The sequence below is a fragment of the Periplaneta americana genome, chromosome 9 (assembly GCF_040183065.1).
Source record: "Periplaneta americana isolate PAMFEO1 chromosome 9, P.americana_PAMFEO1_priV1, whole genome shotgun sequence".
NCBI classification, from domain to species: Eukaryota; Metazoa; Arthropoda; class Insecta; order Blattodea; family Blattidae; genus Periplaneta; species Periplaneta americana.
Genome location: NC_091125.1, coordinates 60,884,442 through 60,956,530, shown reverse-complemented (window position 1 = coordinate 60,956,530; position 72,089 = coordinate 60,884,442). Strand labels below are relative to the sequence as shown.

The 72,089-nt window shown below is 35.0% G+C and overlaps 1 non-coding gene across 1 annotated transcript; it reads right to left on the bottom strand.

Annotated features, from left to right (window-relative positions):
- Window positions 1-30,091: 30,091 nt before the first annotated feature.
- Window positions 30,092-30,164, bottom strand: TRNAN-GUU (transfer RNA asparagine (anticodon GUU)). The gene has a single exon. It is a non-coding gene; the product is annotated as a tRNA-Asn (tRNA).
- Between the last annotated feature and the right edge of the window lie 41,925 nt (window positions 30,165-72,089).

Sequence of the window (72,089 nt, the reverse complement as noted above, 5' to 3'; positions counted from 1 at the left end):
AGAAACGGGCAAGCGCATGCGAGAAACTAAATATGCTTGCTTTTTTTATGTGTTAGAGAGGAAAGCAGAATCAATGCTCTTTAACTGATCAAAGAGCAGAGCTACAAATGATTCATTATAATACAAATCTCTCAAATGTATATATATATATATATATATATATATATATATATATTCATAACAGGAAATTTATATTAAAAATAAAAACAAAGAAAACATTTACTAAGTTATATAATTCTTAAGCACATTAGAAGTAACGTAATGTAAAGACAACTGTTCTTCACGTTTCTGTGAGCACAAGCTAATTTCTCAAAAAGTTATTATCGATCGGGTTTCCAATGCTCTTTCCAAATAAAATTATTTGTGAACTGTTCGTTTTCGTTTTTAATGGAACTTTAAAAAACAATGCTTCATACTCCAGGAATCTATTTTCTATTTTAGATAATATTTGTAAGATGAATATAAATATGGCGTTCTTCTTGTGTCTGTGACAACTTGCATAAGAAAAATACAAATGAAAGGTCTAGCAATATTAACATTAACAGAAATAACCTCAGGACACCCGTACACTAATATAATAATAATAATAATAATAATAATAATAATAATAATAATAATAATAATCATAATCATAATCCGCGGCGCTACAGCCCACCAAGAGCCAAGACCGACAGCCGCTTGCTGGCCTCACGGGCACATGCCGAAGCAGAGGTGGACGATCATCCAACAAGAATGGCGGTATCGTGTGGTTAGCACGATCAGCCTCCCAGCCGTCATAGTTGGTTTGCATAACTGGATTTCGCTACCTATCGTAGCTTTCCAAGTGCATCACGATGGGTGGGCACCGGTTCCACACACCGGCCGAAATTTCATGAGAAAATTTCTTCCCCCATGAAGACTCGAACCAGCGCGCATTCCGTAACGTGACTCCTAGGCAGGATGCCTTAGATCACGACGCCACGGCGCGGAACACGCTAGGCCTAATATTAGTGCGAGTTTTTTATGGAATGAGTAGTAAATACAGTGATCAAAGAAATTGTGGCATAGCATACTTAATAAGTTTTCAATAAAATAATATCCACTAATTTCTTTGAGCATTGTATGTTTAAATTCTTGTGTACTTGTTTCAAGATACAAAATAACAAGTTTTTCTATGAACAAAGAAACGAACATTTTTCGTAAAAATTCCCTCAAATAAGTTTGTCAATGACTTTATTTTATATGCCAGATTGGGGTATTTTGCTTTTATAGTAGATGTTCAATTTCAATTATTCTCCACACGTACCTGAGCACGGAGCACGAAACACACTAGAATTCGTTCGTTTGCATCAGGGAGTCATCGGAATATTTGGCATCCATTCAGTACACGTTCCATAGACATTCTTGATTAGCTGAAAGTGTTTCATAAACTAAGATCTTCAATTGATCTTACAAATAAAATTCAGTGTCTTGAGGTTTGGTGATATGGATGGCCATGATACCGTGTAATCTATCACTGAGGGCAATGTTAACGAGATGATCTCTGATAAGACCGGAGAGTTGTGATGGGAGTCCATCATACATACTGTATTCACATTTTTCTTCTCACACTTGGTCATCTAAAAGAGATGTGGCAAGTTGAGAAGCGTTGATGGAAGTTATTACTGTTCGTTTTGTAAAGATTAAGTTTCTATCTTCCTATTTTTGTCCAAGAGCGTGCACAGAATTATTGAAGCATATTTATATAATCTTATATATTTTTTACCTGATATCTCGGGTTAAAATAATATAGTTATGCAAGATAAGAAGGATATTTTAGAATCAATATGTAATATTCAAAGTTATTGTATCTCTATTAAAGCGGTAATTGCTTTTGGCTCAAGACCAGTTTCCTAATTTATGTTTAAATGTGTAATAAATTAAGAGTAGGTTGTGAATTAAAAGAAAATCTATTAAAGGCTCTGATGGAAATCGAGTGTGATATAATTTTAAAATATATTACATTTTTTTTCTGTCTTCTTCATTTGTGAAAATATCCAGTTCTTCCTCTTATTAAAACATGTCATCTATAAAATAATAGCATAGCACCGGTTTCGTCCTAAATTTTAAAATAATTAAAAAAAAAACAAAAGGGAAGATCAAATTATAATAGGCGTTACTATAAGTGAATAGACCTATAACATTTCATCAGAGCTCTAATGATTACGCTATAAAATGCTGTACAATATTAAAATAATTAGGCTGTGTAATTATAAAGCTTATGATTCGCCTGAATCTTTATGGGTTTTCGTATTTGCATTGGTTTTTTTTCTTGTTAATAGATGGGACTCTTAAGTTTACATCTTTTCATGTTAAGAAAGGGCGTAAATGGAGCCAGTTTTGTAAATGGAAATACTTCACTTATCTGGAGGCGGAAAGTAATTTTGGTTGGACAGAATAAGATATGTGTATTAATATATGAAATATGAACATAAATAGGAATTTTCATGTATATATCAGCGAATCACTCAATCTTTCGCGGTTTTTTTATATCACATCGAATTAATCACGCTGTTCATAGTTCATTTAAGACTATGAATTTTATCTTTAAGCTACCGGTACATTAGCAAATGTTGGTTTTTTTTTATCAGTGAATCTCAAAACATTTTAGTATAATTTTAAGTAGAAACTATATTTCCTTTTAAAATAATATTTACTTTCTTTGTAATGTATTATATATATTTGTATAACTTTTGACCTGTTCCACACCTCAAAGCCAATATGCTGATGTAAGATATGTGGAGCACAATATAAAAAAGAATGGAAGCAGTGACCCAATCATATGATCGGGAACTTCGCTATTTGTGAATACGTATTTTTAAAGAATTTTGAACCAACAGTTATTGTGTAGACGAAACAGATTTAAGGGGTTAGGTACAGCTTACAGCAGTAAAATTTTTGAAATATTCAACATTTTTTTTCTCCACTACTCTATCTTGTACAATAATGAAAATTAGAATGTATAAAACACTGTCTTCTGCTATATGATAAAATACTTTTAAGATTAAAAAAAAATTATTTACATATATATATATTTTTTTCAAATTCAAAATGATGGCAGTTCACTGTGCAGTGATGAAGCGTTTCCCTCATAACTCAAAAACTATCCAACATTCTATGATGAAATTTTTTGTATGTATTTATCCATATTATATCTGCAATATGATGCAAAATCATTTCTCTAGCTTTGATAGATTGTCTGATAAAAAATAAATTCATTTTAAAAATCGTCAGATATCAATATTTTTTTTCTAACGCAAAATAAAAAAATATATATATTATTTATTAAGGACTGCAGTTGAAGGAGCATGATATTGTAAACATGGTTTCAGCAATAAAATAAAAGGGTGAGAACATGAAAAAAGTTAATAAGTTTATGAGTTATGACGGAAACGCTTCATTATTGTACAGTGAAGAGAGACCGTTTTGAATTTTGAAAAAAAAAAAAATATATATATATATAATATATATTCTAAATCGTAAAAATATTTTTGCATATAGCAGAAGGACAATGTTTTACAAATATCAATTTTCATTATAGTACAAGATACAATAATGGAGGAAAAAAATGTTGAATATTTCTAAAAATTTTACTACTGTAAGCTGTACCTAACCCCTTAAGCCAAAATGACCTTTCATATTGATGATTTATGTAACGAATTGTTTATGCGTTCTGCTCTCCCATGTCATGAAGGAATAGTTATAACCAGGGAACGGATTTATATGGACTAAAAATATATGAAATATGTAAGTATATATGTAGTTATTTTTACCAAAATATGGAATTAAATATGGATTTTTACCAAAATATGGAATTAAATATGGACTTAAAATTATAAAAAAATGACTATGTACGTTAAATATTGGTACATTTTAATCAAACTAAACAAAAAATATAATGGACGTACCTTATCTTCCAATGTAGTTTCAACAAAACACAATTTTTATTGTCTGTTACCATAACAATAGGTTACAAACATTTCTTTCAAGTGCTGAAAAGTGAATCTTCTTCTATTGTCTCTGAGGATAGATTTATACTGACTAAAAGAGCGTTCGACGTCACAAGAAGTAACTGGTACATAATTCAATTTCACAATGTCTGCTGGGGATAAGTCCAAGTTAATCTTCACTGTTGATTCACCACTCATCACAGCAACAACCTTTTGTAGTTCTTCATATCCAGGGTTTTTTGAAAGTACAGTGTACACCTTAGCTCTTACTGCATCTGCAACTTTACCTCTACCACGATTCAGTTGTTCCACAGTACTATTTATAATTTCAAAACTTTCAGATAGTGAAAGGTGCCTATTTTGGAGACTTTTGAGCGTTTTTATGATGCATGAAAATGTATGCTGAATGTGAGCTAAGTCATTCTTCACACTTATGTCACAGGTAACTGTTTTCGCAGTATCAATTGAGACTGCATCTTCAGAGTCCAATGCAAGGAGAACATTGTTAATAGAGTCTATATGTTCGGCATAATATTCAACTGCTTCTAGCCATGTACCCCATCTAGTTAAAATTGGCTTTGGTGGCAATGGAATTTCAGGGTACATTTCTTTCAACACGTTAACTCTACTGGGAGCTTTGAGAAATACTTTTTTCACTGATGAAATCAACAAATCTACTTTAGGGAAATTGTCTCTGACCACTTCTGCCACACGATGAAATGCATGCGCCACACAAGTAAAATGAGTCAATTTAGGATATACAACAGATAATGCTTGTCCAGCTTTGACCATATAAGGGGCAGCATCGCTAATAAAGAATAACACATTATCGTACATAATACCCTTTGGCCACAGGATACCCATAGCTTCGTTGAACAGTTTAACTATAGTTTTGTTATTGCACTTTTCTAGAACATCACAATGTAAAAGAATTCGTTCAGAATATTGTTCACTTAACAAACCGATAACTACATTACCAACAAGTCTACCTTCTTTGTCGGGAGTCTCATCAATGGAAACCCAAATTGAACTATCTTTAATTTCATCTCTTATCTTCTGTATTGTCTCATCGTAGATGGATGGAGCATACGTCTTCCTAAGTGTTGACTCATCCGGGATTGTATGTTGAGTATATTTTTCAAGGAATTCCCTGAAGACCTTATTCTTTAGTTTGTAGAGAGGAATATCAGCAGAGATGAGAGAACGGCACAGGTCGATGTTAAACTCAGATCTTACATTCGATGTTGTTGGTTGTGTTAAAAACAATTGTCTCTGCTTGGAATTTAGTTGTTTGTTGGCCTGATGTTTACTAGTTGTAATGTGTTGTTGCACCAGGAACTTTTGTGTAGATGATACTGCACACTGACACAAATTACAAAATAATATTTTATTGTCAGTTGATAAACCATCTTCTTTAAATTCTGAAATGTAACTTGTTAGTTTTGATTTTAAATTGACTGAATGACGTACTTTTGGCATATTTACCGTCTTTATAGTATGATTTACAAAACTGAACCTATGTGTACTCTGACTGGCATTTAACTGTTGAGCTGCACAACTGAAGTCTGTTAAAAATTTTAAATTAAATTAATACAGTTTTGTAACTTACTTTCCCATTGTTGATAGGACTGCTAATTTTCAAATAACTCTGATGTTAAAGGGATTACTGAACATGTGTTTAAATCTCTATTGTTGAAATGTATTTTTAAAAGTTAATGGAATTTTGTTTTGTTTTATTGTTAAACCTAATATAATATGGACTGTTTTATATGAAATATGGAAAATATATGGAAATTAACGAAAATATGTACTAAACTCTAAAATATGGAAAAATATGGAAAATAAAAGTAGGATTTTTCAACCCTACACATTGTGAAACATAAAGATAATGCAAAATATAAATTATATTAGCTTTATAAGTAAATATGTATTTACATATAAATCCTTTCCCTGGTTATAACATATTTTATATAGAAATATAATACGCATATTCTTTCAAACCTGCTATTTACCTAATAATTCTGTTTTATGGATGACAATTAAAATCAAGTGTAGCAATGGATTTATGCAGACCATAAGGAACGTACGAGCGCCCTGGAGATTCGCTACCACGTAAAACGTGAGCAGGCGCTCCTCGGCGAATTTAACGCGAGAATCGGACAATCTCGTGGCAGTAAATGTCCGTTTCTAAAAATTATAACACGGCACCTCCAAAAAGAACATGGCCAGGGCTTTAAAAAATTCTACATGGATGTTAGTGGATAGATAGGCCATTAACCCCCATGACTCATTATAAAACATTAAGAAATACATTTTCCAATTTAAGATGTTGGCATTTTTAGTAGTTTTGAAGATTGTCTAAAGTTATTTATTTTTCAACACGAATATAATTTTGTAGCATCTCTTCGCTCCTCTGCCCACATTTGAAGAAGAAAAATGAAATAAAAAGAGCTATATCTTGGCACTACGCTGTGGAGAGATTTAGTCTTGGCAGTGTATCTTTTAATCGTTATGTTTTTACATCTACCGTATCTCGAGTATTTACATAAACTTTTTATTGCAATAAATATGCAAGCTTTAATACTAAAAACAAACGTAAATTGAAAACTAACACGTTACGTTTATGTGATTTAGTTAATTATTTAAAAGACTTCATCTCTCTTTGTTTTAAGACAACATAAAGAAGAAGTGAGTAGATGTTTAATTTATATTGGAAACTTTTATGGCATGAGTCCATTTGTTTGTGTTATTCATTATAACGACGACCTGATACCTGAACATTTCAGCATTTCAGCTTTGTTATATTTAGGCTATCTGTTCAGTTTAACGATTTGCATTAATATAATTTTGAACACGTTTTATAAGGCCTACCTGTAATTAAAATCTGCCTGTATAGAATGTTATATGGATTATATTATTTAAAAACTGTGCTGAGATATCGTAATTCATATCATTTACAGGACTAAGTGAGCTAAATTCTTTCAGTTATCTCTCACATAACTCTGCTATTTCGAGTTCACAAACATATGTTTTTTTCTCCATTTTCTTAATTTAATTTTTGTATTCTCTAGATCTTACATTAGCATTGAAGCTTTGAGATGTGGAACAAATAAAAATTTTACAATATTACATTTTTTGGCGAGATGTAATTTACTAATACTGTAAACAATGTAACTAGGTACGTGGTCTCTTTCTGAATAAATTCGCCTTGTATTAAGATTAAATAGTATTGTGAAAATTCTTGTCACCATCATCCATCTTTCCCTAGACCATCTTTCTATTGATTTAGAACAAAATTTCCTGCTGCGAACATAGCCGTTCAGAAACCATTATTTGAACTCCTTGATACTATTTCTTTATATATATACACTGTATACTAGCTGTCATCAGTACAGTGCACCCTCGGGCTAGCGTCTCTTACCCGCGGATAAGAGACTGCACTAAGGTGCATCCGTAGCTTCTGGCAGGTATGATTTCTCTCCCCCTCTTCCAGATGCACGACGGGGCATATTACGATACACTGCTTACCCGTTACCCATTTCAGCGAGTGCTGACGACCACTGCTGTATATTGACTTCTCATCATGATTTTCGCTCTTAACCCTGCTCCTGTCTAGCTGATATTATTCTCAAAATTTCTTTCACTATCTCATGTAAGGCATTGCATTTTTTTTCCCAGTTTCTGATAGCACCATGCTTCACTGTTATAATAAAATGCATATAAAATAAAGTTATCTGGTACACGGAACATTAAGACGAATAGAAGACCTCGGCATTATGCACCAATGTCCCCGGTGGTATTGCGATTTACCAGCTATCCTTTCGATTCAAGATCCTTGCAAACTCGGCCGAGAATGATGAATTTTAAAGAGAGATAAAACGTTAACCAGTCCACACCTGTGGAGTAACGATTAGCGTGTCTGGCCGCGAAACCAGGTGGCTCGGGTTCGAATCCCGGTCGGAGCAAGTTACCTGGTTGAGGTTTTTTCCGGGGTTTTTCCTCGACCCAATATGAGCAAATTTTGGGTAACTATAGGTGCTGGACCCCGGACTCATTTCACCGGCATTATCACTTTCATCTCATTCAGACGCTAATTAACCTAAGATGGTGAGACAGCGTCGTAAAATAACCTACAAAAGAGACAGGCATGGCTTCCTCCGGAAGGGAACTAAGGCAGTAGATTTCGGGTCGTAATTTTACTGAATGTAAAAGAATCCCGTGTCCTACACAGGACTCCAAGTAAAATTTTTCAAACATTCCTCGTCTACGTTGAATTTCGACATTGAACAACCTCTGCAGTTGATAGCGTCATTTTACTACTACTACTACTACTACTACTACTACTACTACTACGAGTACTACCACTACTACTACTACTACTACGAGTACCGCCACCACCACCACCACCACCACCACCACCACCACCACCACTACTACTACTACTACTACTACTACTACTACCACCACCATTACTACTACAACCACCACTACCATCACCACTACTACTACTACTACTACTACTACTACTACTACTACTACTACTACTACTACGAGTACTACTACTAGACTACTACTACTAGACTACTACTACTACTACTACTACTACTATCACCACCACTACCTATCACTGTCAATACTTTCACTACATACATACATACTTACTTACTTACTTACTTACATGCATGAACACAATGTACAAGAAGATTATGTGATTAGATTACGCTCCATTTTTCATTCACATAAAGGAAAATATCAGTGCTCAGTTTCATAGGAGACTTAGTGGGCCTTGGAACAGTTCAGGAAGTCTGATGGTATGAAATATCCCTATTTACCTCGATTTCAGTCTGATCTTCCAGTTCGTACTTTTCGCTCTGTTGACAGAACCAACTCTATCTTCTTTCCTTTTTAAATTAATTTTTAAATAGATATCGCAACCTAAATATTTAAAGAAGCTTGTTACTTCTGTTATGTGACTGCAACTGTGAATCCTCGAACACATACCTACACGGGAAGCATCTTACGTGATAGTCATGTTTATCCCTCTGTTTAAGGAACTTTATTTTCGATTCTTTTAAAAAATGTATTTCCTGTCAAAAGTTTCATAGAAATTTTCCACCTACTTGCCATTTTGCTATGAAAAAATGCCATAGCCAATGAAATGTAATGAAAAACGGCACAGGAGAACCGTGTGACTCCTTTCACACAGCAAAGAGTCAGGAAACTTGATGAATCTCCAGGTTTCTCAAATGCGTAAGCTTCTTGAATTATTCAGGAACTCTCTTCGTAGCATTTCATTCGATAGCTGCGTCATAAATCAAACATTAGGTAAGAAATGTATGAGCACCAAATTGATGAAATTCCTTATGTATTGGACTTAGTTAAAATGTTACTGCATGATTTTCTTATGAGTATTTCATTTAAATGATTTACATAAACAATTTAGTAATTACTGTATTTTACAGATAGGCATATAAAATCATTTGTATTTTTCGGAGATCAAGAGGAAGCATTAATGTTTTTCTGATTCAGTTTCTTCTAAAGTCAATGTTACTTTGTGGAGTGCATTCTGTATACATTTTATGTATGGTGATAGCATCGCACTTCCAACGTCCATTTTAGTCTCTACATTTAAATTAATATTTTATTATTAAATTCTCATAAAAATTGTTAAATTTAATGAAGTGATAGTCATTTCATCTACGGTTTCTATTTATGAAAATTTGGTCCCGAAAATATGTAATAAAAAGGAATTAATTGGCAGAAAGCTAGTTTTAAGAACAGTAGCATGATATGGGTTGAAAACGAAACTGAGTTTTATAAATTCTGTAGCAGTTATCTATTAACAGTGTAACTAATGCCATTAAAATGGGAACAATTAGATAAGCCACTTGCATTAAATGCAAAATATTTGGTTGCTGACAACAGCCCAATAATCTTCTTCTTTCCTTAAAGTATTAAGCCTTTCGAGGACAAATATCATTCAGAGAACAGGATTGGTAAGAAAAATAAACCTCAGGCTCAGGTGCAAGCCTTTGGGCCCCTCTTCTGTAAAAAATAAAAATATCCATCAAGACGGGCAGTCGATTCGGCTTCACGCAAACAAAGGTGGTACCCCTTTTAAGCCTCAGTTGCCTAACTACTGTCTCCTGCCACCTTTCTAGTAGGCTACCTGCGTTTCTACGGTCCTCAGGGTTATATAATGGGGTCAGTTTTGGCTTATGTTGTGATTCATTCTGTCTACTTGTTTATTTCCATAGATTTCTGTAATGTTATTTGTGGATGTAATTCAAGGAAGGTCCCACTTTTAGTTCTTCTAGTTTGTCTTTAATTCTGTGGTGATCCAGTTGTGTGTATCCTGCTGTCCTAAACTGCTACCAGACAATAATAATAATAATAATAATAATAATAATAATGTGTGTATATCCGTTGCCACACAACTTCACTTGCGTGATTCGGGTTCCGCATACTGCATATGGCAGAACTGTGACACATTTTCTAGTTGTACACCACTTCGGAGGGTCACACTCTACATGTGTAGTATCTGTAGAGAGTTATGTCGTGTACTAGGGTGAGTGTATGTGTAAGTGTAGTGTCTGAAATGAGTGTTGATGATGATGATGAGAAGGAAGAAGGGGAAACCCGGTGCCGGCACGTAGCCTACTCCTGTCGAATATCACCAAGGGGGCTGCTAGGCTTAACGTCCCCATCCGACGGACCAATCACTATCACCAGCGACATGTCTTCTCTTCATATGCACTGTGGAGAGATTTGGGATTTAACCCAGGTATATTGGTGCACAATTTAGTGATTAGAAGTTGTGCACCGCCGTCTCTCCTAGTCCCGAGGTAGAAATCTTTGCATGAAAATTTCTGACACCGCCGGGAATCGAACCTAGGCCGGCTAGTTTGAAGGCAGACGCGCTACCACAGAGCTAACTCGGCGGACACAATAATAAATCTATGCATATCAATTTCGACTTGTTTCGAATTTGCGAAGTTGTGTTTAGTGGCAATGGTGATGAACTGGTAAACACTAGGTCGCCATACACGACAGCTGGATTAAGGTCTGTACTGCCGTCCACCATAAATTTAAATATCTCAGCCTAAATCGTAATTAAATTATAGTCCTTAAATCACTTTTTTATTTAATATTATTTGGATTAACGCATCTTCTTCGCTTTAAGAGAGTAGCTATTGCCAGTTTGTTTCAACGTTTCTTGTTAACACACTATAAATATCATTCTTACTCTAAATAATGTGAAACTGGTTTTCTGGTTTCCTACGAACTTGTTAGTGCCATTGTTTGGAATACTATTCTACAATTTAGCTGACTCGAAGATAACAAAAAACTATATATTGCTCGCGAAGGTGTGTTTTATACACGCCCGGGCATCGGATCCCGTGTGAATTTTTTCCGTTGCATTTAAACAGCGTAGCGATTACCAGAAAGACAAAGACTTGTAATATGAAGAAAGAGCTGAGATCGAAAAGGACAGAGAAAATATATGTAAATAAAAAAGGGGACAAAAAAGGTAGAAAGGAATGCGGGATAACGATCCAAGTTTTAAGATTTGTTTACGAATGAATTCCGCGTGCAGAAAAAAAATGCATCACTCTCCTTGAGGCGAGCCGAATTCTTCAAAGTGCACTAGGTGAATGCATGAGAAAAACAGTTGAAGGTGGATGGGTGTGTTCAGTGATTTCATCGTCTGCCCCTGATTGATCACAAGAGATCAACGTATTGCTAGGCTCGAAGAACCACAGACAGGAGAGGCGTTCCAGCACGCGATTCCTGGCCAGGGATGTACAAAATGTCAATGACACGCAAATGCTTAACAATACATTTCTGAGAAATTATTCGTTATAGGATGGAATAAACAGTACTTTCACTTTGTGCATTTTAATCACCTCCGGAAACCATAACTACTCAGGTGACATACTTCAATATTCTCGTGTCAAAGCCACATGAAACATATGTACAGTTATATTAGTTTGAAGCCAAGAAAATAATTCAGGTCTTTCAGTATACATTTATATTATTATCCTCCTCCTCTTCTTTTTCCTTCTTTCATCATCATCATCGTCACCGTCATCGTCATCATCATAATCATCATCATCATCATCATCATCATGCAAAGTCAGGTCTTATTAAATGTGCAGATTTTTATGATTACTTTGCTTGAAAATGGGCACATTAAGCTATTAGGCTTTCCCAGGACAGGCTTAGAATAAAATTTTTTCCATTATAATATTGTAACGTTACTAATCTAAGACGCGGATGTCTGCTTAAAATATCGGGATTATAAAGAGCGTTCAGTTTAAAACAGGACCATCTACAGCATAAATTGGAAATATCTTCCGTTACAACTCACTTGTTCACGACAATTGATTGATGCTTCGTTACTGATTGTAACATATTCATGTCACGTAGGAATGTAATTATATATTACTACTAGAAATAAAATGTACACATAGTTATGTACTCTTAAATGTGCAATCTTCCTTTAAATTGGACACATGATAGGCCTATTCTTAATTAACTTTTAATAAGGATGGAATTAGAGAGAGATATTTAATATTTTCATCATAAGACGAAAGAATCTTCTTTAAGAGATTCAGAGTTTGTTTTTCACCATTATCCTCACTATCATACATGTACTGCCCTTCGTTGTGGCCGTGTAGTAAGCGTGTCTGCTTCGCAACCCAATGGTCCGTGGTTCGATTCTTGTAGTGGACAATGGAAGAATTTATATTCTGTCCACGGGACAGGATTTCTGTGATGTCTTTCATTCCCATACTACGGAAGCAAATAGACAAACCACCGCCTTACCTAAGGGCAGATTACCCGCCGTACAGGTAGGCTACTATTATATTTGGAAATTTAGGCGAATGAGTCAAACGCAGGAATTCGCTCCAGAAGAAGAGGAAACAATGAATTGTTCTCATATGGAATCAGATAATACTCGTACTATTGTCGCTACTGTAGTCTTCATTGTCATCAATATGGTATAGCAGTGATCCGAGGACTTGGAGTCAACTGCACGAAACTATATTAATAAGCATTAAAGGGAGGGATGAAGTAATTGAAGTCTTTTAAAGGAAGTTTTCATTCAACTTTTTCACCACCACCACCACCACCACCACCACCACCACCACCACCACCACCACCACCATCAGCTTCAAAGATTGATTCAATTTTGATAGGTTTCGACTTCAAATTCATACATGAAATTCATCTTTTGAAGTTCAAGTTGTTTACTGTCTTTTAAACTGTAGTCCATTGACCATTATTCTTTAAAATAAATGCTTTGTTCTCTGTAGTTTATGGTTGAATTATTTAGTGTTATATCTCCAACAGAAATTTATTTTGAGATGTTTCGATCTACTATACTAAAACATTTTAGTTTTCTCAGTAACACCAGGTCAGCAGTAAAAGTATGTAATTATAATACCTAAATCCCTTTCGAAATCCATCTTCGGTAGAAGGAAGGAATTTTTAAATTTCTTTTCAGTAACGTGTTTGTACCACGTTGCTTTGTTTTCAAATATATGATTAAATAGTTATATAATTCAACTGCGTATATGATGCGAACATGTTTCAGTAAACGCATAAGCTTAATAAATATTGTAGCTCTGAACTCCATTCTTTACATACACCTATGTGTTAGGATGCATTGTCAGATTAAGCGGGCAACATTTTATACGTTGTATTTCATTACTTTGTAATGAATAAGAGTCCAGGTATGAATGAAAAACGAGGGGCACTGAATTACAGTATACATACTAGTGTCCACAAACTTTATTATATAGGGTTTTCAAAAGTAATTTATCATACTTTCTTAATTTTCTACACCAGCTCAAAAATTCTGGCACTAGCATATTACACAGAAATGGAAATTATTGTATCACCACACATTGCCATAACTTCGTCGTAGAAGTTACATGTGTCCACCATGTGTCTTGTACAAATAAGTTTCTCTTTTATGCTGTATACAGCATCTCTACGTATGTGTTCTGGGATATGTGCCATGGAGTTCAACTCCTCAATTATCGTAGATTTGCTCAAGAACACTCTTTCCTTGAGATAGCTCTACAACCAGTAATTGGTTAATATCTGGCGGTCTTGCAGGCCAATTTACGGGAAAGTGCCTACTGATAACATGATCACCACAACAATCGGAAACAAATTCGTCGTCATGATGATACAAAATTCCCATTTCTTGTGTATTAAGCCAGTGCCAGAATTTGTAAAAATGTGTAGAAAATGTGATCAATTAAAGTTACTTCTTACTTTTGAAAAACTCTATACATACACGCACAAGCTGGAAAAAACTAAATATAATTCATATCGACTAATTGTAATTAAGACTATGCGACTGCTCATCGCATTATCTGCTGATGTAATGTGTAATAATAAAAAGCATTATGCGAATTTCCTAGGTCCCGCGCCGTGGCGTCGCGGTCTAAGGTATCCCGCCTAGGACTCGCGTTACGGAATGCGCGCTGGTTCGAGTCCTCATGGGGGAAGAAATTTTCTCATGAAATTTCGACCAGTGTATGGGACCGGTGCCCACCCAGCATCGTGATGCACTTGGGGAGCTACGATAGGTAGCGAAATCCGGTTGCGAATACCAGCTATAACGGCTGGGGGGGATCATCATGCTAACCACACGATACCTCCATTCTGGTTGGATGATCGTCCACGTCTGCTTCGGCATGTGGCCGTGAGGGCAGCAGCCGGCTGGTCGGTCTAGGCCCTTCACGGGCTGTAGCGCCACGGATTTTATTATGAGAATTTCCTCGGTAAAGTTTCCAGATCGAACTCGAAAAATGATTAATATTACTAAAATATTATTCTTTGCCTCGAGACATTACTGGTACGATTTTCCTTCTTGTAATAATTTCCGTGAACGAAATATTTTTCTGAATACAGTAAATGTTGTAGGTTTTGAATGGAATGCGGGTTATAATACACCATGTAAGTAAATGACTGATAATTTTAATTTTTACACCAAGGTAAATATTACAGTTATAAAGTTCTAATTAGTATCATTTGAAAGAGAAACCCTGAAAGTTCTACATACTCTAAACACATTCAATTTAAGCTCGTTTTGTTGCTCGACTAATGTCCAGTCTGTAATCCAGTTCACCCATACTCTTTATAACATGTTTTTGTCAATAGCCTTGATAGATGTGAAAATTCTCAATTACAGTTCATCAATATCCAATGGTAGAAGTAGCACAAACACTTTATCTTTCACATAATCCCATAAAAAAAAAGACGTAGTGAGACCAGGGGAGTCCACCGCTGTGAAGTAATAGCATGTTTGACCGTGCAACGAGCGGGCTCGGGTTCAAATCGTGGTTGCGACAAATTACCTGGTTGAGATTTTCTTCGGGATTTTTCCTCAACCCAGTAAGCGCAAATGCTGGATAACGTTCGGCGCTGGACCCGGGGTTTTATCGCTGGCATCATTACCTTCATTTCACTCAGACGGTAGGTAACCATAAGCAGTTGATAAAGGGTCGTAAAATAAACCAATTTAAAAGAAAGGATTAGGGGAGATCCAATTTTCGTTTGCATATCCATCTCTCCTATTAAGGAATTCGTGAACACTCCAGTGAAACGAATTCGGCGCCCCGTCTTCTTGAAGGTTGAACGTGTTGTCATATTTTGTAAGATGCGGCATTCACCAATTCTGCAGCACAGCCAGTCTTCGAGATAATTACATATCTTGTTACCAACACCAAGATTAAGATATATGGACCATATGCGGAGACTGAGAAGGCGGAATTTAGAAAATATTAGAGAATGCTGGGTTTGCAGTGAAAGATCTGTCCTTGGACAGAACATTATAATGGATGCATGGATCGATCGATCGATCAATCAATCAATCACCATCCCTCTTTAGTACCAAAAGAAAGCATCCTGTAAATAGCGGAGTCTGACGGATGAGATAAATTACTGGAAATACACCGTCAATTTTGAAATGTTTGAGAGTTTTACTTTCCGCAATTGCCAGTTAGTTGTAGGTATGCTTTGCCATTTCCCTTGTATTTTACCTCGTATTTATGTGTATCAATTATTTACGGATCAGATGTATGTTGAGCACTTTCTTGAAAAGATAAATATGGAAACAGTATACCGAATATATATTTATGTATATACAATCAAATTTATTAAATATTAGTCAGTACATAGTTGCAACTCATAACGCTTTACCATACATTACAGAATAATATGAGACAAGGTGAATTTTATATTCAAATCTGGACCGCAGTACAAACCAGATGACTTGAGAACAGACTTTTGTAGGCAACCATGTACAGTACATTATTATTATTATTATTATTATTATTATTATTATTATTATTATTATTATTATTATTTGTTTCTCAGATAGAGACTATGTCCGGAATGAGAATGTGAACTAAAATAAGTGTCATCTTGTACGAATAACCAACAAGGTCAGATTTGGCTAGCTCTTTTGCTTTTTTTCTTGTAACATCTCTTCTTGAATTTCACCTTGACGGTTTTTTTACGGTCAACTCTGATATTCATTCTCATATGACACCCACGCCCATTACTTCTCTTGACTTTTGACAACCTGAATTCGGCGTCTCAAAAAGAGAGATTTATTTCACACGATTACAAAACGCATAAAAGAGTTAAAGTAAATTAATTGTCTTGTTTAGTACAGGAAATGAAGTGAAGGTTTAACATATTATTACAATTCTGCTAAATCTAAATTGCACTTAGCATTTACACTTCTACTTACATTCTCTCTGTTTCTTATCTTAAGGTACCCATGTTGTCGCCAACTCTAGAAATTCCTTGTGTTACTTGTTCCGTGAAAAGTTTGCTGTATTATCCCAGGATTTGGTCTGCTGGGAAGATACAGTGGTATGTAATACTTTATGCACACTATATTAGTATATATCGTGTATAAATGGTTAAATATTATCAAATCACTTTAGTAACGAGCGCATTTATCTAGGCTTCTACCGTATATAGTCCATACTACAGAACGTCCATATGATAAAACGTCCAATAAGGTCAAAATGTCCATACGGTGAAAATGTCCATGTACTAAATGTCCATACGACAGATAGCCCATATGATAAAATATCCGTTAGGTCAAAATGTCCATAGTGTCAAACGTCCATAATGTCCAAGTTCAAAGGAAAATTCTGCTTGAATAGAACACAATACATTTTATTCCATAACTCGTACAAATAAGTTATTAATCATCGGGAACCGGAGCCCCACTTTTAGGATGGTAACTAATACTTTTAAGATTTAAGAAAATTTCTCCTTTTTCTTGGTACCTGTTGTTGTTTCTCACAATCTGGAGAATTTGTCTTTGATTCGTCAAATACGTTTCATTCCCGGCTCTTTACTGACTCTTGCTTGCAATATTTGTGTCCAAATTCCATTCTCTTCGCGTTCTAGGCGTTGTATAAATCGCCAAGTGGTTGGATGTACAGCCATCACGCGTTGAAGAAGATTGTGCCAGTCTTCTACCGCGTTGTTTGTGTGCTGTATGCCTTTCAGGCTTGGGAGGTTCATGTTCCTGTATCGCCAATATATTTTTGTCCTATCTCTATTAAAGTCATGACGTTGGTACAGGTATCCACGAAAAGAAAGAAGTGGCTTACCCTTCTGTGATGGCACTAACTGAGGATTTCGTTCCGTCTTTAAAAAATTCAGTTCTGATTAGTTCTGCATTTGAAAATTTTTACATAGGTTATTATAACTACCATGAACAATGGATATAGTGTACATTATAGAGCTATGGACATTATGACTCTGGACATCAGAGTGAAGTGGACATTTACTATGGACATTTTGACTCTGGACATCAGAGTGAAGTGGACATTATAGAACTATGGGCATTTTGATTCTGGACGATTTAAAGTGGACATTTTCAACGTGGACATTATTCCATGGACATTTTGACGTATGGACATTATAATCCTGGACTTTATGTCTGGCAACCTTTATCTAGAGAAGGTCAAAATTACGAGTTGTATTTGTTACGGTTTCTTCACGAATAAAATTAATCAATAGACTGATAAAAACACATGAAATAAGATAAGATTTCAAACAAAATAAGTGACATTTTAACCTCAAAAAATTGATTCTTGCAGCTATAATTTTATTGCTGTTAACATGCTTACCAAATTTAAATTAAAGTGTGACACAGGAGTTTGTAATGAATTACCCAATATAATATATACTTCCAATTCATTTCAGTGTTTTGAGGCTTAGCCTGTTGATTTTGTTTATTTCCTCGTTTATTGCCTAGCCAAATCTTTCAGATGCCATATTGTTGTTTGAATCTGGCGCTTATTGTTACTACATACAGTACATGTTTGTTATACCTGATTGATAGGAAACATGAAAATAATTTGAGATGTAATGTAGTATAATCGATGTAGAGGATCATGATTGTTTGGTATGTTACTTTGTTTTTACATAATGATTCGTCTATATAAAATGACTAACATGTAAATGGAATAGTCAAAGACTGTAAGGTCTTTCCCAATAATTTATTCTCAATCACAAACATGCTGGATTCACTGTTATTTACTTCCGAGTCTGTACGGTGGATGCTACAGTCGTTTGGGATACATTATGTTTGCAATTTATTATTGAGTGGAAGTGTCCTTATTAATTGTTCTTCATACTTAACATTCTCAAAATTAAGAGTAAAAAGTTATGATTTCGTACAGAGTAATTCTGAAACGATAAGACATGGCTTATAGATAGTACATAAATACGAATATAAAAAGTAAAATTTGCGTATCCAAATTCCCTACATGTTTTCTTCTTTTTAAGATATAACGTATTAAATATTTTATTACGTAAGATTAAGTTATATACTGTTTATCTGAGTTGAAGTACTTAATCTGTAAAAAAAAAAATGCATTTTTGAGTAAACTGAGCAGTCTGCGAAATAAATCATACCTTTATTATGTGGGGGAAACTGTTGTACCTTTAGCATAGTGTACCTTCGAACATTTTTTGTTTTTTAATTTTTGCTGCTACCTAGAGGACTCAAACTGAAGTAGACTGTAGAGAAAACCGCTAAGTAGCTCTGATCGTAGTTTCAGTTTGATTTATTGCAAAGTGTGAGTTCTGTGGACAGAAGTTCTTCTTTTAGTACCAAAAGTAAACATTTCGTTCATTGATGTATGTTTGCTAACACAAAAACCAGATTGTATTTGTTACTATCTATCAAGTACAGTTTGTCCCCTATCATCTGATGAGTAATAACATACTTTAATTTCCATGACTTATTCGAATCTCTAGTTTTGGGAGCCATATTTGTTTAAAAATGCACCCTCTTGTACCTTTGAACACAAAACATCTTGTACCATGGAACATGTTCCAAAGTACATGATACTATAGGTTTTTGTCTTTCTTTTATTTTAAGATCATGCCACGAAGTTAGTATGGAGTTAAAAGGCCCCCAACTGATCCAGATGCCTTGAAGAAAGCTGTTGAAGCAGTTATTGCTCCTCCAGGAAATAAAATCTCAATCAGAGAAGCCTGCTCTGGTTTATGATGGCAAATACATTTTAAATATGATTGTCGGTTTTTACAGCTATATTCCCACCTATATTCCATGTGTTCCAACTTACAAGAGGGTATGTTCCAAGGTACACGAACCTGTTGTACCTTTGGACACATTACATATCCCTTCATTTTATTTTTTCCATTCTTAATAGATCTGTGAAACAGGAAAATACATACAGGAAGTTGTAAAGGAATCTTCAATAATTATTTCAAGCATTTTTTCATTTAAAAATTTCATTTTAATACGAGACTCTATATTTCCTTTTTTTTTTCAAATTGAATAACGTTTATCCACGAGCCGGCGCTAGACAAAATTTGTCACTTTGACTCTTAATATAGTTGAATGCCAAATAGGTATTCAGTTTAACAGATAAAAGCACGAACCTATTTGTAAATTAAGAAGTAAATAAAGAGCTTTGTATTTATGTAATTTATTTTATTTCATAAAATTTTACACATTGTTACATAATAAAAACCTGCTACAATTTTCGTTCATTACTCATCTCCAACCGCTTGCCTTGCCCGAAGTACAAGAGTTGGACCTATAGGCCTATTTATTGCAAGTGAAATACATAAATAAAAACGAGCGTTTCAAACAGATTTTAGCTAGCTTTTATAGAATAAAAGATTTTTTCTAACTCTCTATGAGAGCGGGAGGGGAACATCCCATGCACTGCGACCTGAGGCCTATTGTGCGCCCCCTGGGATGACTTGCATGCTCACCGACCCCACCTATGCCGCACCGACCTAACTGCTAACACACTAACGACCAGTCTCCACCATCCTTCTAACCCGTGTACCATTTTATGCCAACAGTCCCTCCGCGTTTCTCCCTCAACGGTCTGAGTTTTAAGCCCCGTCTCCTCAACGGTCTGAGGTGTAAGCCCCCCTCTCCCTTCGAGAAGGGAGTGGGTTCCGCTGCTGGCCACCAACGACCACTTCTTGACATATCCATGGAGGCCGGCAGAGAGAGTCAGTACGATTTATTACTAGGGCTTTGACACATTGAAGAAGACTGTTACGTAGTCCGTTGTGAAGACATCTACAGATATAATATCATTTCTCTGCGAAGCAAGCGTGCTGAGTAAAAGCGTGAATATACTTTAATTTTTTATCAAATTCGAAACATAATATGCAAATACATTACTTAATGTTATTCAACAGTAATATGGAAACGGAGGTTCCCCTCATCATCTTTAAACAGCTGTTTACACAGTAATGCAATGTCGCCTCATGGACTCCCTCACTCTTTAAAGGCGCCTGACATGTTTCGTATGTGATAGCATACTGCCACTCCCTTAGCCATATCTTTGAATCGATCAGCAGTTCATTCATACACCATATTAGCCAGTTTTGTCACAGAGACTGTTGAAAGTAAGTCCATAATTAAACATCAATTCACTTGGAAGGCACAGAATCATCCAACTGTGATAGTTCATTGCTCTTCTGTCCATTAACGTCTCCGTTAAGACTGATTGTATGATTGTGAATTACGTATTTGGTGAACTGCATAATAATTGTTTTGTACCTTCATTATTGATGCAGTCCGGGTTTGAGGATATTTACTGACTTTTTGTGAGCTATATTTGTAATATCTAAGAGCTTGGAGTGACCTGGTTGAGGTTTTTTCCGGGATTTTCCCTCAACCCAATATGAACAAATGCTGGGTAACTTTCGATGCTGGACCCCGGACTCATTTCACCGGCATTATCACCTTAATCTCATTCAGACGCTAAATAACCTAAGATATTGATAAAGCGTCGTAAACTAACCTACTAAAAATAATCCCTGTATGTAAATAACTCGACATTGATGCCCGGATATATATGTAAAATTAATAAACTCTGGAATATTAATGCAAATATGAATAGAAAATCACTAAATATGCGCTATAAATATACAATTTTAAATAATTTAATTTCAGGATAGAAATTATGCCAGTGATTTACTTTATTTTCAGAGCTTGCGTTTGCAGTCAAAGTTGTTTCACGGTATTTCTAGGTCAAATTTCGTTTGTTGTTGCACGTTTCATTAGGGAAAATATTCTTTCTACGTCACGTTATATGTACTGAAGTATTGAGCTAAGTCAACGAGAGGGGTGCCAAAATATTAAGTTCTAATTATATTATGATTCTTCTTCTTGCAGTAGCTTCTATTGCGATGTTTTATTGATAAATGATAAATCTGAGTTCTAGAAAAAGACAAACTTCAATAAAAGTATGTATTTTCTTGAAGATATAGCTATAAAAATTTGAATGAAAAAAAGAAATAGCTTTATTTCGAAATTAAATTTGGCCGATGTGAAACATTGCATTAACGCATATTTGAGAAAATAAATGTAAGTTCCACATATTTTCCAAAAGGTTCTTATAAATTCGAATTTCACTTCGTATTCAATTTTATAAACAAGTTTAATTTTCATAGGTATATAATAAAATTGTTTCGATGTGTTTATGAAATAAGAATTTCCCGAAGCAATGTAAAAACGTTGGATAATTGCATGCGTGACGAGGAGGATATCGAACCTGACCTTGAAAGAAGTATACAATGTGTTAAATTTCTCATCATCTTCGAACAAGAGCAATAGCGGTGAAGCATGGAATGGAGCTTTTTTTTTTTTCTTATGAAAGGAATACTTGGTTTTTATTTGTTTACAGTACATATTTCGTTAATTTATTTTCTTTTTTAGTTGCATCATTTGTAATGTTCACGATTTTGATAACCTGTCATTGTTATCATCTTCCACTGTGACTTAATAGTATATTCGACGCAAGATCCAGCGAATTTGGGTACGATTATCGGCAGAAAATTGTAAATTTGTTTTCATTTCACCAGAAGTGTAGGTCTATGTATTTCCCTTGTATTGTTTTTCTGTGTTCTATTAAGCAGTGACATTGCACTGTGCTAATCATATGGTCAAAGAACTTAGTACTTTGTCTCTGTCCAATGCTGATTAGTAATCCTCACTTGAGGTAGGATGAAACTTGTCGATTGTTCAGTTTTTAATTAGATATTATTATTATTATTGTTGTTGTTGTTGTTGTTGTTGTTATTATTATTATTATTATTATTATTATTATTATTTATTTTTTTTTATTTTTTTTTTCGAAGTAAATTCCATGTGACACATTTAAATTTCATAATTATATATAAGAGTTTAGTTTGAATTCTGCTTACGCAACTTGTATTGCAAAAGTGTCAGGTTTTGGTTGGACAAACACAAAACCTTTTGACGTGACTACGTCTTTATTTGAGGTACAAGCAGAGAAAATTTGTTACTTAATGTTTAACAGGAAGGAGTGACGTGTCATTAAAATGCAATGTAATATAAAATGAATAATGAAAAATAGGAATTTATTAGGTAAGCTGAACAGGCCTGTATTGCTAAATAAATCGTATTTTCATTATCGATAATAATGGGCAGACAACTGTATGGCTAACCTGAACAACGATACAGTTAATAAATTATTCAATACTATTAACACGAGGCGCTCGTTCAGCTCTCCGCCACTATTTTACGTTAAATAAGTTTATCTCAGAACCTGCGGTAGATATAAAATTTAAGTCATGCTGACTTTTGATATCGTTGAATGCCAATTACTCAGTTCCTATAACAGATAAACATAAAAATTTATAGCCTATGTAAATAATTAAAAAATAAATAAAGTCTATAATATGTACAATTTATTTCACTTAATTAATATTTTACGCATTGTTACATAATTAATTAAAACATGCTACAATTTTCATTCACTTCCCATCTTGAACCCCATACCATGCCCGAAGTACATTTTTATTTCAAGTGAAATACATAAGTAAAAACGATCGTTTCATACCTGTATTCAGATTTACGATAGATGGTATTGAGAGGATGAGGATAGAAGTGTGTCATTTATTGTGGAGCGTAGCACTCTTCATCATTACAATCTCTATAGAAGAAATGACAGCACTTAGACGCTAAATGAATCCTAAAATGAGAATATTGTGACTTTTCAAATGAAGGCATCTGAGAGAATGTGATTGTGAGTAATGTTACAAGAATTCACTGTAACTAATTACTAAGTTATATAATATAGCGAGAAAGTATGTGTAATTTAATGACTTTTTTAATCCATTTTCATGTGTTTTGTCCGCTTCTTTCACGAGACTACACAAGGCACTGAAAAGTGCTTAACATCTAGAGTATTCGCGTTTCAGCATTCTTGCCCAGTAGAAAGAAAAATTGACCCTCTGATCTTGCTTCGAGGGCATTACTTAGTTCTTTAACCTCGAAAATATTTGATTGTCGTCATGCTTTATAAAGGTCATTAATCTCGGTCATTACAATGAATCTCGAGCTTTTACACAGCAGACAGGTGGAGTAGCTACAGGGAGCGTAAAAAGTATGAACTGAACCAAAACCTAATACAATAAGATGTAACAGTGGCTGATAGAGTAGTAGTTACTGTACGTATATATCACGATTATACCGTTATCTTTGATCAACGTTGGAAGAATCACAATAATCTTATTGGCTATTTGCCTCTAACGGGAATTGGTGTATTCTCAGATCTATCTGTATTCTCTTCTCTCTTTACTTAGTTGAATGATGAATAGGATTTATTTTTACTGCTGCCTGGAAGAATTATAGCTGACTGCGGTGTCTTCGACGTCTAAGTAAAATGTAACGTTGCATGGAAGCAACGGTTGTTGGTTCTAATTCCTCGCAGAGTAAGACATGCATCTGAATATTTTTCTGTTGTCAATATACTGTCCTGTGTGTCTCAAATGTAGGTCTGCCAGCGTGTTGAATCCTCATAGCAGTCCCACCGTCCTGGGTGGTCTAGTCTATACCATGCTAATCGTTTGATCTGGGGTTCGTTGGTTCCAGTCCGGCCGAGACCAATGAAATTTAAAGAGCAATAAAATTCTTAACATGGCTTCCTCTTGAAGGGAAGTAAAGCTGGAAGAACCCTGTAGAGCACTCCATAAAATTTGTCGGATATTTATTGCCACGTTCTATTTGGACGCTGAACAAACTCTGTAGTTGAAACCGCCGTTAAATACGATCACTACTCTCTAGGTATCATTAGGTTGAAGAAAACGTGAAATGAAACACCGCTGGAGGACGAGTAATTATAGCTAATTATCATGACAAAATGTATACTTTCCAGATACATACATGAAGATAGCTCTTTGAGATGTTATGGACATATTTGAACAAATTTTTCAATTGTAAGGTATAACTAATTAGATTTTGGTGGATATTAATCAAGTATAAAGATTCTGTGCCAACGTGTATAATATGTTTATGTTTATTCTACTTTATTTTAAAATGAAAACCAAACACTTTACAATTTAAAATAAAAATTAAAACTTGTCAATTGTGTGAATATTTAAAACAACAGGAAAATTATTATTATTATTATTATTATTATTATTATTATTATTATTATTATTATTATTATTATTTGAGCAACAGTAACAAATATAAATGACACTCCAGAATAAATTAAACGCAGAATAAATATGGGAAATGCCTGTTATCATTCGTTTGAGAAGCCTTTGTCATCCAATCTGCTCACAAAAACCTGAAAGTTAGAATTTATGAAACAGTTATATTATCGGTTGTTGGGTACGGAAAACTTAAAAATAAATATATGACTTAATAATGAAGCTCTAGAACAGATTAATAATTTTAATTACTTGGGTTGCAACATTTCATACCAACATTCAAAGGAGTGGAAATTAAATTAAAGAAATTCTTACACCTAATTTGTACAATTAAACATACCATATTAAAGAAAGTGAGAAAATATATTCTTCTGAAACTCTGTAGAATATTGGCCGTACCTACATTTCTGTACGGAGCCGAAAACTAGATGTAACAATTCAGAAAAAACGGTGAATTTACGCAGTAGAAATGAAGCTATTGATACCTCTATATTCCTATAGACCTACATGACCATCTGAGAAGTGAAAATATTCGAATGGAATTAGGAATTTTATTTATAACATTAGATAGTATGTGAGTTGATTTTCGAAACCGCAGGGAATTTAAGTCAAAATACACTGTAATAAAATAAATAGTCTTCTTCCTGATTGCTAGTCATTCTAGTCTATTATTATACCAATAGGGACCTAAAATATCAAGAGTTGCGATATTTCACATTACCAGACTATCGGAGTCCAGATCGTTTTAACATGAGTCGTTATGCTCAAGGGTCAAATGAAAAAAATGTTGAGTTTCAAAATTTGACGTCACTTGCTTAGCAGTGACGTCGAGCTAAGTCATACTATTGCATAGCAACGGAAATTGCATTATATCTATTTCACTCTCAATCATATTCACAATCTTTATCAATAAGAACATTGGATGATGCAGATCTTAACCAAGAACGCTGTTCTCCCTATTTCCTCAGAGAAGCACACACGTGACACATATTTAAATTACATTTAATTAATTTTATTTCACACTCAACCATATTCACAATCTTCATAAATAAGATTCACTTCCTTAAAAATTTAAATATCACATTAACATCCACCCAAGAACATTAAAGTTTCAAGCATTACAGGAATTCTATAAATTCTCTGTCACTTTCCAATTCAACTATGCCTGGAAGTAAAGAAACCAACTGACAGCTAAAATTATTAAGGATTGATTTAAAGAAATACTACTGAACAGCAATGGGACAACAGTTGCTTACCAATACGAACACCAATCTCCCTGAAGACGCTTGGTCCAAAATTGGTTTTGATATCTGTTAAATTTATAATAGTTATCCGACCGGTTGTGTTGCTGGATACGCAAGAAGTGCCTACTAAGACGCCTACCCTGATATTCTGCAGGCTTGTCAGTGTATTTGACTATCTTCCACCTGGGCGTGGTATTTTTTAGCGTCCATTACCAATCCTCTTTCTATCGCGTTATACATAACACGGTTGTTCACGCTTCTGGTTACGAAATCGCTTTAAATTTCATACCTGCCTTTGTATGTTTTTAGAGACATATGCTATTATATTCTGGGCATTACTTTCGTTTTATAACAACAAAGAAAGAATTTTGACTGTTCCAAATTCTGTTTCAAGATGTTACAGAAACATTGATTTGCCGTTAACAGCATTCATAATTAGATAAGTTCTTTTTGGCTTTCTCAGTATAGAGCTACAGATACCAGGACGACTAAATCAAATTATATTTTTATTAACTGACTGGTATGTTTTATGATTAGCGTTAAGAAATCTTTGGAGTAAATCATATAAGTATTCCAACTATAATTGAAAGATTCTCAACAAGTAGTTTTGTTATTTAAATTTCGAGAAGGTAGCTAAGTTATTCCATCTGGAAAGTATGCTTCTTAAAAATACAATTCACTCATTTACATAAATCCTTCATATCAAAGTTCCACGAAAATGTGATGATGTTTTTTTTTTTTTTTTTTTTTTTTATAAAGTACTGGCGGATACTTTACTTTGTCATTCACCCATGTAAAGCCAGTTGTGTTGACCAATTTATCGACAGTCATTGTCCAGGGTGCACCATAGCTACACCCGCGATGAGATGAGATGAGATGAGATGAGATGAGATGAGATGAGATGAGATGAGATGAGATGAGATGAGATGAGATGAGATGAATGATGGTGGAAATTTCTTGGGATGCCACAGGGGAACCAAAGCTCGCGGAGAGAAGCTCTGTGTTACTTACACCACGGACTTGCCCAACACAAGTTATAAATCGGGGGTGAGGGGCACGTTGGGGATCGAACCCAAGTCCATAGAATTATAAGTCCAACGCTCTAGCCACTATTCCACAGTGGCTGCTTGACTCTGAATTTTTACTTCTACCATTGCCTCACTTTGAAAACTGATCGGTTCAGAATTGTAATCAGCTACAAAATTATACAATTAGGCCTACATGACGCGATCGTTTGAGTGCGTGCGTGCGAATGCGTGTGAATGTGTGATTAATAAAATTTATAATGTATTCAGAGAAATAATAAACGAGTCTGTTTCTGAACAAGGGATCGATATAGAAACCTTCGTATCATCCTTAATAAGGGACTAAAATCCCCTACATATGGAGTCGAAGAACCATCAGATACACATCAATTCCTAACTATGCTAACTACACTGTTTACTTATTCAGAATCTGACGAAAACTCACAGAAATGTGTATATATTTTTAAAAATTATGTTTTAATTAACGACGCTCAAAACTGCCGAGGTTAATTGTATCAACGTCGCCGGTGTGCCAGAATTTTGTCCCGCAGGAGCTCTTTTACATGTCAGTAAGTCTACTGATATGAGCCTGTCGCAGTTAAGCACACTTAAATGCCATCGACCTTGGCCGGGATCGAAACCGCAACCTCGGGCACAGAAGGCCAGCACTATACCGACTGCGCCACCCTAGCCGACAGTGTGTATATTCAATAGTTTGTAACGCAAATAAATAAATTGTCGAACTGCTATTTAACTTGTAATATCTATTAGGAAATAGCTATTCGAATTTATCTAACTTACTAGTAATACTTGTTTATTATTTTGTGGAACAGAAAGATACAATTCCATTCTTTACAAGAGCTTTTTTTATAACGTAACTTATTACTATATATCTGTAGATATGCGCCAGAAGAGAGGAATATGTGGAATCGCTACAGATGGATTTTCAGGTTACAAAATAGCACAGATACAGTTCAGTTCCCTAACAATCATTATATATTACAGTAACAATACAATAACAATATGCCAACAGATCTGGAAAACTGAGCGTGCTCCGACTAGCACAGTAATCACCTCTCATGCTAGCCAGTATTCTCTGATGGACGTCTGCGGAATAGCGCGAGTATCGCAGCGAATATTGTCAAGACGTTTTCGATTTTTTACGTATTTTTATACCTTTGCATTTATTTATCGAGTTCTACGCTATATTTGAATGTTATAATTTTAAATTTTATCTGTAAATAATATTTCTTACCTTTCTTTTAGTAATAATTTGATTTTCTTCTTGTTTGGCTTCTCTAACTCTCATGGTTTAAGATCTTAAGAGATTCACATGGAATAATAGTAATATGACATCCACGAAATTCAAACGTCAACTTTTAACTATAGTTTATTTTATGACATGAAATGAGGAAAAAAGTAAGGTAAACTGGAGAATGATAGTGGAGAGGAGAGGAAACGGGAGAACTCCGGTAGATTCTTCATTGCATCTGTGGACTGGAAAACCATCCGTCGTGTTTCATTCATTTAATTTCCTTCTTATCAGAGCTGTAAGTGCAATAGCTCGATTGGCTGTAAGCATACAACTTCCATTGCCTCCCTCGTAAACAAATAAAGAAAATGTCAGGAAAAGCAACCAATCCTGAATTGTCAATAAACTAAATGATATGTTCAGTCAAACACACACACAACGTGGCGTTCCAGAAAATAAAAAGGAACATACTCGTATTTGTGTCTAAAATTGTATAAATAATGATAAGAAAACTAAGGACGTGTCCCAAAGTTCACACTATGACTAGCTACTAGATGACTAGTACACTACATATTAGGGAGCTCTGCATATGTATGCTTGATTCACGGTCTTCTTCAAAGACTATATTTATAAAAAAAATGACGTTACGGTGCAGCACTGAATTCAGAAGGCAGTGTCCTAAATACAGTTTCATTACGAGTTATGTGGAAAAGATAAGGGCCTGCTATTTTACAATAATATTATTTTCAAAAATGTAAAGAAGGGGATACATTTCAGAACACTACCTTCCTTCACCTCTTCTCCCAAAATTCGAACCTTGTGCCCTCCAAATAAATTATTAGCACTGAAATGTGTCTTTCATATAAAAGTTTGGTTAATGCGCATTTGACGAATACGGACAAATATGCTCTTTTTAGTATTTTAAGGTAATTGTTGGCAGTGAGGTAACCTATACTGAAGTTTTCCCAAAGAAAGTACCAGTACTTAAAATGTCAATGTTAAAGTTAACATATTATTCTACGTTATATTTACATTTATTTCATTTTCAAACCATCTTCAGATTTCATAACTCCAATTACCGATGAGGCATCCATGTTTGTTTACTGTAAACGTTATCAATTAAGCAAGCATTTTCGTTTACTAGCTACTACGGATTTGATTGATATGCACTACGTAGCTTTGTATAGTGACTTCTGACGCCACATCCGGCTATTTGGTGTAAATGTAGCTTTGAGACACGGCCTAAGTATAATAATTTCATCTTAACGCTCATTATCTCTGAAATTTCATTAACTTGTTTAGCCTAATAGTTTCACAAGATTATTGGTTCTATAATACAAAATTAAGGAATTACCGTCTGAAAAATGTCATGAAAATGTTAAACAGTACACTAGTTACTCCCCTAGACCGCACAGGTAGAAGACTAAGGGATTCATATTTGACTCTCTTAATGGTCAACTAAAGGTCTTCCATTAGATTTTCCTAGATAGGCAACTTCGAGTTAATTACTTATTTGATGACTTCAATGCTCAGAAGCACTGTTGTGTAACAAGAGGTACGGTCTGAATAATTTCGAGGGAAAAATTGTTCCGGGGCCGGGTATCGAACCCGGGACCTTTGGTTTAACGTACCAACGCTCTACCAACTGAGCTACCCGGGAACTCTACCAGACACCGATCCAATTTTTCCCTCTATATCCACAGACCTCAAAGTGGGCTGACAACCGTCAAGCAACCAACGTTGAGTGCACACTAACTCTGTGTGACTTAAATGTGGTTTTCTGTTAACGAACAGTGACGTGTATTATGCAAATCAAGCTTTCAGGTCACACAGAATTAGTGTGCATTCAACGTTGGTTGCTTGACGGTTGTCGGCCCACTTTGAGGTCTGTGGATATAGAGGGAAAAATTGGATCGGTGTCTGGTAGAGTTCCCCGGTAGCTCAGTAGGTAGAGCGTTGGTACGTTAAACCAAAGGTCCCGGGTTCGATACCCGGCCCCGGAACAATTTTTCCCTCGAAATTGTTCAAATCAACTTTACAGGGAGTTATACCTGAAAGCTTGATTTGCAGGTACGGTCTGTATTCTATGATTCTGTTTATTTATACATTCAGTCTGAAATAAAATTAATTTTATATACATTATTAATTAGAATTATCCTTAACAAATTTTCATAAAAATAGTAATTGAATAAATTTCTAACTATGCTAACTACACTCCAATTTTATTTTGGACTCCAGATTACATTAAAAGATTTACGGAACACCCTATTACTTGACACAAATACTTGAGGATACCAAACCCTTGCTACATATTTCTTCGCAGTAATCATTAGTTGATTTATTAGAAGTGACTAATACCAGCTTCGATTCTAGACTCTAGCAAAGAGCGCTGTCTTGAATGATAGGTGGAAGACTCGTGCATACCTGGAGCTCCTCTCAAGATGAAACTGCCGGAGCATGATCTGTACTACTTGCTGTACATTCATCTCGCAGAGGGATTAACAGAGCATGTACACACTGCCTCATAAGTCTCTATACCTCTACGTTGTAATATATGGCATATGAGTTAAATCATAGCGTAGCAAATGTTTCAATTTGTTTAGTTAATCGCAAGGTAACGGACATTTTTATTATGTATGGAAATTATAGCAGTAAGTTCGAATTCCATCTACGGTAATGGTGTTGTCAGTTTTTAGTTTAATGTTGTTCGTTCCTATAAAGACAACCATCATGTATGTATATTCCACTTAAGGAGATATTCACCGAGATCGATATAAAATCAGAAGCGTTTTGGAGTAAACAATGAAAGTTGTTTGCGTTGTGTGTGAGAGTGTGAGCGTGTTTCTTGCAGGCAAATTTTGTTTTAAAATTATGTAAAAATTACTAATAATAGTGTGGAATCGTAAAAACGCCCGAAAAAATACATAAATTGATGAAAATTTATTTCCCCATAAATGAGATCCCATCTTTATTGAAGATTGTTTTTAACTTTCCAGAATTACTAAAACACTTGTTTATCAAGGTTAATTTAGTTTGTAATTGCTAATACATTTTAAGAAATTAGTAATACCAAAGTGTTAGAATATTTTTCTATTCCACAAATAATACCTTTAAGATGAACCTTGCTTCAAATACCTGAAAGAAAAATACAGCATACCTGAAAATCGCTGGACGGAGACTGGACTATTTTTGGAGCACGTGGAACTATTTAAAAATGTTGTGTATTCCATAGAATTCTTATCGATACATCAAATCTCCAGGATAGATCTACACAAATGTTAAATTCCTCTTTGTTAATTCTGCAGTCATTGGGAAAAGTGACATAAGTCACTTTCCACTAGCCTTTTTTGATAATTTATTGACAACTTACACTGGTGTATGCTGGTGTATGTCGATTTGATTTTTTTTTCTGTATGAATTATTGTAATGGGAGGAATACCTATGTATTTTTTTCCAAGCGAACAGATGTTCCGTAAGTTGTCAATAAATTATCAAAAAAGGTTTGTGGAAACTGACTTGGTCACTTTTTCTGAGCACTGCAGAATTGTAAATCACCATTTGTACAGTTTCATAAATAAACAGATAAATAATTCGGTTATAGGGATGGCTGCTAAAATAACAAAGGAAAAGATAAAAACTTAACTGTGTGTGTGTATATGTGTTTGTGTGTGTGGTGTGTGTATATATATATATATATATATATATATATATATATATATATATATATATATATATATTCAGTAGAAATAAATCAATTACGTGGTTGTAACCAAACGGTGTCCCTTGTTTAGAACAGCTATATTATTTTGTGTACTTTAATTTTATTACGTTAAAGAGTATAACAACTTACGGGACAGGTTGTATATCGTTCGTACTTCGTCGCACATGTTATTCTCTTACGAGTATAAAATCTGATTTATGTTACCGTTTCCTCAAGAGTGTATGGTTATATTTTATAAAAATATATATTTTTTGCCTTGCGTACAGATCTAAATGGGTGGTGGTGGTGGTGGTGCATTGGCCTTCTACGGTAAAGACTCGAGTTCAAATCATGGCGGGTCAAAACTATAAAGATTATATTAGGCAGGCCTCACCGGAATAGCGTTAACAGTGTTAAAATTGGGTAACTTAATTGAGTTAAATTTAAACTTATAATACTGAACTTCAAATATAGACATTAACAGAATACAAGCGTAGGAAAAATCATGTTATTAGGAATGATTAAAAGGTGTTTAAATATAAATGGAATAAAATCTGAAAAATAATTATAAATATAAAATTAAATAAGAAATAAAATTCAGACTTTGTATTATAAATACTTACCCGAACTAAGAATTGCAGGAAGATCATGAAAATTAGCTTTATTTTATTAAGATTGATACTTTAATTTTAATTTCAATATTTAAAATAAGCCACGTGCGACACAGTTCAAAGTTCATTAATTTACACTCTGATTAGTACTAACATTCCTGCTAAAGACGTGTCTCAAGATGCTAAAATCGTTTCCACTGAGCTAATTCTGTAGAGGTTGCTTTGCCATCTCATATCTACGGGGAAACAAGATGTTTAAAGCACAGCAGGAATACGTATTTTAGGTCGGTTATTTAACGACGCTCTAGAAACTACGTTATTTAGCGTCGATGGAACAGCGGAATCGTATTTGGCGATATGAGGCCGAGGATTCTCCGCTTAATTACTTTGATAGGCCTATTCGTCTAACAGTTGGTGACAAATTCAATAAGGGAATCGAAACGTCGTCCAAAGGCAGCTTCGTATCACCAGATAAACGCGCTAGTCTTAGCTTCTCCGGTGACTGGAAATGAAGTTTACATTTTCCAATGGAGGACATTTGACTTTAGATCCATTGACACATTGTCCCAGCCGAGGAGGAACACTCCGCACACAAAACTGTTTGCCGCAGAGAGTTGTCCTCGTGCACCATGAGGAGTGGTATCCAGAGCACTAGTATGACGATTATGATGATTAATGGAATGCCGGATGGGAACTGAGAGTACCCCGCGAAAAATGACCATCTAACATCATCTATCTCCACAAATTCCACGTTTCAACACCTGTGGAGTAACGGTTAGCGCGTCTGGCCGCGAAACCATGGCCCAGGTTCAATTCCCAGTCGTGGCAAGTTACCTGGTTGAGGTTTTCCAGGGTTTTCCCTCAACCCAATATGAGCAAATGCTGGGAAATTTTCGGTGCTGGACCCCGGCATTATCATCACCTTCATCTCATTCAGACGCTAAATAACCTAAGATGTTGATAAAGCGTCGTAAAATAACCTACTAAAACAAAACAAAAAAAAAAGAAACAAATTCCACGTGGATCGAACCGAAGTTACTTCGTGAAAAGCCGACGATCTAGCAGTCTAGCCATTCGGGATAGGAATATGTTTATCCCTTGAAATAAGTAATCAACTTCAGTGATAAAAAGTTGGGTCAGGATCTGTAATCGGACATAGAACTTTAATGCCAGAAGAAATTGCTGTAGTATTCATTCCTCCTGAATGCCTCATTGACTACATGATGTGAATACTTCCTTTGAAACTAGTAGCCAATATCAATCATTAGAAGTTTGTTCAGTAGGCCTGTGTGTAAACGGATACAGAACTTGAAGAGGAGGAATAGAAGAAAGACGGGAAAGAAACAAGATAATGCTCTTTCGAATTCCTGCAGAAGCAAGTGATAGTATATTTATTGCTTTGGATATAAAGTAGCGATATATTCTGATGAAACAAATTCTTTTCTATTCAGTATTGAACAATATATCAATGTCATAAACATAACTTTGCGTGAGATAGTGCGTTTGTATTGAAGATCTTGCAAATATTAACAAAAGCGTTAATGAATCTCCACATGTTAAGATGAACACCTGTTCTCAGAAGCAGAAATGCTTCAAGATATGTTTAACTGACAGTGTTTAAACTGAAGTCAGTACCAGGAATTACAAGCGTTCTTCATAGAATCATTGTACGCAATTCTTTAATGTTGTATTCCGTAAGCAGAATTAAGTTTTCTTATTTGTGGTAAAAACTTCTCGTTTAGTTGCTGTTGTTGCAGCAGATAGGAAATGATTGAAGTTAGTCAGAAAATTCCGATCCGTATGTCGTGTCTCCGTCTCTGTGCAAGATTCTTTACGTGCAAAGCATTCGTAGAGAAGGTCGTTTGGAGGCACAAACCTTTAACGCTTGAGGAAGTTCGGGCGTTCGCATTGCACAGGGCTATACATGCAATATATACGTATACCGTACATATATATATATATATATATATTTTTTTTTTTTTTTGTGCAAAGTCAAGTAACTGCAAGCAGTTCGCATAATACTGTGATGAATGTTATTTTCTTGCTGCTGTTTCTTAATTACACGCAACTTAATGAATGCTATGAGTTGTACAGAAACAGACATAATAATTTAAACTCCAACAACAACCACTTTCAACTTAACCCATTTGCGTAACAAGTACTGAGAAATACTACCTAATTCCAAGTACCCCATCCCATATTCTACAAACATTAGAGATTTTCTTATATGAAAAATTGTATTTAAAATTAAAAAGTACTGTGTGGGAGGCCACCGGCGTAGCTTAGTCGACTAAGGCGCGTGTATGCCGATCCGGAGTTGCGCTCGGACGCGGGTTCGATTCCAGCTTGGGCTGATTACTTGATAGGGGTTTTTCCCAACCTTAAGGCGAATGGCAGGTAATTTATGGTGAATCTTCGGCCTCATCACGCCAAATACCATCTCGCTATCACCAATCCCATCGATTCTAAATAACATAAGCCGACGGAACATTACTATAGTGAGGGTCACATAAGAACAGTTCCTAAACAGGAAATATTGCCGTCTTGTCAATGTTGCCAACTGTTACCAGATACCACACGATCCTACGTACTAAATGGCTTATTTACTTACCTCACTTTATGTTGGAAGATTATTGTAAATAATTCAATAGTTTGTAACATATTTTCGTAGGCAAACTATACGGGAAAGGGATCAACATGTCAAGTATTTTGTCTGGCAAATACGAAATTCGTTGGCTTGACTAAACAATTGGCTCACGAGACCTAACCTAAAAATTTATTTTGTTTGACCGCATGAAATTATTAGTACTGACTCCGAAAACTTACCTGACTATAGTCATGAATTATAACCACGACGCAACACATAAAATAACTATTATGTATTAATATTAACGCTAATATTAATTAATTATTAGTAGACTTCGTTGAATTGCCACACGCACCATGTAATCAGGTTGCCGATGTACGGTAGTATAGAGGAGGTGGGCGACCGCCCGGTCTCGTAGTATAAGCAGTTCATGTTAAGAGTTGTGACCGGTCCAAATAGAGCAGCTACAGCTAATATATACATAAGTAAGCACTTGTTTTTTGCATTACTGTGGTTAGAATAGTCAAATCTTAACATTTGTTCAGTTCAGTCAAGAATTCAATCAAACATACTACAATGAGAGTGTTGCTGTTCCAAATAATTGCCCCTGGAATACCCTTACCCTCGCAGCCAGTCTTGACTCGTTGGGGAACATGGTTGGATGCTGTTAATTATTATGCAGAACATTACGGCAAAATAATGGAGGTAATTGATGCATTGGATAGCACAGACAGTTCCGCTGTTGCAGCTGTAAAATCATTGCCTTCTTAACAGCTATTGGAAGATATTCTGTTCATTGATTCTAATTTTAAAATCGTGTCCAAAAGCATCGCCCTGTTAGAATCGTCTAAACTACAACTCTCAGAAGCCCTTAATATAGTGGATAAAGTATCACAAACCGTTATGCAAAATAACAATTCACTAATTTCAGAAAAAGTGAAATGTAAGTTGAGAAACATTATTGCTAAAAATTCTACCTATTCACAACTTCGTATTTTAAATGATGTACCATCAGGTCATGACAAGATGTCTGAAGTTGGTGTACTAAAAAGTAGTGACTTTCCGTTCTTCAAATATGCACCTATTACATCGTGTGATGTTGAACGTACATTTTCCCAATATAAAAACTGTTTGAGTGACCATCGGAGGAGGTTACTTTGCAGTCGCTCAAAATGTACGTAACTCTTATCTGCAATGCACATATTCAAGGATGATGTGAGTGTATTACATTAAATTTTAAGAGTTTATATATCTCACTACAAAATAATTGTGTATTTATATGTTTAGACATTTCCTACTTCAATGATCATTCATTATATTTCTTGAATGCAGGATACAGGTTTTATTGTAACCGGAGTATACTGCTCAGTGTTTACATTAGAGGCATACTCTATCCTTTCCACGCCCCCTTCTCATACAGTCTATACTGCGTGCATAGTAAACCTTACGATTCTCGTGGCAATTCCACGAAGTCTAATTATTAGTATGTTCAAATTTCACTAGCTTCCAGTAACAGGCTCAGAAATCTAGTACAATTTTAATTACATGGAACTCCAGTACCGACAAATATTGTCGAAATTTGTCTCAGCTGCCAATATACCAGTTACAAAATCACTACCATTTGTAGTATTTGTCAGTATCGAAATTCGAAACCGAAGCTGGCAAAAGAAAATTCAACCTGCAAACTAGAAAATCACCACAATCCACTAGCATATGTAGTAATGGGGGAAAAATGATTAGGTTTCACCCTTAGGGTATGAAGTAAGCTGACTCGGACTATACCTGGGACCGGTCTCCATAGGAACTCTCTGTACATGTGGAAGAATTGCTCATACTTTGTCTTTACTCCAACTGTACCAAACGGACACTTGTGGAGAATTGGGACTTATATCTGCATAATACCGTGCATGCATCTAACAAAGCACGAGGCGTGACATTAACAACGGGCAAACAGCGATGTCCTAGGAGGATTTCGAACCCAAGACTCCGAATTCCACGCAATCTTGAGCTGCACGCCTTAGCGTGACAGTATTAAATCTATTTATATATAATACGTACAATTATGCTGTATAATTAGCGAACACTGACCTTCCTATCCCCATATTTACTACGAAGACTACCACCATCATCGTCGTCGACACCATCTTACCATTACTCTCTCTTTAACAACCATCAGTACCACCACATCGATATGACTGTCACTAACATCATCAACACCAAATGCACCGATAACATCACATTCTTCGATACTGCCACTTCCAGTGACATATCATATTCACAACCTTTATTATCACCAAATAGATATCTTTTATTGTTACCAAATTCATAGCTATTATGATCAAATTCTTCATGTTTATTGTTAGCAAGTTCATATTCTTCATTATCACCAACTTCATCTTCATGATAACAATCTTCACCACCATCATTATCACCAACTTTACCATCATAATCATTATCATCACATTAATTTTCACCATCACTATCAACACTTTCACCATTACTATCATTACCACCACTTTCAATTTCATCACCACCACATTTACCATCACCATTATCATCACGTTCAATATACTACCATCATTATCACCATCTTCACTTTCACTGCCACTATCATTATTACCATTTTTAAATAATTGATTAAATGGCGATCTTACTCGTGTTAATTATGTAAGCATGTGCGGTTTACAGCTGTTTCGGTGCTACTTGACACCATCCTCAGAGCCTTCTGTGTCTCGGCGCCATCTCAACTTCGCTGCCTGTTGTGTGGGTGCGTTCGTGTGATGAAGAGTTGTGTCAAATAGTGTGTGTGTTCTGAAATTGATCTGTGTGTTGAGAATTTGATTAGGGTGTGTTTTAGTGTGTCTGTATATTTCATATTGTTCCAGTGTGTTGAGTTTTTGGTTTTTGGGTTGTATGTGTAGGATTTCCATGTCTGTGTTTATGTTATTGTATGTGTCGTTAGCATTGGTTATGTGTTCGGCATATGTAGATGTATTGTGTCCTCTGGTTATTGCTTTAATGTGTTCTTTGTATCGAGTTTTGAATGATCTGCCTGTCTGTCCAATGTACAACCCAAAACCAAAAACTCAACACACTAGAACAATATGAAATATACAGACACACTAAAACACACCCTAATCAAATTCTCAACACACAGATCAATTTCAGAACACACACAAACTATTTGACACAACTCATCACACGAACGCACCCACATAACAGGAAGCGAAGTTGAGATGGCGCCGAGACACAGAAGGCTCTGAGGATGGTGTCAAGTAGCACCGAAACAGCTGTAAGCCGCACATGCTTACATAATTAACACGAGTAAGATCGCCATTTAATCAATTATTTATATTCAAGAGTTAAAAGTAGTGTACGAAAGATTCAACATGGATTACCATTCACTTCACTTTCACAGTCACCATAATTATTATCACCTTTAATTTCACCACCACCACTACCACGACCACCACCACCACCACCATCATCATCGCATTCATTTCACCACCACTATCATTGTCAACACCTTTAATTTCACCACTGCTATTATTATCACTACATTCATTTCACCACCACCTTCATTAACAATTTTCCTTTTACCACCACCATCACCATAATTGTCACCACATTTACCATCATAATCACTACCATCATCTTCACTTCACCACCACCACCATCATTATTATTACCTTCACATTCACCATAATCACCGTCATCACCTTCATTTTTACCACAACTATTACCACCTTTACCTGCACCACCAACATTATCACCAACACTGTCGTTAACATCGCCTCCACTTTCATCATCATTACCACTATCATTACCAGCATCATGCAACTGATGGCACCATCTCATAGTTTATCACGCATATGTTCTTCCTTTTCTTTATTGAAAGCTTTTTACGTTTTACAAGATGAATGTATGATTGTGGAGTAACAATGAAGTAATGGCTATTCAGCAGAATAAGAGTGGCGAAATTTAAAAGTACTTTACATAAAAACACTGAAAGGGGAGTGACCACTACACAAATCCTGCAGTATGCATCTAATGCATTAAAATCCGTTGCTCGCCCGACGAAGAGATGGACTGATGTCAGATCGTAACAGACCACTAGATCTAATAAATGTTTGAAAGGGAAATCGAAGTATCTGCTTTACTGGTTGTGATGTAGTCCCTACTATTTAGCATTCTCTCTATAGGCCTATGCTGATAGGAACCAAAATTTTGATACAGTTTACTGAAAGAAACGTAAGTCTATTTGCAGATTTCTGTAGCGTCACTCATGATAATTGGTAAATTAGGTTCAGTGCTTGTATCGGAGAGAGGCATGCGTGTCGTCTCGACAGCAGCTCCAAGAGGCGCCGCCGCCGAGCCGTTCTGCAGACCGAGGAGTGCCCGCGTTCTGGTGGTTCTCTGGACAGCAGTGATGATGCGGTGAGAGATGTGAGGCACGTAGCGCGTCTGACAGGTAGCGGATCGAATCAGACCAAGATTTTCACGGATATTCAGACGTGCCGTAAAATAAATAGCACAGCAATCGTACTGCTCTTTGTCCCACACTGCCTCGAAAGACGCTATCTCACATACTCATACTTCTACGCGCAACTGGTTTCACAACAGCCACTTCTGAAATATTTAATTATTTTAGGTTGAAGAAGCTCCGATTACCCGGTCTAAGCGGGCTCGAAAACGAGCTGGATGACGGAAATTTTATGATAGTTGAGAATCATATTTGAAATTGTTACTGAAAATAGTTATTGTTACAGCTTGTTTAAGGGATTTTGGCCCCAGCAAAAAGTAAGTAGATGGACTAAGAGCGAGTTACTCATCACTACTGGCAGGCTGGGTCACGCACTCACATAGGTCCTCCTTATCATGTCGCGGTACACTCCGTCTTAAAACACAATATTCTCCCACACGTCCCGTTACTAACCACTACGTCTGTTGACTAAACAATGTCATGGTGACTTATATTTTCTTGACATTAGTGTCCCTGAACTTCGAGCATAGATATTTTCATTCTTCCTCTTTCGTCTTCCCCTCCTATGCACATTTGTGATTAAATTTATTTCTTATGACGCAACACACAGCTCGCTTACTAGCCAAACAACCAAGGACAGGGGTCATTAACGCTGAATCGAGCTGTACATAGGTTGTGAGAGAAAATCCCTCCAGGAGCAACACTGCAAAATAGAGAGCACCACTCCGAAAATATAAAGAACAACACTCAATCACTCGTAAAGATATTGTAGTTTTCGAAATAGAATACGTCTTTGTCCGCACCTGGTATGGGGCACCGTGCTGGCGAATCGGGTGTGACGAACCAGGGTGAGATTCGAAATCCTCGTAGCTCGGCATGCAATAGTCATAGGGGGACGGCAATGGTAGGGCAAGGACGTTCACGTAGGCCTACTGTGATGGGTGATTTATTGGGGATACGCGTGAGATAGGAGAAGAATGTGGCCGAACAGGAGGTAAAAATTATCACGTTTCGCGCCATTTCGGCAGTCGATACTCTGCAATGTGTTTGCCCAATCAAATGATTCCTTCTGACTGGTCTACAAAATGCAAAAATAATGAACAGGCAAGAGTAGCATAATTAAGTTAGTAGAAATTTTGGAAGAAAATGACAAAAAATTTATATTTAATTTCAAAATTTCAAAATATTTACAAAGAAAATACTCACAATTCTAAGATTAGAGTGCTGAAAGAAAGAAAAAAAAACTTCGAACAAAACGAGGGGCCACTGAAAGGTGCCGACTGAACACGGAAATGACGGGAGCACTGCAAGGAGTCCGATTGATTATTATTTAAGCAGACCGATTGATTACTAAATTAATGGCAGTTCATATTTCGCATACAGTCAAGACAAATGAGTTGAGTATATGCAGAACCATATCGATAGACTCTGTGTTTACATTAATGTTAATCCTAAGTTCCCTATTGAGTTGTCTACATGGATGAACTCAATAAGTTTAATTATTTACATTTACTTGAAAATCACATGTAAAAGTAGTAGCATTGTTTCTCAATCAGAACTGTTCTGCGGGTGTGAATTTAAGTTGAAAAATGGTCAAACATGACACCAGCATAGGGTGTTAGCCAAGATTAGTTTGAATTATTAAGTAGAAATAAAAATAATGTTTGTTTCTATATAAACCGTTGTTTGGTTTGCAAGCATCCGTGTGAAAAATATGTATTGTACGTAGCGGACGTACCTCCAGTTCAGCCTCTCCCTCTGATACGGGAGCGGGGCACTAGAGGCCTTATTGTGCGTTACTGCTTCTAAACCGGGGATAATTTAAAAAAATACGATCGGTCATGCATTTGTGGTGACATCTGTCGATCATCCGATTAGGCTTACGTCCCACACAAGTGCCCTTTCATCCCCTCGTATAAGGAAATGAAATACTTTAATTGCATTACGATATAATAAACATACCGACGATTTAGTGCCGCATAAATGACAATGAGAACATTGTGAATAAAACACAACATCGAAAGAAGCCATTTCACTGTAACATAATACATGGTTGAAATTAATCTAAGTATAGAAAAAGAACTGCGGGGTCAAATAATTGTCACAATTATTCAGTACTCTGTGGTAATCTTCAGAAACCATTTGTATGATATTACTTCCATATAAAAACAGCAATTAATTTACATCAATATGTTATTACTGTCCTTTGTCAATTTGTAAATAATTTTGCTTGAAAATTACTAATTTACAAGGCACGGCATAATTTTATAATTTATTTTATGCACGACCATGCCGAAATGTAGTAATTATACACCTGGTAGCAGTCCTTTAATGCATGTCATTAAAGTAAGCCTATTCATTAAAGTTCAGGTTTTCGATTATTCTCGGATATGCAATCGAAAGACGAGGGAAACGTCACGGAGGCTGGAAATCCAATACTATCGCAGAAGGTTATGTTCTGTTACTATAATAATTAGCGTTAATTGTAAATAATATTCAAATAAATTCAATTTGTCATCTCGTTTTTCAATTCTAAATCAATTTCCAGGTTATATCAAAGTCAGTTCATGTTAAGTTACATCAAGGTCAATGACATTATTGTTCCTCGGAAAAAATCAATACTTTCGCGTCTGCGCACATCTCACAATTTAAGAGCTATGAACAAGGTCACTTCCGATCTTCTGTCAGATACAAATAAAATGAATATTTCTGAATACTTTCAAGTTAGAAATATGGTCGAGCATAAAAAGTCGTATGAAACTTGCCTATAATGGTAATTAAGACGCTCGTATGAAAATTATGAATCTCGCTTGCGCTCGTTTCATAAACAAGCATACTTGCGTCTTAATTACTATCATTATAGGCTCCTTGCATAATGTACTATTACTTATTACTGAAATATATGTTTTTAAAAACGTTTCTTCTGAATCCATGAAACCTATTCATATTATCATATTGTATAATAGATGTCTATTTTTGTTATTCTGTGCAAAATTTGAAAATTCTAATATGAACCAGATTGTCATTATATTATAAATACAAAAATTGACGGGTCCAAAACACTATCTCAAACAGATGTCAAAGATATTCTAAAACATAATTCATATTTAAAAAATAGGCTTAATTAAATATATAATATAAGTACGAAGTAAATAATGAACTTTATAATTAGTAGTGTTTTGAGATTGTTATATAATATATTCTTTCTTCTGTATTCGGAATTATAATTTACGAATTTTTACTTACCACCGATAAATTTATCCTTGACTTTTCTGCTTTATAGACAGGGTTCTCCGACTTTCCGCAGATCTAGAGCACCAACCTTTCTTCAGAAGGAGCCATATTGAGGGTTTTTTAAAACCCACAAAATTTCCTCATATTGGCCAGTTTAAATCCGTAAACTTCAAATCTACTGGTAAAGATGGCAACCAGTAAAACCCAGAGAACGTATTTTTACCTCAAACTGATGATCAGAAATAATGCTAATCAAATTAAAACTGTAAGTTGTTATTTTCCTTCTATTTACCCAGAGCAGCATTGTTCATTTCATTCCGATAATTTACAACTTGACACTGAATTCCATGTATCTTTGTGAGATGAATATTGAATGTAAAGTGAAGAATTCATTCTGAAATTGGTGGTAATAAAATCTTGATCACTATTAACATTTTAATGACAGCAATTAAGCTCATTATCTCCTAACCAGATGTTGAATTAATTTGAACATTAAACAAATTACAGAATGAGATCATTTGTTCTGAGCCAACAGTTTTATGTCCTGATACGAAGCAACGTCCCGTAACTGGGTAACAGCTTACTTTATCCAGATGACCGAGTTCGGTAAATAAAGATCATAAAACATGAGACTCGCTCCTTGTTAGCGGTTTAGATGACAGCCGTTTCCCAAAGTATTTGATTCGTGTAATTGTTTGTTAGTTTTACGAAATTCCACTCCAGTAGCAAATTTCGTAACTTTCTTCCCTATGCTCTCGTTTCACAATTTCTGATATTTGAACGTATTAATATCTCCAGGCCTTCAGATGTTGAGGAATCTTCAGTTATTGTAGACTAAGTTCTCAAGACATATTAAGCGCATTATACCTCTTTTTATGCGATTTACAAGCAAACATTCTGATGGGAGCAGATAAAAAAGTTATTTTTTTTCTTTCACCATGTTAATAATATCAAAAGATGTGCTTATACAAATTTTGGCCACTCGACCGCAATTACGAGGGCCGTAACAGGAAGAAAACGCAACTTAATTGGAAACAATTATTGGAATAGACACATCAATTGTTGAGCTATTTTACAACATATTCCCCACCAGAACTGAGACATTTGTCATATCATGAGATCGACAGAGAAGTACAGACGGCTGTCAAACGCTAGTTCCGATCCCAGGCGGCTGACTTCTACGACACAAGGATGCAAAAATTGATCCCATGGTATGACAAATGTCTCAATTCCAGTGGGGGATATATTGACAAAATAGCGCAATAATTGCTGTATCTGTTTCAATAAATCTTTCCATGCAATTGTGTTTTTTTTTTGTAAATGACCCCAGGGAAAATCACTTTCTGAATGGCATCGTAATTGCGGTCGAGTGGCCAAAATTTGTATAAGCACATCTTTTGACATTATTAACATGGTGGAAGAAAAAAAATTAACTTTTTTATCTGCCCCCATCAGAATGTTTGCTTGTTAGTTCATGGAGATCACAGCTTTTTAGCCGCCCAGACGAAAAGAAGCCATTCGCGCTTAAGGAACTTTGTCTAGTTGTATTGTTACTCGGTCGCTGCTAGTTATGATAAGCTAAATATTACAGGCACCCAGAAAAAATATTGTCGGCACAAAGAAGATGAAACATAAAAACTAAGTCGCGTGGAAAGCATTAATTATAGTTTCAGTGATGGAAAGTGAACAATGTGAATTGAGAAGTTTCAAAATAAAACAGAACGATAGCGTTATATTCAATGACAAAATTATTAAACATATCAATCACTATTCAATGTGGTGATAATCATGATGATATTTCAGGACTAGACATCGAGATACGGAGCTGTGTTTATATTTTATATTAAAATTTGATATTTGGCTTGCATGTGATGAATAATAGCCTAGTTACATTATTTGAATTGCAATTGCAAAGGTACGTTGGTTGAAGTAAGTTAACATTAATGTTATCTTAATTAATATTAAAAAGAATATTTTAGTGTAATTACGAGGGTTGTTTACAAATTATTTAGATTAATGACATTTACCGTGTCGTGGTTGGTCCAAGCTGCCAGGTTAGGCTTCTTTCCACACATTCTCTCTGAAGAGCTTTGTATCATTACCACCGCTCCGATAACTTTCGTATGACCGCACTGTACCATTCTCTTGGGTGTTACGCACTCAGTTTCTGACACCTGCTTGCATAGCGTTATTGTCGGGAAATCTGAAACCACGTAGGGGCTTCTTCATTTCACTGAAGGGACGAAGTCGCTGAGTGCAAGGTCTGGTGAGTATGGAGCAATCGAAGCAATGGAGTCACAAGGGCCAACAGCCAACATAAAATTTTAATTTTATAGGTTATTCTTACAACAATATTATCATACAAATGGAACCAAACAGAGTTCTCTATCGATCTTCAGAGAAATATTTTTCTCCCTTTTTTTCACTATACCTCCAAGTATTCAATATCCAATAGAAAAATGAAAGAAAGAATAAGTTTTATGAAACTGTGGGACTTCCTCCAGTGTCAAGAGTTTCCGAGACTAGGTGGTAACAAAATAACATTCTAAGAGGAATAAAGAAAACGAAATGGAGTTATTTTTAAGGTTGCAACCCATGTTAATAACGTATTGATTAATTACAAACACACAGTGATATGATATCACCTTGGATGATGTATGATGACATTGATGATAAACTAAAATCTCACTATTATTCTTCCGAAATAACTCATGTTTGTGACTGGCACGACCATCTATTATATGTATTGTCGGTGAAATAATGGTGAAAAATTAAGAAAATCGATTTAAAAATTTATTGTGGCTATCTATTAAGACCGAGCTTAAAAAGCTAATTAATTTATGTTTCCATGACTATTTTCAGGCTTTTGAGCTAATATGAATAAAAAATTGTGAAAATTGTGATGCAAGGAGCCTTTTTGGTGACGTCAATATAAAATGCATTTAAAAATATCATTTCAAAACTATTAGCCCCATTGGCACAAAATTTTGTACAGATGATAGTATTGTAGGCATATTTATGTAGTTTAAAATTCATAAATTTTGGATGAAAATTATTGTAAAAGATTTAAAACTCACAGAAATGTCCGCTTAACAGACATACTAAAATCTTACTTGTATATTCATCATTTATACAAATTATAATTCCCTTATACGCAAAAGAATTTGAATTGTCTTTCTAATTAGGTCATTACTTTATTAAATTCAATTAATTTATGTGTATAAAAGAAGAGGTTTTGTTTTAAAAACAAAATACGATTTTGGTCCTTCTTTACTGATGTGGTCAATATAGTGCAACACCGAATAACATGTCAGAAAACGTTTACTTTTCTGATCGTGATTTGTGTAGTAAGTTGGACTAAAAAATGGTCATGGGTATTGACAACAAGAAGTTGAAACATTAATTCATCTTATCAAAATGGTAGAAGCTAACAAATTTAGCAGTAGATGGAACTTGTGTATCACACAAATGAGCCGCAGCTACACACCCATAATAAGAGAGTAGGAAAGCAAAGCTTTGTAATAAAAGAAGCTGTTATTCTTTGAAATGAATATAATATGTGTACACACCCTGTAACAACGCATGTATGCACTTTTAAAAATACTTTGAACCCGAGTTGCTTGGTAACTACTGACGAGAATTACAGCAAAACAGGTTTTCCTCACAATTTCTCAATGTCCTTAAAATGGTTTCCTTACATGCACCAGAATTACTTTAGACCTACGTGTAATTATAGACTTTTTCCATGTTTAGCATAATGAACAGGTGGTTGTATTAAGGGGAAAACTTGAAAATAATTACTGAATTGCAGTATGAAATTGTTTGAAACAATATGAATTTGTTATTCTAAACACACGCTGTGAAATTGTTTCATAAATCAAAGATTTTATTCTTGTCTAGTTTAATCGCAGTCCATTCTCATTTTCTACATAACACTAGTCTCAAGGTGGTGCGCCCATGTTGCCAATTCAGTGCGATGCCGACTTTTCACATGGGATGACCAATGAAGTCATATGAACAACACTATTCTCTAAAGAAGAAACCAATGCATGACCATGTCTGCAGTGGAAATGAGAACCAATCTGGCATTTATCTTTCAGATAACTAGATTTTCCAGTTACTTTATGACCACGGAAATCACTAAAAACTCAGGTGAGATTGGCTGCTCTCGAGATTTGAACCCGGGAATTCCCGAATGCAAATCCGTGATTTACCACTGAACTACCTCCCTCAGTAGACTAACTTTAGTTATTGCAAACATGTTAATTTTACAGTTTTTTTTTTTTGCGTGAAACGTCTATATTCGATCGATATTTTCGTAAATACTAGCCAGAAAAAATACTAGCCGATTAGAGTTTCTAAAGAAGGTTAGTCGACTAAACTTGTCCGTAAATTGAAACCATAAAAGTGTGTGTCTACATGGCGTACGAAATTTTAACGCACAAAATGTTCAGCTACACCTACTGCTATCTCTGTACTCTAACCCTATGAAAATTGCATTATTTCATTATTTTATCTGTGTTTAGCAGTAGACTGTCCTAAGTCTGTAAAAGAGGAAACGACAATTCTGTGCGCTTTTCATGCTTTCCGCGGCGCGTTTACGAAGTATTTCCAGCGTTATTTTGTTGTGCTTTTGATAGAAAAACACAATAGTTGGTGCGCTTTCAATGTTAAATAAAATTCTTACTAGGCCTATCTATGAACACTTACCCCAAAAAATGGAGCTACAAACTTTAATGGAGGTATCATAATACTTTTAAAAAAATATTGTGTATAAATCACATCAGTTGGCAATTTTTAGTTTTACTGAAATAATAATCCAACACGAATAGGTATTCCAAAATTTTCTTAATTTCAGCTATGTGGCAATTGTGAACAGCTAATTAAAGCTAGTAAACCATTAAACATTATACTCTGCGCTGTATCTGCACCTTAAATAAAAAGTAGAAAGGTAATTAAAAGAACGAATCAAAATGGACGAACTGATACGAACTAGTTCGTTAAGAACAACAACTCAGGTCTGTTATGAAATCAAGACGGAAAGAAAATAGGTTTGAGTCACAAGCAAAACGTGAACTGCATTGTAAAGATAGCTTTTTCTAATAAGCTGTAACATTCTAGTTTTGCTGTAGTAAAAATAGACATACAACTTCCAAGAAATATCACCTGAGGTTAGTTACATTGTATTTGAGAACCAGACTTGAAATAATAGGGACAAATGTATCTCTTACCGTGAAGTCTGTATTTGTTAATCCACTACTTGTGTACATCTCCTTAGATTATTAGTAGTTTAAGTATCATAAGAAGTTGATTACATGTGGCGGGGTAATCAGAAGAAAGAGAATTTTATTTTTATACAAACTCGATCAAATTTGCTTCGAGTACATTTTGGTCCTTACAGAACTCAAAAAGAGAACGTGATATTACCGTATCGGCATATAGGGAAAGAAAAAAGAAATAGAGGGAAAGAAATAAAACGAGAAAAATTAAAGAAAAGAGAAAGATAAACAAAGAAAAAGTAAAGAATAATATGAAGAAATTGAGACAGAAAGGAATTAACTAAAAAGGGACCGAAAAACAAACGGAGAGAGAGAAATAAATAAAGGATAGAGCAGGAAAATTAAATAAAGAAGGTGAAAAAAAGAGATGAAGTAAAACAGTCAAGGTGAACAAATAAACAAATGGCGAATGAAATGCACAGGAAAATAAACGCTCTGTCTTCGAGAATATTGTTTAATGTAATATTTAATTTTTGTATACAAACAATATGTTTATGACCATTATAGTTAGTAACAATTTTATTGTTTATTTATTTGTCAATCCACATGTTATGAAATCAGTTTTATTGTTGAAATCAACATAAAACAAGATTTTAGAAAATGAGAGAATTGAGATTCAGATTATGATAGAATTTGATGACAGAAGACATACACAAGAGGTATGCACACTTTTAACGAAACTCGTCCAATTCGGTCATGTATTTCTCAGTCAACTATGAGTGGAATAGAAATGAAATTAAGAGAACATAATACAGTGTATCAGGTCATAACTGACGGTGTTCAGTGTGGCACAGTACGAATTGTAATGATCATAGGAATGTGAAACCTCTTAGATATGCTAATTAAGCAATCCGTTCGCGAATTATACCAAAAAATAATTAGTTCCAAGTCTTGCCACAAAATGAAAATATGACACTGTAAGCAGTCATAACGTGGTATGGGCGCAGGAAAAGGGCAGGAAAGATCAAACACATGATAATGCTGGTTCTGGCACGTTTATTAGGAACTGAGGTTGCAAACACTATTCAACATGGCCTCCCACCTCATTAACATGTTGCATCCGTACACGACAGTTGCTCCCAGCATATCTGGTGAAATCAGAGCGACATATCGTTGTATGCTAGCCTTTAGATCAGGCAGAATCCGGATATGTCCCTGATAGACACAATATTTCAAATATCTCCACAACCAGAAGTCACATAGATTTAGGTCGGGGGATCTTGAAGACCACACATATGAAATTGTCTAGAGATGATGTGGTCGTTACTGAACGTTTTTTGCAGCAAATCTTTCACCTGACTAGCGACATGTGGTGTTGCCCAATCTTGCATCAAATAATGGTGTAGTGCCAGTTGTGTTCTTGCAAAGCTGGAATCACGCTTTGCACAAGCAGATCCCTGTAACATACAGATGTCACTGTTCACCTACCAGGCTCACGAGGTGTTCTTGTGTTTGATCTTTCCTGCCTTTTCCTTACGCCCATACCACGTTCTGACTGCTTACAGCGCCATATTTTCACCTGTGGCAAGACGTGGAACTAATTATTTTTGCATAATTCGCGAGATCATTGCTTAATTAGAATATCTACGAGGTTTCACACTCCTACGATCATTACAGTGCGTGCTGTGCCACGATGAACACCGTCAGTTTAATTATAACCACCTGGTAGGTCTACATGTCAGAGACGTAAAAATATAATTTTTTGTTAATAATATGTTGTTTTCATCAATAAAAATGTTTTCGTAACACAGGGCCTAACAAAATATATGAGCAATAAAGTTGTTATTATAGTAACCATAAGTATTGCGCTTCTGAACAAAACATGAAATATCACAAAAATATGACCTTTCAGATGATAATAAAAAATTACAGAGTGTCGTTTAATAATGTTCTCGATGGCGTCATTACTCGCACACTAGTTGCAGAAATATTGTTTCCATAAAAAAATCCTTCCTAAATACAAGGTTTGTCATGTCTGATCTTTCTGTTTAAAATCTCCTCATTAAATTTTATTTGCAATTAGGCATTAATTTTGAAACTCTTTGTATGCTGTTTATGCCTTTTAAAGTCGTCATTTTGTGCTTCACAATATTTATTTGTCTTTATAGTAAATGTTCAAAGTGACCTTTTTAGATTTCAACCTAAGCCCAGCATTACACCATAGGATTTCTTAATCGGTCAAAGTTTCCTATCTGTAGGATTTGTGACAGCCATTTTGCCCATGTTAGCGAAGCATTTGAATGTTATAAATATATGTACAATAAAATTTCACTTACAAATGATCCTATAAATGTCCTCTAACCCTCCAGACCATACGGGAGAACATGTTTTCTCTCAATTTAATTCTCTAGTATAACGAAATTGAATTAATAACAAGTTTATTTTAATGAACACCGTGGAATGTTCAAATAAATATCAGCAAGTAAACGATATGGAATATATTGTAGTTAGCCTATGTGAATTTTTAAATGGTTCCAGCTATGATAAGTTTATTATTGGAAATAATAGCTGGAGCACAGTGTTAGATGTAAGATGAAAACAATATAAAACCATACGTATGTATATTTTTACACGCACTTTTAAAATCCGTCTTAGATCCAGAATCCATCATTGGAGTAGGGCGCATATTTTATTACTCTCTCTATGTGACGCGTTTCTATCATTTTTGTCTCTCTCTCTCTGAACATGGAGTAAACAACAGTTTCTTCTTGACACGGTGAATATTAAACCGCAAACTTTGGTCTCTAAGATGAAATGCTCTCAGCTGAGTCACGGCCGAAGTAGGCCTACTCTGTTTTCTCGGAATCGAATATTGTTCATGGGAATAAGTACCGGTATGTAGAGTTGCTGTACAGCATTCCTTCTTTTCGATTCTTGAGCATTTTGTCATCTCCAATGTTTATTTCTTGGGCTGTGTATGTAAATCTGTGTGTCGAAATTCACTTTTGGGATTCTTTGGACTTAAACTACTTTGAACTCATGGCTCTTAAATCAGCACAACGGCGTATCTCCACCTAACTAACATTAACACCAAATACCAAGACCACCCTAGTCGGGATTCGAATAGACTTCGACCCAGTGTTAACAATACTGTGTACACTGCACTAATAATTTCTAGTTAAGTTTGAATACCCGATTAATGATAAATTTTAGGTCTAAAATTTGCTTATCCACGGTAGTACTATAGTTCTAAATGAATGAATAAAATACTAGTGTTTTCATAAAATACGAGTATTTTCCCTGAACCAAAAGAATAATATAAATGGAGAAAAAATTAGTATTTTACAGTGGACCAAATTTATGGTAGGCTACAACGATTTAACTGTAAATTGTCTTCGATCGCTATAGCTGTTCCAATCTTAGATTTCCATAGTGATTGTGAACAGAGTAACAATTTTGGATTTTCAACGTATGCTGAGGTCTTCAACACTTCGAATTATTTATAAACTCTGTAATAAGTGTGACATCGACAACTCTGTTATACAGTGTCTATCAAAAGGTAAGGTCAGTCGTTAAGAAGATAATAGGGGACCTGATTTTATACAAAATATATTAGAATAATTTGCGGAATTCGTCCTGGTTTTTGAATTGCAGAATGATAACCGTTCCTTTAATTCTCATAATCTATGGAACCATTTGTCGTTTTATGTTGCTAAGTATGCACTGTTGTGATGAGTGTACTTTATTTTTATAGCCTAAATTCGGTTTCTACAACTTGTAGTAATCAAAAATGGTTCAATTTTTTGGCCAGCGCGTCCTCCAGACTTGAAATCACTGGATTTCTGTCTATGGGTTTATGAAGGAACTTGTCTACAATTCTGAGATAGCAAATGAAGGTGGTCTAGCCAGAAAAGTTAAGGTAGCTGCAGGAGAGATACGTAAGCTGGGTTGGAATTTGACTTGTGTATAAATGAGATAGGGCGACATTTTGGAGCTATAGACTTCAGTGATAAGCTTATTCATGTATTAGCATGATTAATTAGCGAAATAAAATACCAAGTGGGTCCACAGAGTATGACATTCATAGGGAAGCCACGGTGTAACTCTGTCTGCTAAGGCGCCTGCCTGCCGATCCGGAGTTGCTTTCGGACGCGGGTTCGATCCCCGCTTGGGCTGATTACCTGGTTGGATTTTTTCCGAGGTTTTCCCCAAACGTAAGGCAAATGTCAGGTAATCAATGGCGAATCCTCGGCCTCATCTCGCCAAATACCATCTCATTATTACCAATCCCATCGACGCTAAATAACCTCATAGTTGATCAATTGATGCAAGTTTCTTGTTTAGGCTTATATTAGTTAATTAGTTAGGATACAATTAATTATGATACTTAATCACTCATTTAAAGTTTGTGTGACTGCAACCTGTATATATTTTTGTGTGGCTTTACTTTGTTTATAGTGTTTTTTTTCCTTTTTATTTCTATTATTCTATTTGTATATCTGGTGGTGTGGAAGAGAAGGCCTGATGGCCTTAACTACATCAGAATAAATAAATAAATAAATAAATAAATAAATAAATAAATACAGCGTCGTTAAATAACCAAGTAAAATTAAAAAAATATATATAGGGAAGTTTATCATCGTGCAACTCGAAAACGAGAACGAATTCGAAAAAATTGTATGAATATATTTTTCAGCAAATCTGGTCCTCTGCCACCTCCTTAACGACTCAAATTACCTTTTGATACATAATGTATAATAAATTGCCTTGACTGTGAGCTCAATACTGCATATGCATGATTATCAAAGTCCGATAAGTGACCTGGGAGACATTCTTGAATTCGACGCTGTCTGCTGGGCAATCCTGCATTAGCTCTATTGAAGCCAGTTTCCATTCACAGAGGAGTAACTGATAAGCCCCAAGGGCTCTGAGCGCCAAGCCCTTACTGAATCAGCATCGTGAAATCGAAACTGACAAGTGGGCCATTGTGCCTCAGCCCATGATAGAGCGGGTTCCATCCGCAGACGGGGAACCGATAAGCCCAAGTGATTCAGAGACTCAAGTCCTTCCTACAGCGCGCCAGGGAAGTCTCTCCGCACTGGGGACAGCGGAATGTTTGCGTCCGCAACTGCAATTATGTTGGTAGCATCAGCCGGGCGTGGTCATTGCCACATCCTTGAGTGGGGATTACTTAGCTAACGGTATCAGTAAAATAAAACAAAATAATATTTGTATATGGTTCTGTGTAATTACATTACAGCGCATACATCCGCTGTCTACAGTGCGGAGAGACTACCCTGGCGCACTGTATATAAGCATAGAAAACCTGTACTAACCCCAAGACTTCACAGAGCAATGTTTACTACTGCAGAAGATAGATAAAATGATGGGGAAGTGGAGAGTGTTGGTGGATGAAATAGGGAAACGGTATACTCTAAGAAAATCCTCTGCAACATCTGCTTTCCCATCAAAAATTCCATCACGACCTGGTCGGGAAACGAACTCCGAGCGCCTCAATTGAAGTCCAGCGCGCTTGTCCTCGAGTCAGAGATCCGGCTGGATGTTTGGCAAGCTCAAAAAACTGAACCAGTTGGGCATAACGGATGCAACAGAGTAGTAGCCCTTCAGATATTGGGCTATATTACTACCTTGGACTCTGGCAGCTACTGGAACCTGCGAGTAGTGCCAAAATATACGTGATGTAAAGTCTCAACATCTGGTCTGAGACACAGTTTTCTTTCTGGATTTTATCATCAATAATTATAAATGATTCGATATCTAGTTACCTTGTAATTACTTGGTAAAACTTCACTTTTATAGACCACAGTCCGTTATACCAACAAGCATTGTGATGCGCTTTATTATCGTGTGGTTGAAGTGTAAGTTCGAACAGGAGTTTTAGCCCCCTGCATAGATTATATGGCTTATTAATTACCTAGGTGAATCGTAAAGCTCTTCGCAAGTCAATGCGGAGTGGCTCGGTCGGCGGGGTCGACCCGTGCGTCTGTCAGTGAGTGACCGCAGAGCCCACCTCTGTTCACTTCACGGTCGATGAGTCAGACGATTAAAAACTGCAGCCGCTCGTCAGACCACAGGTAACCTTGCCTGCTCGTGACCTCTGGGAGGCCAAGCACGCCATGCAGACTACTCAGGTGCATCCACTTCTCAGTTCAAACATCCATTTCACAAAAGTGTTCCATATCACCAGGGAGAAGTTTTCAGTGTCTTAACCTACGCCATGATGTTTTTAATGTAAAAGTCTGCCACAGGGGAAAGTTGCGTTAAGCGCGAAGGTCACTTAATAAATAAAACACAAAATGTCACCATACAGAATTGTTGTTTCTACGGTATGCAATCGGTTTTGATATAGTTAGCCCTGGAACTTCGCTATAAAAAAAAGCGAAAAATATTACGATAGAAATAATATGTTTGCTAAACAGTTACTTCATGTTTGGTAATAGAGATATTAACCAACTCTGTATTATGAATCTTTAAGGGGGTGATAAAAATATTAACCGACTCTGTATTATGAATCTTTAAGCAGGTGATAAAAATATTAACCGACTCTGTATTATGAATCTTTAAGGGGGTGATAAAAATATTAACCAACTCTGTATTATGGATCTTTAAGGGGGTGATAAAAATATTAACCGACTCTGTATTATGAATCTTTAAGGGGGTGATAAAAATATTAACCGACTCTGTATTATGAATCTTTAAGCAGGTGATAAAAATATTAACCGACTCTGTATTATGAATCTTTAAGGGGGTGATAAAAATATTAACCGACTCTGTATTATGGATCTTTAAGGGGGTGATAAAAATATTAACCAACTCTGTATTATGAATCTTTAAGGGGGTGATAAAAATATTAACCGACTCTGTATTATGAATCTTTAAGGGGGTGATAAAAATATTAACCTACTCTGTATTATGAATCTTTAAGGAGGTGATAAAAATATTAACCGACTCTGTATTATGAATCTTTAAGGGGGTGATAAAAATGTTAACCGACTCTGTATTATGGATCTTTAAGGGGGTGATAAAAATATTAACCGACTCTGTATTATGAATCTTTAAGGGGGTGATAAAAATATTAACCTACTCTGTATTATGAATCTTTAAGGAGGTGATAAAAATATTAACCGACTCTGTATTATGAATCTTTAAGGGGGTGATAAAAATGTTAACCGACTCTGTATTATGGATCTTTAAGGGGGTGATAAAAATATTAACCGACTCTGTATTATGAATCTTTAAGGGGGTGATAAAAATATTAACCAACTCTGTATTATGAATCTTTAAGGGGGTGATAAAAATATTAACCGACTCTGTATTATGAATCTTTAAGGGGGTGATAAAAATATTAACCTACTCTGTATTATGAATCTTTAAGGGGGTGATAAAAATATTAAGCGATTCTGTATTATGAATCTTCAAGGAGGGGGGGTGCTAAGCATGAAATTTCTATTTTATACTCTATATGTAGACTATTTTAAGCTAGGTACTTGATTTTTCGTACGCATACTTCTATTGATATCACTAATGATATATTGTTTAACTTCATGTTGATAAGTTCAGTTTTTTAACAGTTAGTCTATTTATATTAAAAATAATTTGCATATTTTCAAAATTTTTCATCTACCCCAGATTTTAAGCATTAAGTCTGAATTTTTTTACAACATTGTTAATATCTTTAGAAAGTTCCTATTTTCCCTTTACTTTTAGTTACTTACTTACAAATGGCTTTTAGGAAATCCCAAGGTTCATTGCCGCCCTCACATAAGCCCGCCATCGGTCCCGATCCTGTGCAAGATTAATCCAGTCTCTATCATCATATCCAACCTCCCTCCAAATCCATTTTAATATTATCCTCCCATCTATGTCTCGGTCTCCCCCAGAGGTCTTTTTCCCTCCGGCCTCCCAATTAACACTCTATATGCATCACATTTTTTAGTTACCTTGTAAAAATAGTAGAATCAATTAAACGTACCCTTATTATAAAATTTACAGACTGCAAGCACACATTTTATTTTTATTAAATAATTATTTTCTTTTTTGGAAAAATGTCAATATAAATTTGTTAAATATACATTGAAAATATACAGTATAATGTTTAGCTTTCTAGCATAAAATTTTTGGAATCCTTGTCAATGTGAATGCAAAGAACTGGGCAAAAAAAGAAGTACGAGAAAATGAGTTTTAAAGTTTGCAAGCATTTTAATGAGCATAATCTTTTCAAAGATGGCGTAATTATTAACATAACCTTTATATGGTTCTAAAACATAGTGAAAGTTTACTATAGCCATTACAGCAACCTTAATTTCCTATAAAAAAAACGAAAAAAGTGATTTTTTAAAAGTAAAATTATAAAATTTATACCTGTCTTCTCTCTCAAAGAAAGTACTACATGTCAGATAAGAAATTCAATTTTGATACCAAGTTTTTCCCGGTGATAAATGCCAATTTTTGAGTATGCCTATGCGAATATATTCAGGAATCATTGCCTTTCGTGCGCCATCATAAAATGTCCGATTGTGGAATTTTAAGAGAGAAAGAACTGAGATTAAATGAACACACTAATGAAAGACCTGTTTCTGTAACCACCCCAGAAAATATCGATGCTATGTATGACATGATTTTGGAGGGTAGACGAATATAGCTCAAATCTAGGTTATAGGTCTTTCAGAAACTTGTAAAATTTCCTATGAACGTATCTTTCATATCGTACATTACTATTTTGGTATGATGAAATTACCAGTATTTAATAAGTGGATGCGTATTTAAAAGCTGATTAGAAATAACCTGAGTCACAATTTTCAAGTGTCTTACCTCCGCTTTGATGCGGATTATTCTTTTTTTCTTTTAATAGTATTGTAACGGAACATAAATCTGTCACTGTAGTTCATAAATAAAGTAACAATAAAAAGAATTAAAACACTCTGGTTTTCCACGTCCAAAGAAATTTCGCGTTCAAAAATCTTCACTAAAGGTCCCCACATTTTCGCATTTGGTTTGTGAGACAAAGATGGAATAATAATGTCATCCTACTTTGAACGAGGTAAATCTGTTTAAACATACATTATTGACTAAGCTTTGGGAAAAAATTGTAGAGAAATGTGGTAAAATTTCCTAATGTCTGGTGTTCTTGCAAGACAGAGCACTCGCTCATATCGCTGATTATGCTGCAGGTTATTGATGAAATTAGCTTTGAATTGATTGATTGACCATCTTTAATGTTACTATATTTATACCCCTCACACTATCACCTATTTCCGAAACTGATAATGAAATATTGAAAAGAAAGAAGTTTTTATCGAATGAAGGAATGAAGCAGTAATACGTATGCTACTGTGGAAGAGTGGTTTGCAGAAAAAGGCGCAAAATATTTTTTTAAAAGACTTATTATTGCTTTATAACTGCCACGTTGGTCTAGTTATTAGAGCGCTGCACTCATAATCCTGTGAACCCAGCTTCGATCTGCGATGTACCCCCGATTTATAAATTGTGTTGGGCAAGCCCAGGTAACACAGGGGTTTTTCTCTGAAAGCTCCTGTTCCCCTATGGCATACAAACAAATCTCTATCATCATCATCATCATCATCATCATCATCATGGGTGCAGAGTAGATCAGCCTATCATGGAAACGACGTTTTCGGTAAATTGGCCTACACAACTAGCTTTATATGAGTAAATGACAGTTAAGTACCTGTCATTAGTTAAAAAAGTGCTATATTGCTCCATGGTCGTTCCGTTAAGTGTATTCATTCATTCATTCATTCATTCATTCATTCATTCATTCATTCATTCATTCATTCATTCATTCTATTCCATAGATCTTACATGAGCAATGAAGCTTTAAGATGTGGAACATGTCAACAGTTTACAATATTACAATTACAGTTTTTACAAATTTTTATAGTTTTACAATTTAGTAATTTTCTACAATTTTTACAATTTTGTGCAATTTTTTACATTTTTTTTCTTTTTTTTTTTTACATTTTGGCGAGATGTAGTGAGATGAGATGAGGTCCGAGGATTCGCCAAAATATTACCTGGCATTTGCCTCTTGGTGGGGGAAACCTCGGAAAAACCCAACCAGGTAATCAAATCAAAGGGGGGTAATCAAATCAAAGGGGTTGATGCCAAGGACTCGCCATAGACCATCCGGCTTCAGTCCCACGGCTGGGGAAAACCTCGGAAGAAACAAAAGACCAAAGGGGAATCCAACCCAAGCCCGAACGCAGCTCCGGATCAGTAGCCCAGCGAGTCTGCCGACTGAGCTACATCGATGGCTCTACTAAAAGTATACAATACATAGCCAATCAGATTAGTAAATTTACAAACGCAAACGATCATTCATAAGTTTTAGCTATATGTATAATACAAAACAAGTTAATTAAATTTAAGGCATAAACAATTCAACCAGTTGTGATATACAGAAATTGATAATACATATCATGCAAACTACTTCAAATTAGAAACACAAGCAATTTATCAGTAGAGCTATATAGACATTTGAAATGTGATTATGTTATGCATATAAATGAAAACTTGTTTTGAGATATAGTCACTTTTTCCATGTTGGGCTAAGAGCTTACCAATATCCTATAAGATAGCTTACATCTGTTAGGGAAAAAATTATTTATCTTCATCATTCCTATTCTATCTTATCTCAAAATTTCTCAGAACTGAAGCATGAAAAATTCGAAACTGGCGCTGTTTAGCCACTCTCTCAAAGCCTCGCACATAAATGTCTTCAACCTCAAACACAAGTGACAATCTGGCGTGCATATTATGACTGCTTGGCTACAGTATCCATACCTCCATCTTGTGACCGCCTCCGCAGATCGACATACTGCAGGAAGCTGACAGCGAATATCTAAATGTCTTCCTACGCAAAGAATTCACATAATATCATTCAAACGTTTAAAGAGAAGTCATTCTCTGTCGCGCTGTAATGAACTACACAGTGAATGAAATATATTCCTGGATTAAAGTGCACGAACACACTTCAGTCTTACAACAGCGGAGGAGATCAGAATTTTGCTATACTCACACTATAGCACCGATACAACACTATTGTCAAGGATAAAAAGTTAGAAGATTGACTCTCTTGTGGTGATTGTGAAAAAGTATGAGCTCAAAATAGCAGATTCAGAGTTTTTCCTTATGGGAATATAGAATATGGCCTTTTTCCGAAATAATATAAGGGTGTTGAGATATATCGATGTTATACAGTGATTTTCATTTAAGATTCTGTTCTAGTTTCGAACCTGTGACGACTGCGCACTAACATCAATACAGAAAATAACGGATTCTTAAGTCTTGTAGTCTGCGTGATATACGGCCACGCAGAATTTTGAGGAAACGCGCAAAAGAAGGAGCCCAAATTAGTGGCTATGGAAGCGAGATGTATCTTCTCCACTCTTTTCGCAAGGAATTGAACCGATGAAATAATATTAAGTGGAAGTGGAAGTTTTATTTTAGTTCAAAATGTACAATAACAAATCTTAAAAATATTTGCATATCACAGTCGTCACTATCTTAATAATCAAAACAACAATAGAATTTAGGTCAGGAATGTCAAACATCATCATTTGTGTCTAATTTCATCGGTTTCGAAATTCGTCTTCCCATTTTCTGTTGCTCCTATGGAGTTTCGAAGTTACCGTGGAAAAAATGATGGTACATCATATTTCCTTTTACGTTCGCAGTGAATCTTGCATCATGATGACTAGACTTCGGATTTTAGGTAAAAAACCTATTTTAATCTTTAAACGATGGTATTTTACTAGCACCTAAAAAAGGCTATTTTGACGACAGAGCCTATTTTGACCTATTAAGTATGTTTTGTCTCTAATAAGTCAAAACACCCATTCTTATTTCGAAAATTTGTATTTTAAATATGAAATGTGTCCTGGTTCTGTTGGAAATAAAGTACGGGATATACTGGAGCAAGTTCTGCAGAGAAATGTAGGACTGAAGGACCTAGCAGGGAAGAACACGGATTTACAATGTAACATTCCTGGCCAACTAGTGTCACAATTGAAATACGCTCCTGTTACTTCAGTTCATTCATTCATTCATTCATTCATTCATTCATTCATTCATTCATTCATTCATTCATTCATTCATTCATAGATCTTACATGAGCAATGAAGCTTTAAGATGTGGAACAAGTCAAAATTTTACAATTTTTACAAATTTTTACAATATTTTACAATTGTTACAGTTTTACAATGTAGTAATTTTCTACAATGATGAGGTGAGGTCCGAGGATTCGCCAAAAGATTACCCGGCATTTGCCTTTTGGTTGCGGAAAACCCCGGAAAAACTCAACCAGGTAATCAAATCAAAGGGAGAAATGAAGTGATCCCGAGGACTCGCCATAGACCATCCGGCTTCAGTCCCACGGCTGGGGAAAACCTCAGAAGAAACCATCCATTGAGACCAAAAGGGGATCCAATCCAAGCCCGAACGCAGCTCCGGATTAGCAGTGGATGTGGAACGTTCATTTTCAGCATACAAATTTTGTGTTGAGTGACAGACGGCATTGCTTTTTAGTTGAAAATTTATAAAACGTACTAGTAATTTTTGTGAAGCTAATTATGGACATTAACGGACAAGGCTTGGTAAAAATTTACATATTTAACTTGTTTGTATACTGAATTTTATGTCTAAAACTTATTTTTCACTTTTAATTGTTTAGTTTATGTGTAACTAGTTAGATATATTTTGTTGTTCTTGTGCTTTTAGTAGTAGTGGTGGTAACGGTGTATAAGCATTTAAAATTATTAAATTTTAGAAGTGAATTTCTGATGATTTGGAACATATTTTTAAAGAAAACATTATTTTCCGTTTGAGCCTATTTTCAGTTCTTTACAGACTATTTCCTACACTTTTAAGCCTATTTTAAGCACCTAAAGTTACATTTTAACGACCTAAAAATCCGTAACCTAATGATGACTACTTCTCACGTTGTTGATCGCAGTCATGCTTCAGTCAAGAAATAGTTTCTTTTTATAAGAAAGTTGATCTATTGTTTCTATGGGTGGACAATTTTTAATCGATTATACTAAGTTTATCTGAGTTCTCTATTCTCACGCCATTGCCTCTCTGTCATCGACATATCACCGTTTTATCCTCTCTATATGGCTTCTGTAACATATTAAAGGATAATTAAATAAAGAACTACTTTAGCTTGTGTATGCCAGTACGCCTCTGAGCATCTTGATGTCATCCATCATACGCCAACTCTTCACGTCCAAGCGTTTCGTTTGTCTCGACGTGTAACACTGCTGAAGGAAACCAATGCAATCCGGGCGACCTTTGGAAGTGCAAATTTTAATTTGTTTTTGCTTTCATTCTGGATCTGGTTTTGAGAAATGCTGGGAAATATTTGGGCATTAAATTTTCAAATTCTTGAATATGCTAGCTTGCCGAGTTTTGAAGTTTTATATTAACATCTGGTTTGTGGTAATTTATCCTCACCAATGGATACATCAATGAAAGCAGTATCTCATTTCATTATTTCTCCATTGCTGTAAGACTAATAATAATCACTGTTCTCATAGTACTTTCCAGAGTTAAGGAAGTATGAATTTAGTTCGCGATAAATTTGGCGCATATCTCGAATTGTACGGTAGTTGATAAGTTTAATAATTCTGTCTCTATATAGAGTAAAGAAAACAGTTTGTCAGCAACGATTATTACCACTCGCTTCTTTATTTGAAATCTCCTTATGATCCTTTTTAATTCCTAGCTTATATTCGGCGTAACTCTTGCATGTGCCTTTATTTCTTCTGAGGAAATAAAAATAAAAATGGCACTGATTATTTTGCTCGTGTACTAATTCACTATGGAATGTGAGGATCCGCAGAATTTCAACCAATCAGAGCCATCTGTCAGTGCGATATATTTTCTACTAAATAGGCCTATTGTCTCTTTTGTCCTGTCGGTCATGATTCGCAATTGTTTCCACGAAACACTATAACCTCCCCCTCCCCCAATGTGCGGGTACTTGTAGACTCTCAATCGCAGAATATTGCCCTTGGTGCACCGTGTGTGGTGGTCTATAGTGCATCACTGCATTGGAATTCAAACCCGGGTTACCAACATGGAAAACCAACGCTATAGCCATTTGGCCAATGATGCGCCACAACACAATCAATATCAATGTATTTAGCATGAAGTACGTACAATAAATTTCTGTTCACGGAACACCACTTCCATAATTTTTATATTTAATTAAATTTCTAACTCTGATAAAGGTTCTGGCTGATATGTATATCTATTATCAGACGATGTGTGTCAGAGGAAGAACAGTTATTACTGCTATATGCTTCTAGTAATCTTAAACTGTGTTACTAATTGAAGAGGTGGATTCTAAAGTATCCGAAGTTTTTCTTTTGAGATTTAACTTGCTTTACTCACGTTTTAATTTATCCTATAAGTCTATATATAACTGTGTAAATTTATTTAACAGACTCTCCAAGTCTTGACTTAGTGTCTACATATGTTTTTTCAAACAGATTAAAGGGCGTCAGATTTACTTTATCAGTTTTGTCATTTTTCTCTTAACTTGTCATTTGGAATTAGGCCAGTTTGGAATCCACTTTTTCAGTTAGCGATGTATGCAATGGAGGGGCAAAGGAACTGGACACCCTATCCCATTATCTCCGGACTTAGTTGACTCATGATTGCTGCCTTATTAATGTCACTTATGAGGTTCCAACCAGTCTTCGAACTGATGACTAAATACAAAACAAATAATTAAATTTCTTTCGTTCAAAATTTCGTTTTGTTAATAAGATAAATTAATATTTCCGTCATTCTTATGAAGTTAGAGTAGTTGTTAACGCTAGACCGCTCTGGTCTTATTTTTTAATATTTCCACATGGAGTAATGTAAGTTAATCAAATACCTTATCCAATAATATTATGAGTTATCTTTATTTTATCATTTATTTATTATTCAATTCGCCGAATAGTCTTACAAAATATCTCGCGCGGTTTCCATTTCCTTTTGATAAATTTGAACTTCTTGTGGCATTAACTATAAAAAAAAATAAACTAACCTTAAAGTTATTTGTCAGATCTATAAGATTTTTACTTATTATTTGTGACTAGAATTGTGGTAAGGAGAGAAATATCTCAATTCTAGATAGCATGTTGAGGAGACCTCAAAGTTTCCGAATAAAATAAAGTATGTATGAAAATAATCGTCTGCCTCGTGACACTAGGGTTAAAGGATTGTCTTAGACAATATATTACCCTTCCGCGACTGTATATAATCACAGCAGGTAGTAAAATATTGTTAATTTAACAGAAAGCAGTTATTAACAAGTTAAAAATTGTCATAATATGAGCAACTATATAATTTTTCAAGAAAGATCATAAAGTTTATAGTTTATTGTTGTTGTATTTATTACTTATTATCGTAGGAGGCAATATTCTCTCATTTGTTGAAAATAAAATAATGATATTCTCTATTTTAATCCTATCTGATGCCCAGCTGTTAATGTCGTAATTTCTTTCATTGTCTTGGTTTCTGTATGAAAAAGATCACCTCCAATTCTGACGTTGGACTATTTATTATAAGTTGTGTTTTCTTTATTAATTCTTTTTTTTTTTAATTGAACTAATGTTATGTTGGTTTATATTCACGATAAATTTCATAATATTCTATGCTAAGAAATTTCAAAGTCAGGGAGACAAATTTCATAGCTATATCTACTGCAAATGTGTTTATTACGTGCCATATAGCTAATGATAATGATAATAATAATAATAATAATAATAATAATAATAAAAATAAATATTTCCATCGTGTATTCGTTGCACTATGCAACGATTTTTGGAGGGAGATTCCCAATCAATAAGTTATAATAGCATGTTCACAAAAACTACGACATAACAATTATTCACTCTACTTTTTCCATATATGGTCGTTGCAATTTACAATCGCTTCATGAGTCGCAAAAACCTACTAGATCACAATTATTTGCTTTATTTGTCTTGCTTCATCTCCTCCTTTCATACTGACTTACAAACCAGTGCGTGCAGGGGAGGTTATATTCTATTGACCAATACTAGACAGGCACACATTGCGGGCCTCCCTGATGGCCTGGTAAGTACGTCACATGGTCACAGCTGAAACAACACAGGACAGCACATGGCAAGGGTCAAACACCCAGTCTCGTGAATGAAAGATAAATCTCCCCCATTGTTTAAGCCGACATTCGAGCTACGGACCGCTTGGATTGAAAACGCGTGCGCTTTCTGCAGAGCCAGCCCCAGATCAACAGAAATAAATATTACTTAAAACAATTATTTGTTCTGAATTCTCCCAATGAATCAGACTGTCATTTTTAACGGCTTCATCATTATATTATACTATACCTATGCTAAACTCCTTCTGTTTTCTTATATAAACTTTGTATTATTTTAATGAGATGATCGATATATCTTTTTCAGTCAGAGCGAGTCAAACTTAAGTTACCGGCACTCGTACTACATATTTGCCTTTTGGAGAACAGCCCGTTGTTTTTCCGGTTAGTTTGCTTCCTCTAACCCCGGATCAGGATACAGTGCGTGAGTTTCCCCTGTTAATTGTTTGCGCTAAGTCGGTGACATAGTTGTTTCTGCTTTATAAAACTCTAATTCTAATTAAATACAATTGGTTACATAGTTATTACATTTTTGACCGTAAAACAATACGAAAGTGAATAATGAAAGTAAAAGTAAATAATAAAAGTTAAAGAAGTAGGCTAATGTTAATGAGACAATAATAAACACCGGCAAGAAACCGTAATAATAATAATAATAATAATAATAATAATAATAATAATAATATGCCTATCATTAACTTCACATTTTATATTGCTGACATACCTACCAAAGCTCTGATTAGACTGAATGGATTGAAGGGAAAGTGTAATAGTTCCTATAGCCTACAATTCTTAAACTATCGTACCAAAGAAATAATGTTTCCGACACCACGTGACTCAGCGTATCGCTAAAGCTCTTTCAGCGTGAGGCCGGGTGGGGGTTCACACGGTAGTAAGTATTAAAATTGCACTTTTAAAGATTTAAAGCCAGAATCTGACTCGGAATCAAATATTTCATTCGTCTTAAACTTCAATTCCACTAAAACTTTCCTCCGAATTCGCAACTACAATTCCACAGCTCTGATCGCAGGATCGGGAAACGATTTCTTGTTTATCGGCAACACCACTTTCATTGAGATGCTAAGAAATTGCGAACTTTTTATCCTAAAAGACTTAGTGATATAATATATCACTTCATAAAATAAACACACGTCTTACTCTTCGGAAAACTCTGACATCTCTTCCATGACGTTGCAGTTGTATTTCTGTAAATTACGGTTCTTATTATACATGTCTTCTGAAGGATTAAATGTGCAATATCGGTTGTGGCGTAAAGACGTTACATATATTTCTCAATTTGAAATATTAGGACATTGCGAAGGAGCTCTTGTAAAATCTCGGATCATAAAAGTCCTGTTTACTATTTAAATAAATGAAACATGGATATATAAAGACCAACAACATGTCAATAGCCGATAGGAATAATAGGACATAAAATGGACCTCCTATCGGCAAACGGAATATATGAATCGACTACGTGTTCAGCAGATTAATGTCACATACATGTTTTAGCGGAAATAAACCCGAGGTTAAATTGCAGTAGGTCTTTCAAGTATTTAAACGATACTATTGAATTTTATAATATTTTTCTGAATTTTTGTGGTGGGAAATTTATCTTCCCGTTTCCGTCTTACTCATTAGATGTCGCCGTCGCCTTCTTCGTATCATAGTCGCTTTCCTCGTAACGTAGTCTGTCAATACTTCGATTTCTTTCGGGTTTGCACTTCATTACACTTTTGAATGTTGCTCAGCATTCAGTCTCGTAAACAATATTCTCATTTTTCTTAATTTCTTACAATTTCATCAACTATCGATTGTGCGTACATATGTATCGATAAATATATTAATTGAAAATTAAGTTCGGGTACCTAACTGTATACTGTATACCATCTCTCAACACAAATGCTATGATGGCGATACAGTGATCTTTGTGAGAGGGTTAGAAAGAGTTCGATAAAGATTTAACTAAATGAAAGGTCGAGGTATATGACAGATAGCCCTGAGGTCTATAACACACAGTTCCGAGATCTGTGATTCATAGTCATTTCTTATTTCTCCCTCTTGTAGGAAATAGATTTGTGTCCCTTTTTTAGATCTCGCCTTATGGATAGTAACTCCTGCTTCTAGAGAGTGCTTTATATTAGCTTATGTTGTCTATGTGATGCAGTTATTACATTATTTTTTATCAGTGGATCTATAGTTCGAAAGTTCAAACGGGGCTCTAGATAGTTATTTATTAATGGGTCAATAAAATCTTAGCACAGTTTTCTTCGGAAGGGATGTTAGGCTAAAAGTTCAGTGTCGTACATTTGTCACGTAAAGGAACCTTGTACCTGAAAGAAAGACTTCCAGGCGAAAGTTATCGGCCAGTTTAATTTAGTTAATAAATCTAAGTTGTGTATAAAGTCACCACCACCACCACCACCACCACCACCACCACCACCACCAGCAGAAAACAGTCGAGGATCTAGGCCTAGTGACCTGTGACGGTCTCGTTGTCCACCTAGTATTCTTCTAATAGGGCAACCTGGGCTCCGTTTTCCTGTTGGACAGTATTTCAAAATTAAATTGGGTAACCTCTCTTTAGTCATTCTTTCGACATAATAGTCTCCATTAATTTTTGTACTGGTGGATTTTGTCAATAATAATTGATTCCACTTTAAGTTTCTAATAATATTTCTGTGTTTGTATAATTTTTCTGTAAATATTAATAAAACATTTTAATATAAATATTCATGAAATATTTTATTGAAATGTAGGTATTTTGCATACACAACAAAGAGTGTTTGAAATTGTCGATCAAGGGATAATTTTCAAAGAATATAACTGAATATCTCCACACATTAGTGCTGTGAAATCTATTTTTAACGAATGTGAGTTAAAGGCACAAATATGTTGCATATTCCATCTCTGTTAGAGCTGTAGTAGCAGAATATCGAATTATTGAGTGTGGAAGATATTTATTTATTCATTCAATCATTCAGTCATTGATTTAGTGATTTAGTTATTTATTTTTTTTATTTTTTTATTTAGTTATATAAAACCTTCTCTTCCACTTAACCAGTATTAGAACAATAGCAAATATAAAAATGCTAGAAATACAGGAACAATATACAATTAATAATAATAATAATAATAATAATAATAATAATAATAATAATAATAATAATAATAATATACTTTGAATTTGGCAGTTCCTAAAATAATGTTGCATAAATGAGAAACACGGCGCTTGTAAACAGCATTTCTCTACCATAACTTACAGGTCATTGAATCATTTCAATAAAGGACAGAAATGAAAGGATGTGAAAAACAAAATGCTGAGGAACAGTGGGGTAGGAATATAAAACACGAAATAACATTATAGTACCTGGAAAAAGATCTCCGAATGAAGTAAGTGTATAAATGTTGCATATCCAACATGGCATTTTATATTTAATTTTATTTATTGTGTGCTTGTTTTTATTATCTTTCATAACATTTTAAATATGTAATGTGTTAATTTTTTCTGTCATTTTGAAGTGTTTGTTTTAAACGTAAGTGTACTACTTTGCAAATCATGTCCATTTAGAATATTTTACTCTACTGATTACCTAGCCTCACTTTCAAATTACATGTGGATTGTTTCATTATTTTCATTGCAGTAAAGCAGTGAAGATAGCAGTGAATTTGATTTTTTTTTCAAAACGAAAGTGTTTGTAATGTTATTTTATATTACTTAATACATAAAATTATTCATGCTTGGATACACTCTTTTAACACTTCGGACATCACGTCGACATTAATCAGTCAGATAATTTACCACAATATTAACACAATAAAGCAGTTATTACTTATTCAGTGACAGAATATTAATAATATGTTTGTACCTATCGTTTAGGTACATAGTGTCCCAGTTCGAATATTCTACTACACTTGAAACACTGGATTTGGATAAGCAACATCCTTATCATTTTGAAGTGTAATATAGGTATATAGTAATTAATAATGTGAACTGTTGACTTGTTATATTAATAAAACAGTAGTAATTACCAACCTAAAATTATTTTTGATGCATATTAATTGTGGGTATATAGTTTACTGAATTCTAATTATTACTTATACTGTCTCCTGTAAAGTGGCTCAAACGGATTATGCAACATTATTCTGGGGAGGTTTTCAATTATTATCGAATATTCCAGAATCTAGAATGTTAGTGATATTTTTATAGAGGTCATTAGCAGCTATAACTATTTGTGTCCTTTGGCTGGAGTTGCTTTAAATAAAAAAAATTGAATAACTCCAATTAAAAAAAAAAGACGAACACGATTTAAAAATTTTGTACGACTAAGTGCAGAATGTTACGCAATATATATCTTGTGTACAAATCCGGCTCTAGTTATCGCTGTGTGGCCGATATCTCTGAAACTTAAATTACTCCGAACAAATTAATTAAAGTCGCGTTGGTGACAAATGTCCGCAACCGCGTTCCAACACTACCTGGCGACCTCTTACGTAAATCGCACAGCGGGGCTCTGGTATTTACACATGAAAGTCAATGTGAATTTGTACGATATGGAATGCCAATCTAACTAGAGTTTCGACCCTCCTACAATGATACGCGATTGGTAATGCTAGAACCACCTCATACCTCGCCTACGCCAAGATATGCAGTAATTTCAAATACCAACTAGATTTTTTTTATATCCGCGCCCAAAAAACTTACAGCATTCCATTCTCCTCCTACCAATTCTATTCTAATGACTTCATATACCCCTCCTCTCTTTTCTATCTTACCCTTTTTTACCACCAAACCCGTTGCGTTATTAACATAATCATGTCCGCCACATACATGTGTTAGAAACATAAACTGGATGTTAAAAACTGTGACGAAAGTCTTGAGTTGTAAGTACATCCTACAAAAATAGTATTTCTTATAGTCATAATGGTGTGTCGTTACAAGGCGGAGATGTAAGTTATAGCTTCTGGACTTTCAAATTTTATGTTTCAGAACGAGTGGGTGTTTCTTTCATATACAAAAAAAGAACAACATTCTTATGCTGTGACTAGGCGAGAATTCATCCATTGCTTCCTTCTTCAGTAAGAAGCTTGAGGGCCGTTAATAGCTCCATTGCCCCACGTTGATCCACTTCTAGAAGCGTGCGAACTACTTATTCAGCATTGTAGGGTCTATGATGTATGCTATACCGGGAACTGCATGTTTTATCAAGATGAGACGAACATTGTTTTATTAGTATATGAAATACGGTTTCTAAACATTGAGTGTGACCATACACCTGGAATTAATATTAATACCAAAGAGTAGTAGTAGCAGTAGCAGCAGCAGTAGCAGTAGCAGTATAATAAAAAGTGACGAGAGATTTGAGGGAATCCATATGCTTGCGTGTAACGTCTATACAGCGATTATGGTAATGAAATTAGGATAAATAAAATTTTCTGTAAAATTTGTGTCTAATGAACGAAATTAAATAATCTATGAATAACAATCAATTCTCCAATAATATTATTGATGATGACAACAACAATAATAATAATAATAATAATAATAATAATAATAATAATAATAACAGCAGGAGGAAGAGGAGGAGCAGCAGTAGCAGTAATATCACAGTCTAGTATATACAATCACGAAGCTCAATACGTAGTAAATTTGCGTCCATAGATAGTTGCTAACCACTAGGATCGCTAATATCGCCTCGTTACAGACAATGCGAAATAGTACCCTCACAACTCGAGCTTCGTGACTGTATTTACTAGACTGTGGTAATACGCTAAAACAAAATGTGTCTATTAAGGGGAAAAATATGAGCCACATACCATTAAAATTTTCCTGTATACCGTATATAAAGCACTTGACAGTATCCAGTAAATGATGTTGTTATTCATCCATCTGTTTGTATTAACTTCCTGTAGTTAGACATATCGTATTGTTTGCACGCGACTGTTCTGCGTCCAGCGTCCATGTCAAAGCACTGCTGAATAACATTTATAAAAATATAGGCTACTGTAACTCTCACACATGGATTATAATAAACTCTTCCAAGTACATTTTGTACATATGTGGACTTCCCTTGTGTATAGAAATGGACTTGTTCATATTGTTGAGTGCCTGGCACATGATGTAAGCATTTCCATGACAACCTATATTGAATGAAGCCAGCGTACTTTACTTTCCACAATATCCATTCACTTTTTCTATGAATGTAAGTTGAATGACGACATACGTCAGTAAAATAATAATAATAATAATAATAATAATAATAATAATAATATTATTATTATTATTATTATTATTATTATTATTATTATTATTATTATTATTATTATTATTATTAGAGCTCGGATTTTAATTTAATATTGACCCCAAAAATATGTACATAAATATGAGTATGTAACTAAAAACCCCAAAATATCTACTAAATATGCAATGTCAAAATTGCGTTGGAAGTTAAAAATGAATTATTTATTTAAAAATTTAGTTTTTTAACTAAATAAGATTAATTTCATGCAAATTACACATTTTTATGTATGCCACTTTATAGTTTATTTTAATACAGTTTTGAAGTTAATCGTGGCATGAAGCACAATGTACTATTAATGTACTATTTACTACTCCATATTTTCAGGAGACGAAGTTCCGTCGGTGATTAGATAGTATGTTATACACTGAAAATAATCTCTCGACATCACATGAGGTTATTGGGTGCGTATTTGAAGAAATAAATGTGACTACAGCAATGTCTTGTGGAGGGTTCTGCGTGTTTCCAATGAAGATCTGGCTAACAGTAAATAAACTGGTGTAACCCCGATTTCTTTCAAGAACCGCTTCGAATTTTTGCACGACTACCTAAGTGATTGTCTTGACGTAAATGCTGTTTTGAATCCCTAGACTGTTGTAATCTTATCAGTAGCAGTAAAAAATAATAAAAAAGATTTTTTTTCATAAAAATTCAATTCACTTTCTCGGAAAATGGTACGTGATGGGACAATTTGGATTTTAAATTCAGATTTAGGGCACAGATATTAATAATATTCACCTATTTTTATTTCGGAACAAGACTAAAAGTAAACATTTTTGTTCAGTGTCATAAGGCAATAAAATCAGTTATTTTTCTACTGTACTTACGTAGCGGATTTTACTGAAAAGGACCACAGAACGAACAGAATGCTCTTAATGGGATACGCATTCATGCTAATGACATTCAGGTATTTGCATCAGAAGTAATGCGTTCACTGCAGGGGTAATTTATAATAATCTGTCAGACTTTGTGCTTGTGATTTGCTGTTATCACAATTATGGATTATGCACAAATATTAAAGAAATCATAGTTGCAAAAAACGCATTTTTAATGTGGTGAGGGAGTCAATTTGAGGAATGTACAAATAGAGTAAAATGTAAGTAATTCTATTTCGTTAAGTTGGACAATCTAATACCTCACTGGAAACAGGTATCTGATCCACTAGGTACTAGTAATCGTAAATGCTATCTCGAGACATAGCTGTGTTTATATAGGCCTACTATATCGAAGAGGTTCGTAGCAAGCGTTTATAACCAGATGGGGAAGAATCTGAAGCTTTAA